General features: G+C 40.6%; 1 protein-coding gene across 2 annotated transcripts; it reads right to left on the reverse strand.

Moving 5' to 3' along the window:
• Positions 1-14,812: 14,812 nt before the first annotated feature.
• YWHAZ (tyrosine 3-monooxygenase/tryptophan 5-monooxygenase activation protein zeta) lies at positions 14,813-48,415 on the reverse strand. Of its 2 annotated transcripts, none has more exons than XM_035011650.1 (6): positions 48,058-48,415; positions 44,850-45,154; positions 22,441-22,564; positions 21,494-21,657; positions 21,321-21,416; positions 14,813-18,314 (listed from the first exon to the last, which is right to left on the reverse strand). In XM_035011650.1, exons 2-6 carry the CDS (start codon positions 45,141-45,143, stop codon positions 18,255-18,257), a joined length of 738 nt encoding a protein of 245 aa, XP_034867541.1. In that variant the 5' UTR covers positions 45,144-45,154; positions 48,058-48,415; the 3' UTR covers positions 14,813-18,254. The 2 variants fall into 2 exon arrangements, with proteins under 2 accessions (XP_034867541.1, XP_034867542.1); XM_035011651.1 differs by lacking the exon at positions 48,058-48,415 and adding an exon at positions 47,422-47,442.
• Between the last annotated feature and the right edge of the window lie 23,674 nt (positions 48,416-72,089).

Consider the following 72,089-nt stretch of genomic DNA (forward strand, 5'->3'; position numbering starts at 1 on the left):
CCGATACTTCCTTCACGTCTCTGAGCACTTCTCAACAGCTCCATGCCCTGCTCAGATCTGCTCCATCTGGCTGACTTCCGGTTGCAGCTGGGGCTTGGGTAACAAAGCACCCCAACCTCGTTGGCTCCAACAACAGAGCTCTACTGTCTCAATTCGGGAGGCTGGAAATCTGAGACTGAGGTGTTAGTAGGGCTGGTTCCCTCTGAGGGAGGCTCTGTTCCAGGCCTTTCTCCTTGACACTAACGGTTTGTTGGCAATCTTTGGTATTTCTTTTTTTTTTTTTTAAAGATTTTATTTATTTATTTGACAGAGAGAGAGACAGCGAGAGAGGGAACACAAGCAGGGGGAGTGGGAGAGGGAGAAGCAGGCTTCCCGCGGAGCAGGGAGCCCGATGCGGGGCTCGATCCCAGGACCCTGGGACCATGACCTGAGCCGAAGGCGGACGCTTAACCGACTGAGCCACCCAGGCGCCCCAATCTTTGGTATTTCTTGACATGTACATGTATCGTCCCAATCTGCATCTTCATCTTCACATGGCACTCTCCCTGAGTGTGGGTCTATCTCCATGTCCAAATTGCCCCTTCTCGTAAGAACACGGTCATGTTGGACTAGGGCCCACTCCAGTGACCTCATCTTAACTTGGTCAAGTGTTTGATGATCCTGTTTTCAAATAATTATCCAAATAAGAGTCCAGAAGATTCTATTCATTTTGCAATTGATATCAAATCAACACATTGTACACCTTAACTTTACACAATGTTGTATGTCAATTATATCTCAATAAAGCTGGGGGAGAAGAGGAAGAAAAAAAAAAGACCCTATCACAAAATAAGGTCACATTTGCAGGTACTGGGGGTTAGGACTTCAGCATCTTTTGTGGGGGACACAATTCAGTCTATAACCAAGCCCTTTATACCAGACCAGGCTTCCTTTTCTCTGCACTGCCTCCTGGCCTCCACCGATGTAGAAGACTGCGTTCTACCTATCTCTGGAACTTTCTTCCCTCACCTATAAAACACATGCCCTGAACTAGGGATCTCTAAGCTCTTCAGCACTAAGAATCAGGACAGGCAGGCAGAAATCAGGCAGGAAGTATGTGCTATGTAGGATGATATCTATTTTCCCATGAGACAGGTTCTTGGGTATAAACTTAGGGTCCAGCACACTGCCTGGAGTATGAAAGGTGCTCAACAGGTATTTGCCAGCTAAATAGAAGGATCAATGAATTACTGAATGTCATGGAAATGCAATGTTTTCATAAGTTCCATTGTCTTTACCTGATCTGAGACAAGCTTAAGGAATAGGATTTCCTACAGGCTAGTTGACTAGATGGACACAGCTGTAGCACTGGGGGGCCTGAGAGCAGGGACCCCGGCAAGGAGACCGAGGCTGAAGGCTCTTCTCAAACAAGCTTTGTCTTCCTGCTTCTCAGAAACTCTTTTCCAGCTACTGCTCACTTGTTCTCGCGTGGACACACCCACTCTCTCTGGCACTGACTCAGCACGGGAAACTCTAGCATGTAGCCATGGCCCCATCCCAGGAAGATCTGGGGAAAAACATGGGAAGTGAGGAAAACGCCGGGGCATGGCGTCACTGCGCCTGTTTGCAGGGGGCAGAATTCAAAAGAATGAAAAAAAAAATCCTTCAGTGATGAAAAAAAAAAGTGAGATTTCTTTCTCTCTCTACAATTTCTCCTTGTTGTCCTTCTCCCATCTTCTAGAAGTAGCTCCCCCTTGCCCTTGCCCAGGAATAGAGAAATGAGAAGGTGGAATAAGTACAGGGAAGATAGAGGCAGAGGGAAAGGAATGGCCTAGAGAATGATTAACAGAGTTCTGGGGAGTTTTTCCTCTTTACCAGAAAAGGGAGGAAATTATGATGTACTGGCATTTCCGCAAAAGAGAACTGGAACATTCTAGGCTCTCCCTGCCCCACAAAGCCCTTGCATAACTACCTTTCAGACCCTTTGACTTTCAGAATGGCTTCACCCTGGGTCCCCGGACCTCCCTCCTGGTCGGATAACTGCCTCGGGAGCTGGTCAGGAATAGGGTACAGCTTCATTCGGGGAGCAGGTATTGAGGTCACGGGGCAGTGCGGTGCTGGGGATTAGGGAGGCCAAGATGGGAAGGCAGGGTCTCTGCCTGCCCGCACAGGCTGTAACACAGGAGCTGAGACTTGGAGGATAAAGAGGGGTTCACCAAGTAGAAAAACAAGGAGGACCTTCCGCCAAAGGGAACGGCATGTGCGAAGGAGCCCTGAATGTTCTGTCAGCCAGAAGCAGTTAAGTATTGCTGGACTGCTCGGCTCAAGGTGGGAAGGAGCAGGAAATGAGGCCAGGCTGAGAGCCTCAAGTAACAGGATACAGAAAAGGGAGTCGGTGAGGTTTGTAATCCACGGAGAGCACTCCTCAAGATGATGCAACCGGGAAGAGAAGGAGTCCCTAGAGTTTGAAAGTTTGTGTCCCCCCCACCCCACCCCACCTGCAAATTCATATGTTGAATCCTAATGCCCAATGTGATGGTATTAGGAGGTCCTTAGGGAATGAGGGTGGAGCCCTCATGAATGGGATTACTGCAAAAGAGACCCCACAGAGCTCTCTCGTCCCTTCCACCAAGTAAAGACACATGGAGAAGTCTACAACCTGGAAGAGGGCCCTCACCTGATCATGCCGGCACCTTGATCTAGGACTTCCAGCTTCCAGAACCGTGAGAAATAAATTTCTGCTGTTTATAAGCGACCCTGCATATGGTATTTTATCATAGCAACCCAGTTGGACTAAGACAGGAGCCAAGAAGAGAATGCAGATCTAGAAGCAGCACCGTGAGGTGAAGGTCGGGGGTTGGCAGTACCTGGCCACTGGACAAGCTCCTTGATCTCTCTGGGTCTCTCCTTTGAAATGGGCATAATGGCATCTGCACTTCATGGTATTGTGATGACGAGAAATCGTGCAGGCGCCTGGCGGGGAGGAGGCCCCCCGTGCCCAGAAGCCATGAGTAGCTGTGCAGCCGAGACCTACTTAGTCCCACTGCGGTCGTGCAAATTCAACTATCTCTGCTCCGCATCCCTGCCCCTACCAAAAAAAAAAGTGCAAGAGGAAAAAAGGATTTCATTTTACTTATTGTGGTGTTGTAAGGATGGCCACCAACTCTCTGACCCTCCTCCCATAGGTAGGTGGGTTCCGGGTCCCCTCCTCGGAGTTCAGGCAGGCTCTGTATAGCCACACAACGGAACAGTATTCAGCCTCAAAGGAGTGAAGCACTGACAGATGCTCCCTGTGGCTAAACCTTGAAAATCCCATGCGAAGTGAGAGAAGCCAGACATAAAGGGTCTCGTGTTCTCTGATTCCATGGACATGTAATATCCAGAACAGGCAAATCCACAAAGACGGAAGGCGGGTCGGTGGCTGCCAGGGGCTGGAGGGAGAGGGAAATGGAGAAAACTGCTTGATGGATCTGGGACTTCCTTTTGGGGTGATGAAAATGTTGTGGACCTCCACAGAGGTGGTATTTGTACATCACTGTAAGTATACTAAAAGCCACTGAGGTGTTCACTGTAAACACGGAACTGTTTGTTTAAAAATAATTAATCTTATGTTATGTGAATTTCACATCAATAGAAAAAATAAATGTAGTTGCTTTTGTGGAGCATGACAAAGTATTTATCACAATCTGGGGATCTTTTTTCCCCTCATACAGGGCTTCCAAAAACATTTTGCATTTGTCAAAAATGACACATGACGCATGACTGAGTGCAGAATATGAGAATAAGCCATTTTGACAAATTCAGTAGCTTTCTAAGTTTTACCAAAATGCTAAAATGATTTTTATCATATTAATTATTGGGATGTACGCAGAATATTGATTGGGATGTACCCAGTAGTTTTAAGTATCTTATATGTAGAAAAAAAAATCCCCTAAATGTGAACACTTGGAATTTGGGGATTCCACCTAAAATCCTGCAGAGAACTGTTCTCTTATTAGGAGCATATGGATTAAAGGAGAACATTTTGAGGAACAGACATCCCACACACTAACATTCTTGGGGGGAAAGTGGTGAATGGGAGCAGGGAAGGAGTGAAGTTTGCTCCTGGAGCTTGCGTGTTGCATTCAGCAGTCTCAGCAGTGCGAAGACATGATGCACTGGGCGGGAGTCACCAGGAATGCTTTGGCAATGAGCTGGGTGCGTTGAGGGGGAATTCGGGGAATGGGGACACCGTGCAGTTCTGAGGCCTGACTCTCATGGTTTTGTGAGGGGTTACAGGCCCAGGAGAGCACCAGGGAGACAAATGCTGGTGCAAAGCTTTGAGAGGACAGGGCTGCCCTAATTCCAGAGAGCCGATGTCCTTTAAAACCTTGCCCTAGATTCACTGATCAGTCCCTAGAGCATAGGTTAGGGCTCTCGGAGGTGGGACTAAAAGCTTTCTTCGAGGATTGCCTTGGTATTTTGGGGATCACACAACCTATTTCATAAAGGTGGAGGTAAATGCAAATATACAGGCTATGGGTACAGGAATACCCCGATTCAGGGTCAGGGGACCTGACTTACAGTCCTAGTTATGTCACCAACTGTGCAGTGTCAACCAAGTCACTGAACTTCTCTGCTGCCCACTTCCGTCAAGCGAGGGATGGCCACAGAAGTCTTCACCAGCCACCAGTGTCACATCTGTGTCGTTCTAAGAAACACACAGTGAGGTGGTTTGGGTCATCTATAAGCTAGAAGCCTGGGGATGAGCATGTTTTATAAACTATAAAGAGTACGCAAAGATAAGGAACTTTTATTGGAGCTTGAAAACACAGGTACATTTAGTTCTCTCAGTCAACAATCATGTATGAGGCACCAGATCTTCAGTGAGCTCCGTGCTGGGTGCTGAGGATACAAGGAAAAGAGGATAAACCCCTCCTTGGAGGAGTCTGGAACTGAGAGAGCGTGACAGCCAAGTGCCGCGACAGCCGGGGGCCATGTTGGGGTTGCCCGTGTGCAGAGCTGGGGGGTGGGGGGTGGTCATTCAGTCTGAGTCCCAAAGGAAAAAAATCCAGCCAAGGCTCTTTTGGCTTCAAGCAATAGACATCTCTTCAAACTAGTTAAAGTGAAAAAGAAGCTTTTACAGCAAGGATTGAGGAATGTCATGGAACCCTAGCTCAGGAAATGAGTTACATAGCCCTGGGTTATTGAACTGGAACAGGACACTGGAAAGACTAGAGGCCCAGTGGCTCCCCAACCCCCTCTTTCCCCTCCTTCCCCTCCTCTCTCTCTCTCTCTCATTTCTCATTCCCTCTGTGTCTCTTCCTTTTTCTCTGTAGATCAGCTTCTTCTGCCTGCTCATCAGCTTGGAAATGACCCCAAAATGGCTGTCACAGGCTTCAAGCCTAGAATCCAGATACACTTCTAATACCATTTTTTTTTTGTTTTGCTTTTTCTTTGTGTGTTTCATCCCTCCCTGGCCACAACTTACACAGAATTAGTTCAGACGCTAGAAAGAAACAGCGATCTGATTGACCCAGCCGAATTCTTGCATCCAGGACACTGAAGTCACGAGCCAGACGGTGGCTAGCTGTTCGGGGCTCAGGGGACCACCTCCAGTCCCATCGGCGGAGCCATACAGTCTTTGGGGCTCCCTCTTCCAAGGGCCATGGGCCAGGCAAGTTCCCCGGGAGTGTTGGGTTGCTTTGCTGTGTAATCTGGCGGAGGAGGGACAAGAAGAGAGGTGGAAAGGGAAGGAGGGCAAACCTGGCCAGGAAGCAGCACGTGGGAAAGCCTGGAGGTGGGACGTTCCTGGCGGCTGGAGGCTCCCGGAGAGGCTCGGTGAGGGCCGCCTTCGTCCCCAGCTGCTGTCTGCACTAAGCACGCATCGGACCCCCGGTGGGCCGGGGGCACCAGCCCGTCAGAACGGGCGACAGCTGTGAACAGCGGGGATGGCAGAAATGCCTGCCTTGATGAGAACACCTCCCCGTGTGTGCATGTGGAGGGAAGGCTGCGCCCCCCCCAGCCTTGCGGGGCCTCACCTCCTCCGCTACCGGACGCACTGCCCCGAGAGGGGGACCAAGCGTTGGCTCGCTGGGGCTCCGCCAGGGCTGCGTGTCACCCCCGGGTCACCCGTGGAACGCGCAGGGCAGCCGCCCCTTCCGGGGGCTTCCTGGGTCTTACTTAGGGCGCTCGGTGTGCCTGAGGAAGTTGAGAAGCCGCTCTTCCCTGTCTCAGCCTTTCGGGGAAGTAAGAGAAGGAGGAAGCTGAGAGCCGGAGGCCCGCTGGAGGCTGCGGGGAGCTCTGCGCCAGGAAGCGCTACAAGCGTGGGAAGTTTCTTGAAAAGGCTTCTCAGCCTCTAGCGAGTCGCCGCCGTTCTGTGCGGACAGATGACTCACTGGGGCTCCTCTCTGCCTCCGTGGGGGAAGCCAGTTTATCTGCGGCTTTGTGGACGGGGGTGGGGGCGAAGGGACCGGCGACTGGTACTGACCGAGCATTTCCTCTGTTGCAGACACTGCGAGCTGCCGCCGAGACATCGTCGTATTCAATCACCCCGAATGCCCGGTGACGGCTCTGTCCCGACGCTCGGGCTCCGCAGCCCGCATCCGGACCCACTACATGAACTTGCCCATTCTTAACATCCCCAGAGCCCACCTAATGCATAGGAAGATCTGGGGACTGTCAGAAAAAAAAAACATCCAACGCTTGGAAATAAGGCAGATGAGATGCACGTCTGCCTTCAATCCTTCAGTATAAGAGCAGGTCAAAGACCAGCTGAGGACCGGCCATGGAGCTCCTAAAATGTGGCTGGTCTGAATGGAGATGTGCTGTTTAGTGAAAAATCTACATCAGATTTCAAAGACTTAGTTGGAAAAAAAAAAACTGTAACATATCTGATGATATTTTTTTGTTGATTAGATGTGGAAGTGATAATATTTTGAAGGTATTGGGTGAAATAAGATACATTATTAAAATTCATTTCACCTGTGGCTTTTTTATTTCTTTTTTAAAACGTGGCTACTAGAAAATCTAGTTACAGTGTGGTTTGCATTATATCTCTACTGGAAACCTTGGTCCAGTGCAATGTAGTGCATCTCATTGTTTCCTATTGATCAGAAGTCCCAGACTTAGTGTGAGGTCACTTGCTAATTTGTACATTTTTGTCCAGTAGAGATGCAGGTAATTTCTGCTGACTAGAACAGAAAACCCCTAAGATTTACGGCCTGTTGGACATTAACCAGTTTTATATCTAACCAAGCAAATGCATCCTAATATTTTATTCTTAATTTGTCTAGAAACAGTTTAGCTTTTCGTATGTCCTTTGTGCTGGTCATAATACCTTATTAGTTCCTTCATTATTAATGAGCCTTCAAAAATTCTTGATACATGTTCATTTCATATTTGTCTGAGATTTGTGATTATCTTTTAGAACAGCACTGATAGAAACAGAATGCAAACTGCATGTGTAATTTAGAATTTTCTAGCAGTCACATTAAAAAGTAAAATTAATCTTAAAAGTGTGTGTTATCTAACTCGAAATGCCCCAAAGATGATCATTTCTACATGTAATCAAGATTAAAACATGATCAATGAAATACTTTATGTTCTTTTTGCATCCTTCAAAAATCTAGCGTGTCTCCGTTCGGACCAGCTACATTTCAAGTCCTTAGTAGTCGCACGTGGTGAGTGGCCTGCTACCATACTAACCAGGGTGAGTTGTGACTCTCTCCTTAGAAGTAAAAGAATATGGCCAACAAATAAAGGCAGCTCTGGACATCTAGTGTTCGTGTGTGAGCTGGAAGGCAGCTGTCTCTGCAAAGACAACATAGGTCCAGGGGGAGCGAGAATGTACCTGGAACTATATTCCAGTCCTCAGGAAATCCTTATCTCACCTTCGGATACTTTCTTCCGTTCTGCCCCCCAACTGCATGGCCTTGAGCCGGTCACCTCCATTCTCTGGTTCTGTTTCCTCATTTATAAAATGAAGGGGTTGAACTTGAAGATCCCTGAGGTCCCTTCTGGCATCCTTGTGAATATTCTCTGAATGTGCTTGGGTAGCACATTCTGCAGAAGGATGCTCTTGGAAGTTTTCAGGTACTTTTGAGAGTCTCCTTCCTATTGTTGGGTTTGCGTTCCACAATCTCTACAATACGTGGTGCTGAGAGGCTGGAAACCGGATCGGGAGCTGCCTGCTCAACCAAGAAGGGGCTGCTCCCTTTGGGCAGGTGGGGAGATAAGAGTTACGACATGTAGGACTGGAGGCTTGCAAGCCGCCGATGATCTTCCTCCGTGGCCTAAAAGTGTATTTTGTGGGGCAGGGTGGATCCCTTGCTTCGTGGAGTTCTGTAGTTAATCTTAAGCAATAGAAGATAAAGGAAGTTAATTCCCTTCTGAGGATCCTCAAGAGAGTGTGCAGGAAATTAGAAGTGAGGGTATACCAAAGAAGAAAGAGAAACTGCATACTGATTGCTCCTTTAAGGAGGTGTGACTAAGTCTTGACTTCTGCAGGTAAAAGTCACTGAAGCCTTAGGTTAAGACAAGGGATTAGTCTGTGGATGTTCCTTTTAAATAAATCGACGAGGGGAAACCAAACTGGATATGCCTTCCCCAACCTAACAAAATGTATGTCCCGTGGGGACCCCCCAATGAAATAAGAGAGACGCGGAAGACAGAGGCCGGCCACGCCAGATTGGGAGGTGGCATGTCTAATAAGCGAGGGAACTTACTTACAAGGCTTGTCTTGGGCGGCGGCAAGATGAGTAGATCTCCGCACCAGCCGGCCAAATCGTAAACATTTATATAGAGGCCTTAACTGGGTTGAGTCCGGGATATCTGTGGGTGTTCTCACCATCATAGCACTATCTCCAGGCTATGTCCGTGCAGCAGCCTCTGGGAGTGGGAAAGGCAAAAGAAGACCACATTGCAAGGGCACGGGAGGGGGTGAGGAGACTCTGATGGCCAGGGTCCCGCCCCCAGGTCAACCAGAGGCTGGGTCCTCTCCAAGACCCCTCACAAGAACAAGGGCAGTAGAAAATCAGTGGCATGATTTGTGAGATGCTAGGGAGGTCTCCCCCACTGCCTGAAATCCCACCATCGGGGGTGCATTCAGAACTCCTTTGTGTCTGGAAGGTTAGTCTAATTTTAGGAGCTCTCTATCACAGTGCATGTAAATCTGGGGGCGCGGGCATCCTCGGGCTTCTCAGTTTGTGCATGGAAGCTGTGGGCAGCGGAAGCAGCTCACGCCTCATGGCCCCATAGGAAGGAACCCCAGCAAGGAGTGCCTGAAATACACGCTGTCCTTCTCCCCCGATGCTCCACAACAAGCTCCCTGGAGCTGGAGGATATTCATCATCCCTGTTGGAAAATCCAGGGCCCTACGCATCTTCTGGGGCTCCCGCCTGCCTCTCCATGCCTATTGCCTGCCCTTGGCTTCCATGCATGAACCTTGGTTTCCACAGACATGCCTCCCACATTCCCCTCCCCGATTGTCCCTTCATGCATTCCCCTTCACCTGGCCTGCTCTTCCCCTCCAAACCCAGGCTCCAGCTCTGCTTGGCCAGCCGGGACGTTGGATTTGGAGCAAGCAGGTTAATTCATCTAAACAGTTTTTTCAGTGTCAAGATGGGGAAACTATTATCAGCCCCATTAACCTCATAAGGTGGTAATGAGAATTTCCCGATTGTAAAAATGGTTTAAGATTTCAAAATGCCACACAAGTGTAAAGGATTACTGTAATAGTGATGTTAAAGGGCCAGCAAACAGGCACGTAAGGTAATCCTGAATTTTTAAAGTCTGCTGTGATGTCTTAGAAGGAATTTGATTTGTGGGATTGCTAACTCTGTGAAAGTGTGCCTGTGTAAAAGGTGTCACATCACTTTCTCATGAGGCAGGTGTGTTAAATGTGAGAAGGAGAGAAGAGCCTTCTGTACTTTTTCCCTGTTCCGTTTTTAGTATGAAAATCTAGTAACAGTTCCTCTGGACTTTGGCAGATAAATCCACAGTAGATCGTTTTTTTCTTTCTTCCAGGCTAAGAGTCTTTGATGGGGAAAACATTGTATTCTGCAGTTCTAGAGAGATGACATGAATAAGCAATGACTTTTTTCTCTTTTTTTTTATGTCTTCAGCTTGTACACCTGAAGGACAACAGCGGCTGAAAACAGCCGCCCAGCCCTATCTGTGGAATCCCAGCTTCTTACAAATCCCCTTCCTCTTCTGGGAGGATGTCTGATTCCAAAGCCCATGGTTAGAATCCTTTTAACAGATGAGAAAACTGAGCTCATTAGCAAGAAAGTTGTCACTTGGGCAAACTCACAAGCAACCAGTGGAAGGTGGGCTGAGGCCTGATCTCCCCAGTGGCCCAGGACGAAGGCTCAACACCAGATAATAGATTCTTTTCAAAGGCTGTTTTTTTCACTTATAATTTATACACATGGGAGCTTAAAAGAATGATACCTGGGTCCTACCCCAGATACTGATAAGTAGAAGGTCTTGAGTAATACTGGGGTGATTCTAATGGGCAGCCAAGTTTAGGAACTACTGTTCTAGAGTTTTTATTCCTTACAACTCTACGATTCATTGTCAGTGTGGGAACAGATGGATATTGCTTCTCCCCACACCTGAGACTGCTTTTTCCAAATCAGGGCTGGCAAATTTCCACTGGGTCTACTATCTTCTTCCCTCTGTCACACACACACACACACACACACACACACACGGGCCCTAGAAGTTTCATTTGTATCACTGCTGTCACCAGGTAAATGTGGCTCTGGTCCCAGCCTGACCAGGTCACACCTAGAGACGAGCTCTACATTTTCAAAGACTAAGTCACAACAGAATCCTGAGACCACAAACGAGCATCAGAACTATGGCAAATACTCGATAGATACAACACTCCAGTTGTAAGTCAAAAGGAGCAAAACAGATCCCAGTGGAGGTCAGGGAGCAGAAAAGGCCACAATTTCATGCCTCCATGTGAACAAGAGCAGGGCCCACCAATCCCGATGGACACTTACAATAAAACTGACCTTGGACTAGAAGCCAAGGGCATTTATCACTAAAGTCCTTTCCAAATCAACCAAGAACTCAAAGGGATACTACTGTTATCAATATCCCTATGACATTTTTTTAATATTAAAAACCAAGTAACTGTTAAAATACAAAACAAACTTGATTCTGGAAATAAGGTCTTGGGAACTGGATCTTCAGTTGCTTGTAATTGCTATGTCTCCTTAGTCTCCTTAATCTGGAACGATTTCTCAGTTTTGAATCTCATGACCAATTGATTTGTAGAATGTCCCTGTTTTGTTTTATCCTGATGTCTTCCCATTAGTTTCTGGTTATGCACTTTTTCCAGGAATCCTACTGAAGTGATGTCAGGTCCTTAGGGCATTGCAAAAGGAGGCACATGATATCTCTTTGTCCCATTACTGATGCTACTAAAGAACAATAGCTTCTCAAGAAAATGGAGGACACGTTCAACATTTTCATTGGTTTAAAACCAACCCGAGTTGCATTCTGCACTGCAGAAATTTCTAGTCTTGCCCCTCGCCGACTGGAAACACGTCCACATTCTCTGCCTCCACAAACCTTGAGAGAGCAGGCCATTCCTAATGCAGTTACCTCTCCCTACTCTGCCGTTGGCAAAGCCAGCTAGACACCATCCTTTGACTGGAGAATGCCCAATGAGCCTAACTATTGTCACTATGTGCCACATGGATTAGATTCTGGAATAATCTGTGAAGTATCCCCATTGGAACACCGTCCCCTCCTTCACTGAGCAGTCAGGTAATGGTGCAGAGGAATGCCCAGCACTCCAAAGCTTTCTCCAAATTCTTCCATTTCCAAAGTTTTTGGCTCAACTCTGACCCCTTATTAAGTTCTCCAAGAATGGACTAAGGTCTCTAAAAAGACTTTCTGGGAAAGAAAGAAAGACAAATCCTGGGAAAGAAAAAAATAAAGAACCAACAACCATATATTTTATCTAGTACTATTTAAGGATTATAGATTCCGTACCTTCAACTCTCGTCAGTAGACTTTTCCTACAGAAACCAGTTAAACTTTTGAAGAATCCCAGAGGAGTATGAGAAAAAATAGTGAAAATCTTGCCTTGGCTATTCAGGGGTGTGACAGATGCCTCAGGGATTCAGGACTGAATGCAGTGCATTTCCTCTAAAGGTTGAGAAGTGCGGAACCTTCAGACAGTCTGAATTCACTGAAGTGGTATGGCTGGTAGAACAAAAAATTCTTCAGGCCCGACAGAGACAGGCTATGTGTTACCAAAAGTTCTTACAGACTTCCTTGCTCCTTCATTTTGGAGACCTGGACTTTTCACTAGTTGCAGTGTTTCCTCATAATGTCTTCCCAGCTGTCCTTCCTCTGACTAAATCTCCAGTTCTTGCTCCCTGCTCCTCCAGAGTCAAACAGAAAGGACAGCAGGACAATTTTAGGGTGTAACGACTAGGACAGCAATTAACCATCTTGTGTGCTGTTTCATCAAACTTGGTGATTACTTTTCATATTTTCTCTGCTAATCTTATTACCATCAAGCAAGCCTTTGACTACTGAATTTACTGGCCCACTCTACTGTTCCGCTTTAGTTCTTTTCCTTTGTGGCCTCTAGTGCCTAGAGCTGGATTAAACATAATCCTTGTTTTATCCCTATTCTTGAATGGATTGCTTTCTAATGAGTATTTGTGAACTCACCATCCCATTCCCACGATGGTCACATTACCTAGTAACTTATATTTACCGATGTCCTTCTGTCCTAGCCTGTCTCCCTGCTTCTCCATAGGTAAACTCTATTCTAAATTTTCTCAGGAATATCCATGGTAGAGGAAAGAAAAGTTTTATCATGTATATGTATGCTTAAGCAAGACATTTTGTTCATTTTTATAAGGATATCATACTGTATTATGTTTTTCACTAAATATTATTAAAATCATGTTACCAACTAACTGGGTAATAGTTTCATTTTCATAAATGAAGATTATGTCGTTGGGTAAAATAACTCTATCCGTTCTTTCAATGGACATTTGGATTGTCTCATTTTTTTTTGCTTAAATAGTGCAGCTGTGAATTTCCTGGTGTGCAATGCAAGTGTTCCAGGAGATACACCCAGGAGAGAAATGCTCAACTGTAGGGATGTGAATGTCAACTTTGAGATAATGCCAAATTATTTTCCAAAGGGATGTAATAAACTCCCATCAGTACTGGGAGGTCTCAAACCACATCATCTCCAACATTTGGTATGACCAGACTTCCAAATTACATTATGTGGGGGTAAAATGGTGGTATCTCATTGTGGTCCTGGTTTGCATTCCCCTGGTTAAACCTCTCTTCATATATCTACTGGTCATGTATTTCCTCCTCCACAAAAATGCCTGTTCAAAACCTTTGCCCACTTTCCTATTGTTTATATATGTATACCAATTTTTTACGTTATATGTGTTACTTTTCACTTCCAGTTATCTAAATTTTTATGTAGTTGGATTTATATTAAGGCTCATATACTGAGTCTGAGTTTACGTATAATTTTCCTAGTTAGGGTTCCTGTGTCCATTTTAAGAGATGTTTCCTCACAAACTTTGTATCACCTACATCTTATGAACATCAGAGTTTAACTCTTTCATTCTTCTGTATTTGATTTTTGTGCATGGCATGATTTAAAAGTGCAAATGGCATTTTCTTAAAATACTCAAAATCGTTACTTTTCTCTCAACACAGTTGAAGTTCTAACATAGTACCCGCTCCCAAACTAAATCAGTCATTAATGTGGAGAACCTATTAGGACAGGTAAACTTTACCCTTAATTTCCTTGCTTTGGGAATCATCTGCCAAGGAGATCCACAAACTTGTTTTGCAGACCATAGTTGTTTTAGAAATATCCTTTTTTTTGACTCAAAATGTAATCTTACACACCTTTGTTTTGCCAAATATTATGTGTTCCCCTACAGACTTTGGCAGCATGGACACTCAATCATTACAGCACATGGGAGCCTATTTCTTCTTTCTACAGAGTCCCTCACTTTTGAGTGCACGGAAGTCTTTCAAGTTCTCGTAACTTGATGCCTTTGCACATGCTGCCTCCATCTGGATCCCATTCATTCTGCTAAGTCTTGACTCAAACATAAATCTGAGAAGCCCTTCTTAAACATTCAGAAAAATGGCTGGCCCAAACCAACATCCAGTAACAAAAAATGTCAAGCACCTACTTAAAATACTGATGGCTTCTAAGGAATTGGAAATTAATACTTAAGTCTTTTAAGAACATTTGGTTAAGTTTGGGCTTTCAGAAATTTCATAGAATGAGCTCAAATACAGAAAAAAGGTACTCATTATCAACTGAGTCTCTGGCATTACCTAGGGTCGGTAATAGCTGTGCCCAAATATATCCACTTTCAACTTGGTTTCTATACCCAAAAGACACATATGTTTGCTTGTCCAGGAGAGTCATTCTTATAAACTAATTACGGTAATGATATAGGGCAGATACAGATGTCTCCCCAAAGTTAGCCTATCAAGTCTTGCTACTTCAGTAACTTCCAAGTTCTTTAACACTTCGGGGCTGACAATCATATATAAAATAGACTTCGAAGAATCCAGGTTGAGTAGCATGATCAGATTTTGATGTACTCAGCAATTTTATGCTTTTCAAATTCTTAAAGCAGATCTACTGTGATGAGATCTTGAATACCGTATTTTGTCATTCAAGAGTACCATTTTCCTTAGAGGCCACTGTGAAGTTTCTTAAAAGAAATACCTATACAGACCCAGCATATCTTTAATTTTAGGCCTTTAGTCTAAAGGGAGAGCTAGAATTAACCAGTAACACTGTGACTGCTGTAAGCGGCACTAAAGGGAAGAGTACTTTATTGACATTAATTTCACATTTAGAAAAAGACCCACGTCTAGCCATCTTCCAAACGCCCAGTTTCAGAGACCCCCTTAAAACTATAGAGGTTTCAATTCCACCACTTATTTTCCTACATACAACAAAATAAAGCAATTTATGGTTCCTTGATCTTTCTCTGCAGGAATGTTTTGTAAGACTATCTTCTCAGTACACAGCACCAGTCAGGAGGAAGTTCCTAACACACTGTATAGACTCTCATGCAGTGATTAATGTACTTGCATCCAAATGAAGTGCTGTTCTCCCCTAATGTAGATATGAAACTGTTTCAATGATAACTGCCACTGCTGGAAAAGTCTCCAAAATTCTTCGATTTGCACCCAGAGGCTTTTCACTGTTGGTAAGAGTTCAATTATTCAATCGAAGTTTCACTCTCAAATGCAGGTTTAACCACAAATAATTGAAGACTGCAGATTCCAAACTGGCCATTATTAGTTTTAAGTATGTTTTGGGCCATGGCAGGATTGGTGACTATTTTGTAGGGAAGACAGGAAGGAAAAAAATTGGAGGCCCTCTAGTTAAACTACTTGACATTCTTTTTCTCTTATACTCCCCCCTCACCATTTCTATGATCTTTAGAGCATGACGTAATAGCAGAACTATTAAATGGAAAAGCTAGGACCATAGGTAAGAGCTGTAGCCAAGTCCATCCTTTCAACTGATCTCAATGCGGCTCCTCTCTCAAAAGGGCAACTGTGACGCAGACATTTTTTTTTTTTTAACAATCCCAATACTCCACACACAGAAAATACGTTGTTTTCTCCAATTTCCTGGAAATATCAATGTTATAGTGACAAAAACAGACGTGAAGCCTGGATTTGGGACAATTAAAGAAATGTCATAAAAATTTATTATTCAAATCCCAAGGCAAAAAAATCTCAGGTTGGAATCTTCCTTCATCTATTGGGCACTAGTACGTAGAAACATTAACAGCTAATATTAAGTATTATCACAATTTATTTCAGAATCAAACTAGTTTAGAAGACTAATGCACATAAATAGGCAAATGTGACAAGCTTTAGTTTTTATTTATACTTGAATGAAATCCATCTCCTCAAGTCTAGTTTAATGCTCCTTAGCTATAAACGATTACTTCATGTCCTTGGCCTGGGGCTCAGGAGAAATCAGTTTAAAAAAAGAGCCATGAAGATGATTATTTTGCCCCAATGCATAAGAGATCTTTTCGCCTTGAAAGAAAGACCCCAAGGCCTCCATTGCACTTTTATTTGAATGTAGTATTTGGGACAACTGTGCCAAAGGGCTGGTATTTCCCAATTTAATCTGAGGTCATAATAAAACAAGCAACAAAACAGTTATTTGGGATTTCCGTTTCTCACCCTTATCATCAAGACTCACTGCCTCCCGTCATCAATATTTATTGAGCATTTACAGTGTACTAGGCACAATAGAACATACAGAAAACATTGTCCCTGCTCTTGAGGAGCTTACATTCTAAAAGAAAAAAAAAATACACCTCTTTTAAAATGATATTTTTGTTTGGTGTTTTCTGCAAGGTACTGAGGAAAATAGTCTGAGGGTGAGCTTTGGGTATAACTTAGCCCCATCATTATTTAAAGAGAGAAAGAGGAAGGATTTTAAAGGCAGACAATGACAGACCATTCAGGATAGGTAGGGCTTACAAGGAGATAAACACAATCTCATCAACTAAGGAGAGATTTGCTGCAGTAAATAGGATGAGGGAAATAGTTTGTGGGATGCAAGCAAAGGAAGCAAGGTATCCTTAGACACTGAGTGGAGCCAGAAAGATCATGCGGCCTTTTTTCCAAGTACACGGCCACCAAGTAGGAATGGTTGGTGACAAGACGGAAGGCTAAAAAAGGTAATCCTGTGCACCTGACAAATAGAATAAAGGATCAAAATTGAAGGCAGGCTATAACAATATCAAGAAATTCTTAAAAACAAAAGTGATTTGGAAGCACAAAACTTAATGCTACCCAATGTCATGATGGGCCAAGAACATGGTGGCTTCCTAAGTTAGAAAATGCCGTATACCAAAATTTTAAATGGAACACATTACTTTTTTCCAATCAATCCCGTCTCTGAAAAAAAAAAAAAACAAACAAACCAAAAAAAAAACCCCCAAAACCAAACAAACAAAATACAAAACTTTCTCCCCCCACCCAGGGGAGGGGAGGAATATGGGACATGGTTGGGAACAGTAGTAGTTATATTAGTAGTATTTTGTTACGATAAACTTTGTATTTAAACTTGGTAAAAGCCCATTAGCTGCCAAGAGGGAATAAGGAATAAATTTCCAAAAATGTACAATTTAGAGAAGTTTCAGAACCAGAAGACTAATTTACATGAAAAGCTGTAGAGAAAGTAGTTGAAAAGTCCATTCATAAAACTTTTATTCCACTTACATGAACTTAATACACGTGTTCTTAACAATTATGCTTGGATTGTTCATGAAAATTTCATAAGACATTAAACAAAGCTAGCCATCATCTCAAGTTATTTCCCTGTTAACTATTTTTACAGCACATGCATGTTAGGCAAGTATCAAAAAAAAAAAAAAAAAAAATCACAAAAGCAAAAAAAAAACCCCAAAACAAAAAACAAAACAAAAAAAACCCTAAAAAAAGTTAAATACATGGGATTTTTATTTTGCTGCTGTACTTGATATACATAAAGTAATGGATATCAAGCAATTCATTTTTACTGCGTCTTTACTTGTACATTTGTTCTTAGGTTGCCTAAAACATTTAAATACAAATAAAAGGAGTGTAGCAAAAATAATGAAAGCAAACAGCAGGTAACTTTACAAATAATGGAATGTGAACCGTTTCTGCCCTTATCCAGAGTAAATTGGGTCACAATTAAAGGAACACTTCTGCAACTGTAGTCAAAGGTGTGCACATTGAGAGTATTCCACAGATACTCATGGTTCAATATGTACTATCTACAGAATACCCATTTCTACTACAGCCTTGTAAGTGCTCCAAACCTTAAAGTACCCACAAAAACTACACCTGTATCTGGAACCAATTATCCCTTTTATTCCCCACCAGGACAAACCAGTATGTAGGCAGTTTTCTTTGCTTAGACATGGAAGCAGTTTTAACACTGGCCCTTGTGAAGCCACAATGTACCAAAAGTACTATGCCAAACATTTATAACTAGTATAAAAATTCCACATCCCCATATTGGCCACCTCAAGATGAAAACAGATAACTCCCTAAATGTTAACTGGCTCTACTCCCCTAATATTCAACATAAAAACCACATGGGAAATATAGAAATTCAAATAGAAGTAACATAAACCTGTCATAAATCGTAAACAAAAAACTATTTGTGGGACAGCATGGATGACAAATGGTCTACTATGTAAATTTTAGAATGAGGCAGACAAAAGTTGGAAGGCCGGTTAATTTTCCCCTCCTTCTCCTGCTTCAGCTTCGTCTCCTTGGGTGTCCGATGTCCACAACTGGCAAAAGAAGGAAAGATTTTTCAGCATGTTTTAGTTTGAAAAAAATCTTAATAAATTTGTCATAGTTACCAGAATATAACCACAGCTTTTGCTGAAAGCTTTAAAAGATTACAGCAATGAAGACAGCTTCAAGATACAAAACACCCTCATTTTCTCCCTAACCTTTCTGTGTCAACACTCTAAGTACAAAGCAAGTTGTCTTCAAATAAAGTCAGATAACAAGAAACTCTTGGTTATCATAGAAGAGAAAGCAAAATAAAAAATACAGAAGTGCTACAAAAATGAGAATATCAAACTGCTCTGAATAGCCCCAATATGAGAGACAGATGTTTAAGTTTAGTGTACCTAAACGAGAATCATCTTAATTCAAACCCAAGTTCAAGCTCAGGTTGATTTCTTTCGTACAACATAAGACTCCCACTGCAAAGAGAATCTCACACTCCATGAAATTTAAGAGTGAGAATATCAAGTCTGAATTAAATTACAAATTTAGCTTTTCTAATGTTTTTAGCTTAGAAAAACATACCTTTTGAATCCATAGCATTCAAAATAAATACTTGAACAGAAAACGGTATGGTCAGAACCCAATCTTCTAAGAGGTAAAAACTGAATTGTCCCATAGTGTTAAGACTATGGATTCTATTAATTTTTTTCATTAATGTTAATTTTGCAGGTTAAAAAAAATCTCAAAATTATTTCAGCTTCTTCAAAAATTAGTATATTTTACAAGTCTTAACAGTCCATAATGACTTTTAGATGTAATTTTTTATAAAAGGACTGCTTATACAATGAAAAATGAAGGAAAAAAATGCAGTAATACTTTTCTAACTCCCAAATCATCCATTAGCTTTATTTATTTATTTATTTTTTAAAGATTTTATTTATTTGAGAGAGAGAGAATGAGAGAGAGCACATGAGAGGGGGGAGGGTCAGAGGGAGAAGTAGACCCCTTGCTGAGCAGGGAGCCCAATGCGGGACTTGATCCAGGGACTCCAGGATCATGACCTGAGCCGAAGGCAGTCGCTTAACCAGCTGAACCACCCAGGCGCCCCCATTAGCTTTATTTATTAACCAAATAGATCTCTGCCCTGGAAAGGAGATTTCTTCCAAGGTCATATTAAGCTAAATGACCTCTGGAAGTCTGTGTGTTCCTGTTAAACGGGTTTTGTAAGATGAAATTATCTTCTAACATCTCTTCCCAGTTTTAACCTTCTAGGATTCTCAAATTTTCCATAAACACCTGAAAAAGTTGATACATTTTTCTACCAGGGTTATGTGTTGGCAATTTAGTCAATCACATCCAATCTCAAATACTAGGTAGTTTTGGCAAAATTTCTTAACAGATAAATGATCCAATCAACCTATAATGATAACAGGTGATATTACTAAGGCTCAGAGAAGACACACAGTAATTAGTAACAGAATCGGAATGCAATCCTTGGTTCTCTTTTCAGTTGTTGGGAGTATGCTCTTTCATGCTATAATAATAACCAAATCAGCTGGAAGTATGTATTTCAAGCCAGGCCAAAGTGATGACAATGTAACAGCAAGTAGGTCTCAATTTTTACCTTTTAGGAATGACAACCATCTCATCACTTCAAATCAGAAAATAGGAAAATTCTTAATATTAAAAATACCTAACAAAGTGCTTCTTTCCTTTGACATAAAAAATTCATTCTTTAAGAAACTACAGGTTATTCTCTTGACGAAAATAAAAATCCCACAAATTTGTAAGTAGCCCCCAGTTACACTTTCTAAAATAATTTTAAGTGTTTAATAATAACAAAGTATACAATGTGGTTCAAAAAACTCTTTGATGATGATTAACACCACCAGAATATAGACCTGGTTCAGAAAATTGGCAGTGAATTAGAATAAAGCTGGAAGTGAAATGTATAAAAGGATATACAGTCCTCAGGCTCTGCACTGCAACTGTTCACTCCTAGCTCTCATTACCTGGCATAGCAGGTACTTGATAATTTTTTCACCCAAGATTCAAAACTTCAAAATCAGTATTTATCTGAAGGAGAATGGGGAAACCTATGGGACTAAAGAGACATATCAACCACTTTGCAAGGTGTAGACTTTATTTGGATCCCAATTCAAATAAAAAACTGTTTATTAAAGACAATTTAAAAAAGAAACAACTTGAATGAGTACTGTTTAGATATTAAACATTATTAAGGAATTACTGTAGGTTTTTTCAATGTGATAATAGCATTACAGTTCTTTTTTCTGAGTCTGGAGTATGCTAAGGATAAGCATGACATTCCATAACAAGTCTTGTTTATTTTAAGAGGCTAGCTAGCTAGGCAAAATAGATTTCCATTTGAATTCCGTAAGGTATATGAAATTTTTTAACTGAAGTTACTGATGGAGTACCATAGCTGTATAAATATGGAAGCAACTTTATCGTCAAGAAAACTATTTTTTTAAAAAAGGTTTTATTTATTTATTTGAGATAGAGAATGAGTGAGAGACAGAGAGAGTAGAATGGGGAGGAGGAGAAGCAGGCTCACTGCTGAGCAAGGAACATGACATGGGGCTTGATCCCAGGACCCCAGGGATCATGACCTGAGCCAAAGGCAGACGCTTAACTGACTGAGCCACCCAGGTGCCCCAAGAAAACCATTTTTAATGGAATTTAAACATGAAGAGAACTTGTAAAATTTTGATAATAAAAACTATTGTGACTAAAATGGAACAAATGGAAACACCCAAATTGAACTGGAAAATAAAACAGCCTATGTGATTGAAAGTCCAAAACCAGGGCTTACAAAATTATTTTAAGAACTAAAACTCTAACAATAGATATGTAACTAACTAAAGTATACATTTTTGGTCCTTGATCTAATCTTAGTTTCTATAAGGCAGTTTTTCTTCATAGCTTTAATAGCTGATACAATTTTATATTCAATAAAGAGACCAGAAATATTCCTTGTAATAATCTATAGAATATAATTTCAACCACACTGGCCATTCATGACGCTGTCATGTACTTACTGTCAAGTTGTCTCTCAGTAATTGCATTATTAGCGTGCTGTCTTTGTAGGACTCTTCACTTAATGTATCAAGTTCAGCAATGGCTTCATCAAAAGCCTATGATGAAAGAAGGACATTTCAGTGCTCAAATAATAAGGATTATTAAATTTCCACAAAACAGGTAAAATACGTACTGTCTTTGCAAGAGAGCAAGCTTTCTCCGGGGAGTTCAGAATTTCGTAATAGAACACAGAGAAGTTAAGGGCCAGACCCAATCTAATAGGATGTGTTGGTTGCATTTCCTTTTTGCTGATTTCAAAAGCTTCTTGGTATGCTTGTTGTGACTGATCCACAATCCCTGGAAAATAAAACATGCCAAAACGTATCGACAAAGTTTGCACTTCATCTTCACCCCTCAAGCCAGACCTTTAATATCCAATGGTATGCTCTGAAATACTAAGTTGTAGCAACCTTGACTGAATGAGGATCTTAAATTAAAAAAAAAAAAAAAAAAAAAAAAGGCTTCTTGAAGGAACACCACCACACTAACCATTGGTCACTGTCAATACAACTCTTGCAATCATCTCAATTAATAACTAGTTTTCACTGCTCTATAGTTACGCTGTGATCACTATCGCTTAAAATTGTGAGGAAACGGGGCGCCTGGGTGGCTCAGTTGTTAAGCGTCTGCCTTCGGCTCAGGTCATGATAAATAAAATCTTAAAAAAAAAAATTGTGAGGAAACATTCCTATGCACAAAATTGGCTTTTCAACAAGCATGCATTTTAGAACACCAGTATTAGGCAGTAGGTATACATTCTCAGGACTTAAAAAAAATTAATTACTGGAGCACATGGGTGGCTCAGTCGGCTAAGCCTCTGACTCTTGACTTTGGCTCAGGTCATGATCTCAGGGTTGTGAGATTGAGCCCAGCGTGGAGCCTGCTTAAGATTCTCTCTCTCCCTCGCCCTCTGCCCCTCCTACCCCTCCAAAAAAGAAAAAAGTTAATTACTGCTCTTCATTTAGAGCTCTAAGCAATTATGTTTAATTGTAAACGTACAACTGTTTACCTTTCAGAGAGACTACTTCCATACTGTGTTATTTTATACAAGTTCAACAAACACGTTTAAAAACAGTTTACCTTTCTTGTCATCACCAGCAGCAACCTCGGCCAAGTAACGGTAGTAGTCTCCTTTCATTTTCAAATAGAAGACTTTGCTCTCTGCTTGTGAAGCATTGGGGATCAAAAACTTTTCCAAAAGAGACTTTGGAAGAAAAGAAACAGTCACAATAACAATATTTACAAGACTGAAAAAATCTTCACTTCTTAACAGCATACTACAGCCTAATACCCAATTATTACCAGAGTACAATAGTTGAACTGCAGTAGGCTCATAAATTTGTGGTTTAAAAGCAGAATGCGCTAGGGCGCCTGGGTGGCTCAGTCGTTAAGTGGCTGCCTTCGGCTCAGGTCATGATCCCAGGGTCCTAGGATGGAGTCCCACATCCGGCTCCCTCCTCGGCGGGAAGCCTGCTTCTCCCTCTCCCACTCCCCCTGTTTGTGTTCCTGCTCTCGCTGTCTCTGTCAAATAAATAAAATCTTTAAAAAAAAAAAAATCTTTTAAAAAGCAGAATGCTTTGGATAGCAATACTTAAAAAGTGAAGTTAGTGTTGGGTTTATTACTTAAGGACACATTTTGAGTATGTGCCTCCCCCGCACAGTGCTGTTTACATGCTGATAAAGACCACATGCTTCAGTGAATATGAAAGCATGAGAGCTCATAACAAGCTTTTTCTACTAAGTTGACAAACTTTCCATTTTCAAGGTAGTCATTAGAATGGAAAGAACACAAGAGATAAACTTTTGGGACTCTTGGAGGATTATGACTCAAGCAAAAACCAATCATGTTAAGAGACACTACCAGAGTCCATAACCGAGAAAGCAGAACAAAATCAACTTCATTTAGAAGAACACAATTTAAGCAAAACCTCACAACAGGTAACAAGTTGTTCAAAGTCAAAGTTTTATTGTTCCTAATTAAAGTTAAGACAGTGGTATGGGGCGCCTAAGTGGCACAGTCGGTAAGCGTCACACTCTGGTTTTGGCTCAGGTCATGATCTCAGGGTTGTGAGATCCAGCTCCCCACCAGGCTCCCCACTCAGCAGGGGGCCTGCTGGAGATTCTTGTCTCCCTCACCCTCTCCCTCAAGTAAATCAATCTTTAAAAAAACTAAATAAAGGGCCCCTGGGTGGCTCAGTTGGTTAAGCGACTGCCTTCGGCTCAGGTCATGATCCTGGAGTCCCGGGATCGAGTCCCGCATCAGGCTACCTGCTCGGCAGGGAGTCTGCTTCTCCCTCTCCTGCTCCCCCCTCTTGTGCTCTCTCTCTCTCACTCTCTCTCTCAAATAAATAAATAAAATCTTTAAAAAAAAAAAAAAAACTAAATAAAGACAGTGGTAGATAGGTTTATGAGAATTACAGATCTGAAGAGTAAACCTTTTATTAATTTCCTTAAAGTGATTTTTAGCTAATAAAATATTTACAGACCATACCAACAGATAAAATTTCATCCTGTATAATTTTGTTTAAAACTATTAACAATCTAGACTAATTTAAATCCTAGCATGCTAATAATTATATTCTACAATTGATTTAAAGCAAAAAAAAAAAAAATCAGATCGTTGTATTAAGGGGAGAAGGCACAATAAACTAGTGGGGTTTTTTTTTAAGAGGAAAAAAGGTAATTCCAGTAGTACAATTAGGCAAATGTTAATAAAAATACTCAGAAAACAAAACCATTCTCACCACCCCCAATTTTCCTCCTAGCTAAAAATACCCTAGGAATCAAGGTGAAAATCAGTTTTCAACTGGGCTTAGCCCCAACTAGTCCATTTTTACAAGAAGAGTTATCGAATTCTTGATTCTTCGTTTCTGTCCTTCTGGCAATCACGCAGTTTAGTCTACTTATATGCAAAACAGTTTGAAGCTACAGATACCCACATGAAGTGGGCAGGGGCCAACATGGCAGTAGGGCCAAGCTGCACTGCATTACTGGAAGGGGGTCAAGGTGAGAAGTCAAACTACTACGTTTCCTGTGGTTATTAACCAATATTTGAAACTACTGGCCTAAAATCAGATGAACACTTTGGTTAGGATAACAAAAACTTTATTATACCACAGCCATACCTTCATATTCAAAGGCCTCTCAGCTGCATTTGTCCTTTGAACACCACGCTCTTTAGGACATAAGCACTCTTTGTTTTTCTATTTCTATTTTTATTTTTTTTTAAAGATTTTATTTATTTATTTGAGACAGAGAGAATGAGAGAGACAGAGAGCACATGAGATGGGGGAGGGTCAGAGGGAGAAGCAGGCTCCCTGCCGAGCAGAGAAGCCCGATGCGGGACTCGATCCAGGGACTCCAGGATCATGACCTGAGCCGAAGGCAGTCGCTTAACCAACTGAGCCACCCAGGCGCCCTCTATTTTTATTTTTAAAGATTTTATTTTATTTATTTGACAGAGAGACAGTGACAGAGGGGACACAAGCAGGGGGAGTGGGAGAGGGAGAAGCAGGCTTCCTGCTGAGCAGTGAGCCCAATGCGGGGCTCGATCCCAGGACCCTGGGACCATGACCTGAACTGAAGGCAGATGCTTAATGACTGAGCCACCAGGCGCCCCCATAAGCACTCTCTGCACACTGACTATGGCAGCTCTTTTGGGATCTGCCTCAAAAACAGAAGATAGTTCCATTTAATATAGTAAGTGGATTTTTCACTTAAGTGAATATGAATTTTTCACATAAGAAACAAATGACCAGGCCTTTTCAAGTTTTATATCTTAATACAAAATACATTATTCATTCAACTATGGAAGATGGTATAGCATAATGGCTTTGGAGTCAGTCTAATAAATGGTGGCATTCCACACTTCAAATGGTAAATTCAATTTCTGACTGGCTAAGCTGAAGGTTAGACTATGAAGTCTAACTAAAGAAAAAGTAATAACGTGACTAACCAGAATTCACAAATAACTTCAAACAGCAAAAGAAAAATATATAAATTTAAAGAAGGCTCCATATACAAGTCTTTGACTCATTTACATAAGATTATACTAAAATATCTTCAAATAAAACTGACAATAACTAAGCCCAAACATGAAAGTTATTTTTCACTTATGCAGTTCTATTTCATATTTTACTGCTTAAACCTATTTTTCACATTCACTTAATTCTCCAAGTATTTAAATGCCCCTGTGCTAAACACTGAGAAATAAATGGTGGGCAAGGTCATCTCTAACTTTGTGTTAAGTGGTCTAGCAAGGAAGACAAATGAAACTGAGAACAACATTGCCTAGTCACGTCCTTCAACTTTGCTTTTTTTTTTAAAAAAAGATTTTATTTATTTGACAGAGAGAGAGACAGCAAGAGGGGGAACACAAGCAGGGGGAGTGGGAGAGGGAGAAGGAGGCTTCCTGCTGAGCAGTGAGCCCGATGCGGGGCTCGATCCCAGGACCCTGGGACCATGACCTGAACTGAAGGCAGATGCTTAATGACTGAGCCACCCAGGCGCCCCCCCTTCAACTTTCCAATGACTTTAACTCATTCTATGTCAAGATGAAGGCCACAAACACGTGTAGTCAAGGTGACAAGAAATGTTACAACCCATCTGTAGTAACACATCTTTTATGAGTACTAACTTCTATATCCCTAGTAACATTGTGTGTAACTCACAAGGAAAATTTTTTAAACAGTAGTTAAGCACCTCTCCCCCCAAAGTGAACACTGCTTTAACCGTAACATATAAAACAGTAACAGAAACAACTTTAAAAGATATTAACCAGAAACTACAAGTAATAGGAAGGCAAGACAACAGTAATCAAGCAGCTTACTGACCCGATAGACCAAAAGGACCAAGAGTTAAGTATCAACAGTGGCAAACAAATGTTTCTAGTGAAATGCTGACTACAAGTTGAGAAAGCAAGCTCATTAAACTGTACACTACAAAAATGTGCAGTTCTTTGTATGTCAGTTATACTTCAATAAAGCTGTTACAAGTAAAAAGCTGAGAACGGGATAAATGGCATACTTTTGTCTATTGTATCTTCTGATGACAAAACTCTAAGAACCATTAAAACTTAAAACACAAGAAGACAGACTGGATATTAAAGATTAAATAAATATTTAAATAAATATTATTAAAGATTAAATAAAGGGCCTAACACTTGGTTCAATTGGCTAGGAAAAAACAGAACTGTGGTAGACAATCTCCAAAGACAGCCTCCACTAACTCCCTTGCCATCCCTGTACACACATATGCCATTCCTCCTCTTGTCAAGATGTGGAATTTATTTCCTTTCTCCTGAGTCCGGGCTAACTTTGATGACTTGCTTTGACCAAGAGAATGCAGTGGAAGGGACTCAGTTCCATTTCTGAGCCTAACCCAAGACTGGCAGCCTCCCCTTTCGCTCTTGGAACCCTAGGCTAGCATATAAAAAGTCAAACTACCCTGCTGGAGAGAAAGGCCAAGCTAGCCCCAGGGGTGGGACAGGTTAGGTAAAGCCATTCAGGTGTTTCTGCCCCAGCCAAATGCAGAAATGAGTGACTCCAGCCAATACACCATGTGAAGAGCTGCAGTTGAGGCAAACCGCAGGATCACAAGAAGGAATAAATCATTGTTTTAAGTTACTATGTTTTGAATGGTTATGCAGCAATAGACAAGAAAAAAGTTTATAAAGCTATTTCAGTAATAAAGATAACACTTCTAATACTTACTTTAATTTGATCCTTTCATAAACCTACCCATGAGAAACTAAACTACCCTACAGAAGACAATGGGGCCCAGGCTCAACTTGTGAAGGTACAACTCCAACTAGGCAATCTGACCTGTACTACTATAATTATGCTACATTTTTTTCTGCCCTAATAGGGTGCTATGCCTACGAAAAAGGATAATGTGATTCCAAGATATTAATACAATTAGGAATCAAAATTAAGGAAAATGATTCAGTTCTATAATGTACTGAGACCAAAGCTACAGTATATTGCTTCTTTAAGAAATTTATCAAAACAGGCATTGACAAACTGGAGAATATCCAGGAAAGCAAGCAAGAATGGTAAAGAAACTAGAAACTTGTCATGAAAATTGAAAGAATGGCTCTAGACAAGACTAGTTAAGTTCAGCAAGAGGCAGATTTCTGCTCAATAAGAGATTTGTATGAGTGGTCCAAACTTGGAATAAGCCACCTAATCAAATAGCTCCACCTACTCTTACAGAGATTTTAAGGAAAAATAAGGTGATTACTTGGGGTATTTTATAGATTCATAAATCAGATGTGGTTTCATTCAACTAATGTAAGAAATGGAAGATACAGAGTTCATTCAATTAAGTTAGTTTTAGCACTAAAGAGGTGATTAAGTATGTTAATTTGTCAAACTGACCAAAGAAAAATAAAATATACATTTTCCAAATTTAGAAGCCACAGGAAAGAGGCAAAGTAGGAAGACCAAGATGGAAAGAGTAAGAACAAAAGGAAAAAGGAAGCAGCACTTATCAGAAAGCAGCAGTGACAAGGAAAAAATTGGAGGTGAGCAAATTTAAAAATCAAATAGAGGAAAGGACTAATAGCTATTTTCAAAAAATACAAAAACTTGAGAATATACTACTCAATATATAATGCAACCTTCTAAATTTCATTCATCTACTATAGTATAATGAAAGTGATGATTACTCTGGGACACTGTTAAGAATCTGAATTTCTAAGGGGAAACAGCATTATATAAGTGGTAGATGAGACATTACAACTTCCAATCATAAACAAAGGGTAGGCTGACTACTGATGTACCTCCACTTACAAAATTCTTCATATAACATAGTACATTAACTTTCTAATTCAAATGTAATTAAAATGGAAAAGGATATTTAAGCCAAACACAAAATTAAAGAACATCTTACACTCAAGCACCGAGGCTATATAACCCGTATGAATCTTGCTAAAATATAATTTGATTAAAAAATTCACGGTATTGCCTCAGCAATTTAAAAATCTGCTTTTGATGACAACCACTGTCTTTTAAAGATACCATGGCCAACATTTTCAAAAATATCTATGATTAATTTGCAAAATTAGAGTGAACGCATATTCTGACTTTATATATAATAAGGTAAAATGGGATAGGAAGCAGCAAGATGCTATTAGCAGCCCATATTCAACATCTTTCTGTAAATGGTTCATAATCCAGTGCTAAATGATACGTTCTTAAGAAAAGACACTGAAACAACCTATCAATGGATAAATTATGTGACCCTTGAGATCTTAAAAAGACTTTTCTCTCTTTACAGGCACAATTAACCTCTTAGGTTGTGAAAACACTTAAGATATATGGGGACAAGTAATGACTCCCCCCCCCTCAAACCAGTCAATTTACCAGAGCAGAATATATTAGCAAATTTCTTTTTTTTTTTTAAAGATTTTATTTATTCATAAGAAACAGAGAGAGAGAGAGGCAGAGGGAGAAGCAGGCTCCCCGCTGAGCAGGGAGCCCGATGCGGAACTCGATCCCAGGACCCTGGGATCATGACCTGAGCCGAAGGCAGACGCTTAACCATCTGAGCCACCCAGGCGCCCCTATTAGCAAGTTTCTAACACATGCTTTGATCAAAGGATGATCTACATACCATAAATGCTTTGACTTTGGAGTGTATTCAAATTAAGGAACCATATAAACATGTCATCTAGTTCTGACTGCCCTTCCTGGGGTAGGTTCAACCTGCCTTCTTCATTAACAAGAACTTACCATTCAATCCTGGCTGTGGTCAAATATTTCTAATGAAAGGTTTATAAACTGAAAAATCTATCTCTATTCTACTGATATACCATACCACTGGTCCTTTAGTATGATTATAGTCTGAAATTAAGAGTAAAACATCACCTTAGGCAACAATTAGACTAGAAACCACCTAAAACACCAAAACTACTACCCTTAATTGGTAGCAAGACCCTAATCTCTGGGTATCCAAGCACTTCCTAGAGCATCAGCTTGGTGTAATGAAGCATAAACTCTAAAATCAGACAGACTTTGAATGCCTCCCTCATCATTAATTTTGAAATACTGGGCAAATTAATCTCTCAGAGCTAATCTATAAAACTAAATGAAAATCTAGTTATATAAAATGATCAACATGAAAATCTACTTCAAAAGGCTGCTATGAGGTCTAAATGAGAGTATAAAATAGGAAAATCATAGTTCCTGACAGAGCAGGCACTCTATTCAGATATAACATATGAGATCTTGACTTTCAAAAATCTGCTCTAGTGGCTCTTGTAATCTCATTTTTAACACTTTGAGTTCAGTAATCTAAATCTGTGTAACTATTAAGAGGGGTAAAATAATGTGAGTTAATATATAGAAAGCATTTAGAACAGAGCAAGAAGGGATACCCTTTGGAGGACAGAACAGTCTAATCTGAACTAGCATTCCCTAACCAACTATTTTCCTTCAAGTACTGTCTAATCAAGTAAGTAAGTTATTATAGGAAATATTTGCACTATAATTAACTTTAAAATGACACCTTAACCAGCCAACCCACCAACATCCCAGAAACCCACCTTAGTTCCAGACTCCCCCTCCTCTTACATGATCTAATTTCCTTATGTTTAAAAAATGCTAACTTATTCCTCCCAACCATAGTACTTATTCTTTCTCTCTAAACATACACTTTCGGAGTGGCTGGGTGGCTCAGCCAGTTAAGCATCTGCCTTCAGCCCAGGTCATGATCCCAGGGTCCTGAGATCAAGCCCCGCATCTGGCTCCCTGCTCCTCCCTCTCCTCTGACTGCTGCTCCCCCTGCTTGTGCTCTCTCTCCAAATAAAAAAATAAAATCTTAAAAAAAAATTAAAAAAATAAACAGATACATGTTCTAGAAAAAAACTAAGTAATAACAATAAATGCTCCATATTTAAGGTTTAAAGATTTTTGGTTTTAGGACTGCTTTATACTCATTAAAAAAATTTAGAAAGCTGGGCACCTGGGTGGCTCAGTTGGTTAAGCGACTGCCTTCGGCTCAGGTCATGATCCTGGAGTCCTGGGATCGAGTCCCGCATCGGGCTCCCTGCTCAGCAGGGAGTCTGCTTCTCCTTCTGACCCTCCCCCTTCTCATGCTCTCTATCTCATTCTCTCTCTCAAATAAATAAATAAAAAATCTTAAAAAAAAAAAATTTAGAAAGCTGTCAAGATCATGGAAGTGGTGGATACAAGTTTTCCACAATTCTCATTTGTGTTTCAAAGCTTAACTTTATCACTGGTCACAAATACCATTTGTTTTCATTAAAGTGACAAGATCACTTCTTCATTTTCAAGATGTCTGCCAAATACTCAAGCCTGAATAACCATAGCTTGCCTTTCTGTCATTCTTTGAAGTAAAGAGTGTTCTGTGGGGTAAAATAAGGGAGCAGCTAGTTCAGCTCATGATTCAATCACAAAAACTTTTCCTGGAGGTTAACTGTTATACTTCTCATTATGCCTCACAGAATATTAAAAAGATTATCTACATAAGGGCTATTAATGATTTTATAGCTTCAAGGACAGTATCCACCCCCCCAAAAAACTAGATGGGTGGTGGTGAGGAATACATAAATTACTAATTACTAATACAGTATGGTCCCACTCTTTGTTAGTATTAGGACCAGCAGTTTTTGCATCAGTGCTAATGTCCACACAGTGAAGAATCAATGGTGACTCAGTATTATTATGAAAATAATTGTGACCTCAGGGACCCCCTCTAAAAGGAGTCCATGCATCACTATTGATTTAAAGCAATCTGTGCTAAATACCATCCACCTTTAAATATCCAGCTCTAATTCTATGTTCTCCCTAAAGCTAATTCTCAAAACTATTCAGTTTAGGCCTATGTTTTCTATACCTCTAGTGTTTAGTGAAGAGCCTTTTTTTTTTTTTTTTTTAAAGATTTTATTTATTTTAAAGACAGAGCAAGCAAGCAAATGAGCGAGCTAGCACAAGCAGGGGTTGGAGCAGAGGGAGAAGAACAAGCAGACTATGCGCTGAGCAGAGCCCAACATGGGGCTCAATCCCGCAACTCCTAAGATCATGACCTGAGCTGAAATCGAGAGTTCGATGCTTAACCAACTGAGCCACCCAGGCACCCCAAGAGCTTTTAATTAAAGAAGAAAAAAAGGAAATATCCTAATTTGTCAATAATGGACTAGTTAAATAAATTATATTACACATATATACACATAAATTATAGTACACATATATAACTCTACAAAACATTTTAAAAATGAGGTGTCAATATGGACTAAAGCCTAAGACATACACCAAAGTGCATATATGTGTGCACAAGTTACAGAACACTTTGGGGAGTTTTTTGGTTTTGCTTCTTTCTTAAAGATTTTATTTTTAAGTAATCTCTACACCCAACGTGGGGTTCGAATTTACAACCCTGAAATCAAGAGTCCCATACTCTACTGACTAAGTCAGCCAGGTGCCCTCAGAGTACTTTGTATATGATCCTAACTCATGTGTCTTCTTCAAGGATAGAACTGTTTGCATAGGAACCATAAATTCCCAAAAGGGTAAAAATAGGACTAAGGCTAATACACAGATTACCTCTGAGCAGGTAGGACAAAAATCAGAAAATTTTTATTTTTTTTTTTACTTCATATCCTATGCTCTATAACATCTAAATTATTATCCAGAGTAAAAAATTTAATTTTATACCTTTAACTTTTCACATACATATCTATTCTTAACCTACTTACAGGCTCTTTAAAGAAACAAGTTTTATACGTATTAGGCACTTAAATATTAAATCCCCAGGCTGAATTACATATGCATAATTCAAACAGTTTCATTTTAATAGAACAGAAGAACCTAGAATAATCTTGAGGAAATAAACTTAGTTCAGCAACCTGAAACTATCAAAAGTTCATCATCTTACCCAACTTCTAGTTAAAACATGATAGAAATTCTTAAGGTTGGTACTGTATGTTAGATAATGATTATTCTGCAAAAAAGAGAAAAAACAATATTCTGTTTTCTCTAAAGACCTAAGACATTGCTCCAAAATGACAAGTGTTTGGGTGTTATAAGCACATATACAGATGACCCTTGAACAACATGGGTTTGAACTTCATGGGTCCACCTAGAAGTGGTTTTTTTTTTTATAGTATGGTACTATAAATGTATTTTCTCTTCCTTATGATTTTTCTTAACATTGTATTTTCTCTAGTTTAATTTTAAGAATACAGTGTACAACACCTATAACATACAAAATATGTGTTAACAGACTGTTTATGTTACTGGTAAGGCTTCCAGCCAATAGGAGGCTGTTAAGTTTTTGGGGAGTCAATAGTTATACAATTTTCAACTGCATAGGGGGGTGGTCTCCACCCAACCCCCACGTTGTTCAAGGGTCAACTATATTCAGAAACAGCAGCCAAGGGGAGGCTAGGTACATATATATCCTAATATGCTTGCAAGACCCCTGGATAAGCTGCAGGGTTCTATGTAATGACCCTGAAGGAGGCTAAGGGAGACAAAAATCCAGAGATAAAGTCTTCCTGCGTTTCACTCCAACATTAATTTCAAAACCTCCCTTCCAATTTTATCCCAGGAAAACTTCTCTAATGCAATTCCTATCCCACCACTATTCGTTAGATTTTCTTTAAACTTAAGGTCACTTTTTCTTCCTTTCTTTCTTAAATGAGAATCAATTTATAGACTAAGGGTCCTTAGACTAAAATCTAAAAAATTAACAAATACCCATTAGAAAGTACACATTTATTTCAGCCCTAAAGAACAGTGACTATGCACTTAAATTAAATCACTGGCCTATATGCTGTGATTTGGGCTTGCCAATTAGAATACATGAAGCCAGCTAGCTAGTGAACTATGTCTTTCAAAGCAAAATTACAAGTTACAGAACTGGGATATCTTCCCTTTTCAAAGAGTAATCCATCAGAAAATGACATAATCTATTCAGAAAGTACTTTGGCAAAATACATCCAGTTCATAACCTTTGACAAAACAATCATACTATGTGGCGTCTATCTTAAAAAAAAAAAAAAAAACTCAACTGATTAATACTTTTGTATCATACAGCGTTTCTACAAGTCTTCAGTGGTTTAAATTAATGTCCTATCTAGCTATCTTGGTGAAGTAACAGGATAGTATCACGTGTCTCCTAGAGGGCACAATATCACTTCCAGGAAATGGAATTCTTCCCAAAACGCACAATCTGAATTATAAGAACTCACCGGAGAAATCCAAATTGAGAGACAGTCAACAAAATAATAGGCCAGTACTCTGAATTAGGGAAAATAACAGGCCAGTACTCTGAAGTAGGGGTTATATAAGTGGTACTATCTGTGAATAAATTCTCTAGGTTATACAGTTTATTTCATCAGTTATTTTACAAAATGCTAATTTTGATAATTATACTGTGGTTATATATGACATGTTAATACTTAGGGAATTGGGTAAAGGATATATGGGAAATACTTCATACTATTTTTCCAATTTTTTTCCCTACATTGAAATTATTTCAAAATGAAAAGTTAAAAAATAAGGTAACTGGTTAGAAAGAATTTAACTACCATATGTAAAAATAAAAAGGCTATTTTCCATTTTTGTTATTTAATATTATATCAAAATAAGTTTTAAAGAAAAATCCTTTTTAATAGTGACTATTTCTAGAACATGACAATACCAGTGAGTTTGCTCCTCCACGCTCAGACCATTTTTGTGCTCAATTGTATTTTTCAAATTTCCTTATTTGATTGGTAAAATTTGTATTTAGGAGAGAAACAGCACAAAAACAAGTGCTGATACATTTGTAAACAAAAATATGAGGGGTAGAAAGGAGGCTCCCACTTTTTCTTAGTATTCCACTACTAGTACTAAATTTTATTTCCATTAAGATAAATATGCATGTCATTAGCAAACAGTAAAGAGCCCCAGAATATCAAAGCAAAAGAACCCCTAATGAGACATTTATGGACTGCAATTTGAAAATATGCCCAGAGTATGTCTCCTTTGACTTGACCTCACTAAATACGTGAATGGGAAAGATCAAGCTCCCATAACCCATTCCTGTTTTAGATTGTACTTCCATGGCCCTCTCCTATGAAAACAAATGGAGAGGTCAGGATACAGATATTCTACTTTCATACAAATCATGTATGAAAAATGCCAGTAGTTAACAAGAGAAAGGGGGGCAGGAAACTGAGACACAAAGGTTTTCACAAATGAGATTCTCATTATTTTCATTTAAGTACAGAATCCTAAAATGCAGTCTAAACTTGAAGCCACTGTTTTTAATGAAATTAAAGTAATTTTATCCAGTTATTCCAACAATCCTCAATCCCTCCTAAAAACTCATGCATTTATAAGCAAAGTAAACATCATGTCTCAATCTACAACTAAGGTGATATATAATAAGAGACAAAGTATTATGTTTATGGTATGACCTAACATAAGTCATTAAACCTCTGAACTTCAGTTTCTTATCTGTGAAAATAAAAAATCTAGGATGGATGCTGCTTCAAACCTAAAATTCAGTAAGTCAACTCCCAATTTATTTTATTATTTAGTTACAAAACTTTGTAACATCTCAAAGTCATTTTTAATAACAACCTCAATAGGAAATCCAATTTTACAGCACATTGTGTAAGTTCAAATTTCTAGTCTTGCACAATTCCCCTGTGTAAAGAGTTTTCTCAGAACTTTCACTTTATTCTGCAGAGCCACTGAGCCTTTTATCATTCCTAAATCTAAAATTCTAAAAAGCAAGCAGGCTTTTTGTGGCAACTGGGGCCCATTACTTGGAAATTAGTCTCTTGCTCCCCCTTGTGGCTGGAATGGCCTCTTTCAACTGCAACTTCATTTAGTTGCTTCCAACCAACCAATTAAGAAAAGTGCTCCACCAGAAATGCTAATGAATCAGGTCATGTCAAGAATTAATTTGCAGACATTTTGACTTAAACTCATCTTTCTATGCAATGTTGGCCTACAAGAGTAAAATTTTAGGTGTCCTATAAATCAGGTCATATAGTATGAAAAGACAAAGCCACTTAACTTCAAGGATGGGATCACAGAGGAGTGTAACCAATCACTTAGCTGAATGCATTTTCCATTAATAAATAAATGGCAAATCTTCACCATTTAACTTCTAAAAAATCAACAACTGAATTTGAGAAAACCAAGATATATTAACCCTGGTGTTTAAGGAAATGTTAAAGCCAGCCTAAAATTTCATCTTAAATCCTGTTGAAAGCTAGAGTAGTTGCTCCTTAAATTTTCCCCAAAATGAATCAAGAGATACCTGCGGAAAACTTAAAACTGATAAAAAGCCTGGTGTTCTAAAACATTTTGTATGTATGTCTTTAAAAAAATCACCTCGGTGGGGCGCCTGGGTGGCTCAGTTGTTAAGCATCTGCCTTCAGCTCAGGTCATGGTCCCAGGGTCCTGGGATTGGCCCCCCACATCGGGCTTCCTGCTCAGCAGGAAGCCTGCTTCTCCCTCTCCCGCTCCCCCTGCTTGTGTGTTCCCTCTCTGTCAAATAAATAAATAAAATCTTAAAAATAAATAAAAAAATAAAAAATCACCTCGGTGAAAAGACTCAAAATAAGTGGGATGAAAAACTGCTAAATTAAATCAGGTTCAGAGAATGTCTGCCTTTGGATTCTTAATACTAGGCAAAATAATCCCAGGATAATCAATGTTTTTACCTCATATTCAAAATGTAGCTCCTAATGATAACATGATAAATGGTAGAAGGTACCAAAAAGAATTTATAGAGCACCAATTGATAACTGTTAAAACTGTTCTAACATGCTTGGGGGCTTTCCTCCTTCTCCCCTGACGCAGAACGCTTTTTATAGTTGGCATCAACCCTGACCAGGGCTGACCACCAACCAAGGCCCCATTTCTCAGTATTTCCACCACAAAACACTTTTTGTTTAAAACACCTCATTTTTTATAGTGTTTTTCAATTTGCACATGCACACTGTATTATATTATTATAAACTCCCTAGTGGGACTAGATTTTATCAGTTGCTCTTTAAAAAAGGGTGAAGACCAGCTCTTTCATAGTTAACCAAACACGAAGTCTTTCTGTTGTATTATTTGGGTATGTGCCCACTTCCCTAAGTTGTCAAGATTTTTTAAGAGCAGAGGCTTTTAGTATTTATTATATCTCTATATATATTTATTTGTATATTATATATTTATTGTTCAATAACATAGTGAGCTTATAAAATAATTATTAAATATACAGAATTTATGCAATTAAAATTCTTACATTTAACCTCAAAATTAATAAATCAAGTCACACTGAAGTGATATCAGAGGTACAAAAAAAGGTAAGCAGTATATTTGCTTACCTTTAATATCACCACGGGTGTGTGTTAACTCAGTAATTCTCAAAACATCCTCAAGGTAGATACTATCACCATTCCCATTTTGAAGATGTGGAAATAGAGTCACAGAGATGGAATAACTTGCCCAAAGTCACCCAAAAGTTTGCATAGCCTGTGCTAGATTCTATCATCCCTTTAAAGGTAGTATACATTTAGAAAAATTACACAAGTTTATTCTTCAAGTCTTATCCCTGTGATCTAATTAAGTCTGATGAAAAGCCCCTCTATCAGACGAAAACCACCAAAGGAGAAACTGGAGGGAAAAGTCATTACTCATAGCAAAGAACACGATCACTTTAGGATGTCTATTTCTGAACATCTTCCAAATACAGTAGTAAAGTACTCAAATTATTGAACTGAGAATTTGTTCTAAGTATACTACAGCCTGCCTATATATAATACTGCCCTCAACTGTCAATTTCACAGAATCGCATTTTAAAAGTAATGCGTTTGGGGTAGGATTTCACCAAATGTCCCTGGGTTAAATGTGGTGCAAGCATGTCTACGTCCTCCTAAACTCTGGGCAATGGTGTTTATTGTATGTTTTAAGAAGCAAAAAAATTACAAGCAGACAATTCATGAGTCTTGGATCAACAAGTAGGTTTTTCTCAGAAAAGCATTTGTAATTGATCAAGATGAGACAACACACAACTCAGACTGGGTTCCTTGGTAATACTAATTAAAAACAAACAAACAAACAAAAAACCCTCTTAGATCCCAAAACTTGTTTTCAAGATAGGAATTAACCTCCACTAAAAAACGTTTTTAACTACTCATTAAACAATTCAAGTAAATGAAATCCCAATACAACAAAATTGGGCACTCCTTGAAAATTAAATGCAATAGGGTCTTTCCTACATTTAAAAAAAAATGAACAGGCATACAGGTCAACCCATTGAACAAAGTCTTATTTTGGTCTATTTAACTCTACATATTAACATTTGACAGACTGTCCTTACATTCTTAACTTGCCATCCTACCTGTGGCTAACACCACTGTAAGCGTATCTTTATTTGGGGGAAAAGAGAAGAATGCTCATACAAATTGTATCAAAAGAAAAGTCACAAAAGTTTAGATGTTGAAACCTTTTAGTAATCTATTCGAGTGTAAACAAATGTGCACGTCCGTATCCGTATCACAGGATCATACTGATACCAAATCAGCTATACATCCATGCTCTGTTGCCTTAAGAGCCACACTGTAGCAATAAAATAAGCCAACAGAAAAGAAAAGTGAACTCTGACAAGATATAGGACTCTTCTACAGAGTGCCTGGGTGGCTCAGTTGGTGAAAAGTCTGCCTTTAGCTCAGGTCATGATCCCAGGATCCTGGGAGTGAGCCCCTCATTGGTCCCTCTGTCTGCAGCTCCCCCTGCTTGTGTTCTGTTATATAAATAAAATCTTAAAAAAAAAAAAAAGACTATTCTATACCACATTACTACTTATGTCACATTATCTTACCAGAAAATGCACAACTAATCAATGACAAATGACAACTGGTACTACATTTTTGCAGATAGAAGTTTTTCATTCAGAAAGAACGAAGAATGACCTGTAGCACAGCAATGTGCCTAATACCATGGAAACTGCTGAGATATGGTGGCTAAACACTCCATTTCTCCCAAGCCAAATTAAAATCTGTGCTACTTAAAAAATACTGATATGCTTAATATCAAATTAAATACCACAAACATGAACCGTCCATTCTGTTTTCAAGGAGAATGAAGGAATGGAGCCAATCCTCTGAAGTTGGAAAAAAAAACAAAAACAAAAACAAGACTAAAGTAAATTCTAAAGCAGAGTAATGAAGCAGAAATGCTCAGGCCATAAAGATGGGAATTAGCAATGGCTTGTATCAGGGACAGTGGTTAAGACCAAACTAGAGCCAAAGGCTCTATGTACGGGATTTTGGCAAAGATCGAACAGAAGGACAGAAGGGAATCAGTGCTTTACAGAAATAGTAAGAGCTGTATGCAGCACAGAACTGCCAAAATTAAGTCGATAGAAAGGAGAGGTAACTTCGAAAGAAAGATGAACTCTGGCTTTTGGCATATTGAAACTTAGAGCAATTCCAAATCCCCTAAAGAGCACTGTTTATTCTCAATGTAAAACCATCATACTAATCAAACTACAAGAACCAGGATGAAATCACAATAGGGATCTTAGAAATTCTAGGGGGAAAAAAAATTTCTAACACCTATTATAATTTCAATGAACAAGTTTTTTTAATATGGCTGACTTCAGAACATCTATAATTTTAACTTTTTAAAAGAAAATTTCTCATATGCATATACATTCTTCACTATGAATGTGCCAAAGATCACTTACTTTGGGATCAAAAATGTATAGTCAAATTAATCTCAATGGCCCAGTAACATTTAACTCAGTATTATAAAGGCAAAACTATTTCACATACGGGACTCCCTTTATATGCTAGAACCACTTACCAGGTATGAAAAGATACTATATTTATGGGGGAAAAAAAACCCCAAGTCTTTCATAGGTTAAAGCCCCAGGTATAAAAACAAAATTAATGTATAAACAATGGTTAACTATATATCCATTATATGGGCACTGAGAATCTATTCTGATACTAGTAGAAGAAAATGAGTCCAAAGAACCAGATCAAATCTTCAAAAAATTTGTAAAATTATAAAAGCTGATTTTCCTTATAAAAACAACTATTTTTTGCATGTCTACCAATCTACCTTCTAAGAGGCAAAATTTGGTGTCACTTTCCAGGGCCTTAAGTTTTTCCAAGGCCTTTGAAGTCCCCCACTCCTTAGTTTATAACATTATGCTAGGTATGTATGATAGTATAGTATAATCTAGCCAGTACCCATCTCTCCTAGTCTCATCTCTTGCAAAATTATTGAAAAAGCCTTTTAAAGGAAGCATTGTTCCCCCCACCTAACGTTCTAATAGAATGATCTAGAATGCAACAACTCTTCTACAAAACCTTAACTGCTGGATTAACCAAATTTCACTTAATTGATAACCGGGATTATACTATATTCTTCACTTCTAGGTAAGCAAACCCGACAATGCCCAGGACTTAGGCTAAATGCTTGAGGATAGACTTTTCAGCTACTCTCTGGACTCCCCCTCAGCTTCTATCAGCAGTTATTGACATCTGTTAAGATATCCGACCAATAGTCTGATATTTGTTTCCAAAACCATGCCACTATACTGGCTATAATTACTTAAAATGTTCTGTTTTTAAATGTTAGGATATACAAGTGTGAAAAGATATGTTACTATGAAAACTAAATGGAGTGCTTTGGAAGAGCACTTTTTTTGGGGGGGGTGAGGAAACAACTAGTTTTTAAAGGGAGTTACATACAGAAAAATAGCATGGGTTGGGCAACTAAAAGATTAGAAAAAACCACACATTTCTAGAGGGATTCTGTACTGATTGCTTACCAAACATTTAAATTCTCACTCTACTATGCAGACTCAAACTGTATTTTATAAAGGATACATCATTGATAGGGGTAGTTAGCAAATTATTTGAAAAGGCCTTCGCCTCACATTAAAAATGGACAAATGAACATATACATCTGTATTTTAATTTAAAACAAATGTTTAAAACAAGTATGATCATATAAACTACTTTTCAATTAACCAATTAGGATGCTTCTATTGTACCACTATTGAGGTGTTACCACTAGGATTTCTTTACTAGTAAAGCTGTTCTTAAAAGAACAAATGAAAAGCAAAATTACTCTTGGGGAGCTATTATAACTCAAAGGGAGCTTATTTTCCACCTTTCTAATTCAAAATGCCTCTGTGGGGGCCACATACAATTTCTTCCTTTTTCTTGGGTAGATTAAGAGTTGAATCATTTTAAGTGTGCCTGTACTTCTATTCTTGAGATTTTAACTCAGGTTTTTCACTCTAATTCCAATTTCAAATCCTTTAAACTTTTCCTCTTAGTTCACTTTTAACACACTAATCATCATCATCTTCACAGCTCATCACTAAAACCAAGCATCTCCATCTTTTACTAGAACAGGTAGAAAGGCATTCTTAGTGAAGTACTGCTATACTGAAAAAGGATAGGTAGCCTGTTGCTCTTAAGTTGTTGGTTATTCTTCCCCTTTCCACCAAAGAGCAATCACCTGCCTTTCTATTTTCATTCCTTTATTTCCTTTCATTTTCACATCACACACCTCAGACTTTCCAACTGTATAAACTACCTTACCAGGTGCGATACTGCTTATCATGACAACTCTCCAAAAATAATGAATTTTATTATCAAGAAGAGTCTGTCCAATGTATTCCTCCCTGGAAGAGACTGCAGGTGTATCTACTATGCAACAGAAGCTCTTTGTATTTTCAAACATACCAAAAGCCATTTGAAAAAAACATGTAAATATATTAAGTAATAAAGGTAAGTATGACACTGCAGAATTCTTTTGAGAAGCCCTTATTCCAATAAATAAGCTGCCTAGTGGTTGTCAGCTTACAATTCCAAATAGTGGTTTTTAAAGCCCAAGGCACACAATATATTCAGACCAGCAAAGCCCCAAAAGCTACCTGGTTTCCTAGCTTGTTCCTGCTTAATGGCAGTTCTGTAGTCTACAGATAAAAACCAGTGCCCAGCAACCACACCTTAAAACTGCCTGAGGCAAATAAAAATGTAGAGCATAATAAAATGGAACTCAAGTTAACTGAGTAACTATTGCTATTACTCAACTACTGTTGCCAACTGTTACAGACGCCAGATTCAAGATTTTACTGCTTCACCTCCTATAAGCTGTTTTTTGCCTTATACCAGTGGCTTTCAGATTTTTTAATGAAACTGTGGAAAATTTACTAGTCAAAATGGACCCTCTGCCCCACAAAAATACAGTTTTTAAGGCTTCCTGGATCTTTTAAATCCCATTCCTAGACTCTAGAGTTAAGAGCCTCCTGATTTTCATTCTCTGTAACAATCCTATGGGGTAGACATTACTGTCATTTAATTGAACTCAGTTTTCTCAGAGGAACTGATTGATTTCCTTAGGCCTTGGAACTATTAGATGGTAAAAAGTTGGTCCGACTCAAAATGTGGTGTTCTTTTTACACCACTACATTCTTCTTAGAACTGGAATTAGGTTTTCTAGTATGTATTTTGTCATTTCATGTTCAAGACAAAACTATCCAGTTTTTGGCTGCTTCTTGTGGATTTATGCAGAGGAGGTAGTAGAGATCACTAGTGTTGAGTCCTTACCCTACTACCAAAAGAGCTTTTGTCTAAGATCTGGCAGGAAAGGCAGACTGCATTAGTTCACATACTGCAAACTTCAAATTAACAACACAAGGAAGAACCCCAAGTTCTCTTGCAAAAAGAGAAGTCCATGTTGTGAAGAACATGCCTGTGACCATTTTCCACAATAATGCTCTATAACTCTTACACAAAGTAACAAGACTACCTTTTCTGTTTAATAAATGATATTAATTAAACACTTGATAAACGCTTATACCAGAATGGCAGTAACCATTTAATAAAAGACTAAAGAGCTCTTCAGAAAAACTTAGCTCCTTTTTATGGGAAGAGGTCTTGGCCAGTATGATGCGGGTGCTCAATAGAACAATGAAGTCTGTTTCATTACTAATGCAACTGATCAGTAACATTAATTCTGAAAAAGGATTACCTGCTTATTTTTCTCAAACAGTGGGGAGGGGAGTCAAAGTTCAGAAAAAGCTAGAATAAAAATTGTGATTATATATATATATATTTTTTACCATGTAAGACCTTACAATATAATTAAGGGAAACTTTCCCTGATCATCAAATACATCAGAAAGTTTTTTCTCTAGGAGAAATGTCAGTTCTGCTCTATTTTATTCTTCCATTTTACTCAAAGAGGGAAAAGGAATTTTATGCAAGATGTTTCCACAGCCAACACGACCTGTTTGAAAAAAGATGATGGGTCTACTTGAAAAAGAACCACAGTATCTGTAAATACCGAATTTTCCCAAGATGAAACAGAAAAGGTCTTGGAAAATTAGCAGTGCTGCTGACCTAGTTCTATTATCCCCTTTTCCGAAGAAGCCTTTTTGTTCATTTACTCAGCAAATACCTGAGTAGATACTAGATGTTAGGAAGCATGAACTATGCAAAGATCACTAACAGAGCAGAGCTAAAAGATCTGCTTTTAGGTCACTAAAAGACCAAGGCTGGAAGCAAAAATTTGTTTAGCTCTGGTATGGTAAAGGAATTAAACTTTCATTTATCTATACTCTCAAGATGGAAATTTCATTTAGACTTAGTGAGAGGCCAGTACTCTTCTGAAGAACATGGATAGTCACCAATATCAAATCCCCTTAATAAAGATCAAAGATCAATCAAAGATCAATCAAAGAAGCTAGAAATTAGTCTAGTTATTACCATCCACTGATCCTATGCATTATTTTTTTTTTTTGATAAGGAAACCAAAGGGAAGCAAAGTTAAAACTGCTACAGTCTTTTCCTAGAAAAATCCTCGCAATGACAGGAGCTTTTATACTTTGTGTAGGAAAAACATGCAAATACCTACCTGGAATAGCAAAGAAGCTTGTTAGTAAAGAGTAAATGTTACTACATTCCCTTTTATTCCTAAGATTGGCTTTTGTCTTAAGTTATAACTCAACAAATTCTTTGAAACCAAAATAAAAATTATCAGATATAATTGCAGGAAAAACACCAGCGCGAAAATTCAGTAACATCTACACAGGTATTAGTCCGCATAGAGAGCAAGGGAGAAAAAAACCCAACACGTTTTATTATTATAGAAAGATGTATTTTTGAATTTTAAATATTACTACCTTAGCAAATCACAAGATAAACATGTTATTTAGCCTTAATAAAAACACAGAATTCCTTTCCCACCTTAGAAATAAATGACGCCTATTAATGTAAAGATTTAAAAGAAAAACAAAACAAAACAAAACCACAAAACCCAAAAACCCCACCCAAGACAGACACTACATGGGATATATATTTCAAAGAACTACTGTTCTTTGAAATATAGCCTAAAGAAAATACCATTTGAGAATAATTTAGGACTTAAAGCAATCCCATTAGTAATTAAAAACTTCTGGGAAGGAATCTTAATACCAACACAACTTTAACAAAAGCCCTAAACCTAAAACCACAGAAATAATCCTATGTTGCTCATTAGAGTACCCCTTCCATGAACAAGTTTCAAATAAGTGTGCACCTGGATTTCTATTCTGAGTCCCAGAACCAGTAACCTGTCCAGAGAAATTGGGATACTCTCTCTATATATAAGTGCCCCGCCATACTGAGTGAGACCCAAGTCCTATAGGTAATCATTTAATAAAATCACTCCTGGTTCATTAAAAAGGAAAAGTATTGATGTATATGTTATATACTAAATGACTGGATCTCCTACCAATTTATCCTAAGATTTAAACTTTTCTCAATGAGAAAGCTATCATTTTTAAGAAGGTTGATTAAAACTAGCTAAAATGCAATGTTCAATTCTTTTAAGCTTTTTAGAGAAGCAGTGCTTCAATGACAGTATGTACTAAATTCTTAAAATACTTCTTGATTGAACCTAGAAAAATCAAGTTTGAGTTATTCATAATCTTTTATTGTGGTTGTCAGTGTTCAAAGTTGACCTCTAATACTTAAATGCAGGAAGAGGCAAAAAGCAACTCTGAAGCCACAGTTTTTTGTATAGCTGATTCATTACATTTTAGTGGCTAAAGCAGGGAAGGATATTATGTCTACAATGAGTCTCCTACTACATCTCTCTTACATAAAACAAGATACGTAAAATTCCTGTATCCGCAGATGTACAGTTAAGAAAATGAGCTCTATAACTACTACAAATACCTTAACCATAACTGAAATGATAATAGTTTATTTTTTCAATTAGCACAAAATACACTACTAGTCTTTAGTCTACCTGAACTGATAATCAGTACTGCATTTATTTTATACCAATTTACCCACAACTGTTTTAATACCTTTTAGTAATGACACCCTGAAGACTTCAAAATTTAGAACATTCAATTTTTTAAAGGAAAAGAAAAACCAAAGAAAGAAAAAGTTGAAAGGAACACTTGACATTCATTATAGGAGCCCTATATTATAATGAAGCTAGTCTGAATGATTCTCACCAGTACATCATTGCAGATATCTCTTAGCTCGGTCTCAATTTTCTCTCTGTATTCTCGAGCCATCTGCTGTTTTTTCTCAGCACCTTCCGTCTTTTGCTCAATACTTGAGACGACCCTCCAAGATGACCTACGGGCTCCTACAACATTTTTATAAGCAACTGAGAGAAGATTCCTCTCCTCATTGGATAATTCAGCTCCTTGCTCAGTTACAGACTTCATGCAGGCTGCCATGTCATCATATCGCTCAGCCTGCTCGGCCAGTTTGGCCTTCTGCACCAGCTCATTTTTATCCATGACTGGATGTTCTGCAGGGAAAAAAAGTAGCATTTAGATTTTTCCACCGAACAGACTCAAAATTATACCTTTTGTAAATAAGTTATATTAACACTTCAAACTTTAATGCCTATGGAAGAATCTTCATGTGAGGAATTTAATGCAGCCTCACAAAAGGATGACCAGAATAGGAAAAAAAAGGGAGAGGGCATACTCCGCATTCAGGGGACAAATTTAAAGCCATAAATATAAAGCAAATGAGAAGCAAAACTAAAATTGCATTACACCATCTTTGTTCAGAAGATCCTCATTTCACATAAAGCCAAAGCACATTTGGTAAAGAGGCTACCTTAAAATCTAACCCTTACCTTACTTGGCCCAAATCTCAATTCCAATTTCCAGTACCATAAGTAATCCAAAATTAAGCAGTTGTGTTTGTTTTTTAAGTGAAAGCACTGTCAACAAACAACATTACAACCTCTACCGTACTTCCACAAAATCATGATTCAGGTCAGTTTAATGTAACTCACGTCTTTTTACTTTAATAATACCTACTATTCTTGTCAGAAATGTGTAAGTTTAAATTTTATTGGTATTACCCCTACCCCAACTGCCAGCTGATCACAGCATGACAATTTTCTGGGAGAATAGGCCAAATTGCTTGATTTAAGGCATTCTGAATATAAAACAAGCACCCACAATCGCTAACAGATCCTAAAGCCTCATTACCTGTACCTTGTTTTATGCATACATGCTTCAAAAATACATCCATGAGTCCTACAACTTACCATGATACATGAGCACTAAAATGTGTATGTTAAGTGCTTCTAGTGCGGTCAGTGTTTTCTGTCATTGCTCCAGTTTAAATATATTACAGTGTTTCTAGTAGTCAAAATTTAACTGTCACTCAGGCTGCATTTACCCTAACTTCTCACCTAATTCTTTCATTTTAAAGCTCCCTAGACCTTTTAATTTACCCGTTACACTTTTCCTTAAAGATATCCTTTTGAAAGGTGCTAAAACAGCACAGAAAGATACTAAGCCATACACTGATCCCCACAGAATAAGTGATTTTAAAGATAAATATACAGCCTGAAGTGCACTATTAAAAGGTGAACAGAAGAGCCACAGTCACTATAGGGACAGACTCCCCAGTATCACATCCTTTACCTTCCCAGGGAAATCCCATAATACCTTTTTTAAAAGCCAAATCGAACAGGGAAAAGAAGTAATCAGCTCGCTTATTTGTGAGGTATACCGTGCCAATGCAAAACTATTTAAAATTTATGATCTCATACCCCCCCCACACACACCCCTGAAATTACTAATTTTTCCCTTAGGAACTCAAAACGCTCTCAGGTTAATGCTGCTTCTAACGAAAAATTATCAAAAACCAGCACAAAGGTTTCTCTCCCCAACCCTCGGGTACAAGGGGAAGTGCATTTCTCACAGAGTAGTACTCCAAAGCCTCGCCTCTGTATTGCGGAGAGGACTCGCCGCACCCATTTTAACCCTTAACCAACCTACGACGTCGACTGAGGTGAAACGAACACGGCCAGACCTTGACTCGAAAGTGCAAACCCTTCCGTGCGCGCTATCCGCAACCACCCCTCCTTGGCTCCGCCCAGGGCCCCGATTCTCCCTCTTTGTCATGGCGGATCTGTGTCAAGGAGCCCAACCTACTGCTGAGTGCTAATTCCCCCCACCAGAGCGAGAGGGAGAGGGAGGAGCAGCGCGCCCCCGCCCGAGCCGGGGGAAGGGGGGGGAGCCGCCCGCCCGCCCCGGGGGCAGAGACGCCAGCGCCTCCCGCAGAAGCGGAACCAAGACCGGCCGGGCGGCGGACACACCCCACTCTCCCACCCGCGTCTCCTCCGCCACCGGACACCAATGGTGCTCATTTAGTCTATAAGGGCCCGACAGCTGCAGCAGGTGGGGGAGGGGGCAAGAGCCACACCCAGGCGAGCTGGGCCACCGCCGGCTGTTAGGCTCAGCCTCACCCGCCCCGAGAGGAGAACAGCGTCTAAAAAGCCAGCCCCGGGACCCTCCCGTTCAAGCCCACCGGGCAGGCGAGCCAGACGCCGGCCCGCCGCCTTCCCCATTCTCTTCTCTATCCCCACCTGGGCTCGGAGCCCCCCCCTCACCCTGAGGGGGAACAAAAAAACACACAAAAAAACCCCCACCGCAGCCCCATCCCCCACCCCACTGAAGAACCCAGGAAATTCGGCCCCAGGTCCCAGGCCAGCCCCACCCCAGGGCCGGCTCCCCCTCGTGCCAGAAACGAGGCCTCGCCCCAGAGTACCTGGCGGGCGCCTCCGGGCCGGCCTCGGCTCGCGGCCCGGTCCCCAGGCCCAGCCCTGCCGCCGCGCCGCCGCCCGGATGGGGGAGGGCTGGGTGCCGTCGCCGCAGCGCTGGGCGCGGAGGCTGCGCGGAGGAGCGGGCGGGAGAGGCAGGGGGAGGGGAGGGCGGCGAGGGGAGGGGGCGGCCTCACCTGCGCCACTGCAATGCCCGCAGCCACCGAGTCATTATCTCGGGCGGGAGCGGGGCGGCGACGAGGAAGGGGCGCGGGTGGGAACGGATCGCGCCCAGAGGAGCCTCGGCCACCCCCGGCAGCCGGCGACCGGGCGGCTCCCCGGGGATCTCGCGTGTGGGCGCCCCTACCACCCCGGGGACGGGGTCCGGGAACGGGCGCTTATCGGGGCCGAGGCGTCGATCCGGAAGCAAGTAGCCCGAGGCGGCCGCGAGCCGCCCGCCCGAACCAGGCGGAAAAGAAGCCGCCGCCCGTCTCCGCCAGAGGAGACTCCGCCTCAGCCCAGCGCCGCTACCGCCGGGCGAGCGGGGCTGAGGCGCTGTGGAGCGGAGACGGCCCCCACGCTTTCGGAAGCTTGCTCTGGGAAAGGAAGGAGTGAGCCTAGGCGGCGGCGGCCGGGTCCCTTACCTGTGTCCGGAGTGGGTGGCGGCGGACGGACGGGGGCTCAGCAGTCTCTGGGCGGCAGCGGCGAGGCTGAGACTCTGTCCGTGGATCTCGCTGCTCACAGGCTACAGCGGCTCCGCAGACACGGGGTTTCCTCCAATCACCAGCCCCGACAGCAGGGGCACCACACGCACGATGACGTCAAACGCTGCTATGGCAACCGTTGATTGGTGCCCACAGCTCTGGGGGCCCAGTGTAACCGCCGCTCCCTAGCGCGCGCGTCCTGCCCGCCCGCGCTAGAGGGCGAGCGGAGGAGCGTACACTTCTCCCGCTACCAACGCTCCTCCCCACCCCGCTCAGCTTCCAACTTCTCTGCTCTTGGGAGAGTGAGCCCGGGTAGGAAGCTCCTTCCTTTTTCCTTCCCACCACTGCCTGCCTACCTCGCCTTCTCGAATCCCCCGCAACCTCCACAGGCTCACCCTTCCTCTAAACCAGCAAGGAAATTCCTCCCCACCCCCACCTTAGCTTTCCGTGCGGCCCTTCTGCGCCTGCGCCAGTCACTCCCTCTAGAAGGGGCTCCGGTTCAGCAACATCCGGGACCTTTCACATCCCCCCCAACCCCTCCCCGCGCCCAGGCCCGCCCCGCCCTCCGTGCTTCGCGGTGGTAACTGCCTCCTGGGTCGTCCCGGGGCTGCATTGCGCGAGTGGCTCCGCCGCTCTGGCATTGTGATCAGGATTTGGGGGTGGCAGGGGAGGGCGCGGTCAGACGGTCGGGGAGGGGCGGTGTGGCGCGCTACCCCCCAGCCCGCCGCACCCGGTCGGCAGGCGGGGCCAACCTTAGCGCGTGGCCCCTCCCTTCCTCGCTTCCGCCGCGACTTTTACCTGCTGGCTCGCGGAAAGCGGCCTTAGACCTTTTAAGGCTCGGAATAGAGAGAGGAATCCGGCCACGGAGTATGGGCTGAGTGACGGGAAAGTTTTCCAATAGGGGACCCGGGATCTGTGCGCAGTGACAGCTGCGAGGGGACAATGGGGGCGCGAAGTGGGGGTGAGGTGGGTCGGGTGGGGCGGAGCTGGTGGGAGGTGAGGCGGCCTCTTTCAGAAAGCCTACAGCTCCGGCGGGGAAACGGCAACCTTCTTAGATGGAGGGTTCGGGTGATCGTGGAGGCCTTAGTATGAAGAGAGGCAAAGAATAGAGGTTGGCCCGTACCGACCCGTTTCTCGTAGATTGGATTTTTCTATCCAAATAAAGCGTCCACTGGAAGACTTCATGTTGCAGTGATTTAAAACATAAAGATCACTACCTGCTTTCTCCTGAAGCAAGGTTTGAGGGACGTGGTAGTTCCCAGGGCCCCCGTTGACCCAGCTGGCAGTGGAGCAAGGACCTGGAGCCAGGAAGAGGGGGAAAGAGAAGAGCGGAAATTGCAGGTGCCATACAAACGGGCCAGCCTAAAACGGTAGAGCCTCCACCCAGTCAACTTAAGGAAGTTCAAAGAGCTACATGAACAGTGTAAAATGCCTCTGCCTCTTCTCCCTTTAAATGTTAGAGCTAAGAAAAGATTAGTGCTGGCATGACCTGCAAAACCAGCTGCAAAAGTCATCCAGAGTTTAGTTAGCAATGAGAACTTAGAACTCTTCCTACTACCCCTTTGCAAACTCCATTTTGGCCTTACTGAGTTTTCCAGCATATCCTTTTTTAAAATCATTTTCCCTTCATCTTGATAAGTATACTCTTTAATGCCCATTCCCTATTCCCCAATCTCCCCACCTACGTCTCCTATGGTAACCATCAGTTTGTTGTTCTTTGTAGTCAAGAGTATGTTTCTTGGTTTGTCTCTTTTTTTCCCCCCAACATACCTTTATTGAGCACCTACTAGGGGGCCTGCCTTAAGGCACAGGTGACAAAGGAGCCTCACAAAAGAGTTCAGCCTCAAGAAGTGCAGAGGATTGAATTTATCACTAGCAGACACATAAAGTCTCTCCTCACTCTTCCAGCACCTTGTCTGTTCTGAATGTTGGATACAGTGTTTCTGCCACAAACCGGTCTACAAACTACATTTTGCCTGAGGCTCCAGCTGGCATTTAGATAGTAAAGTATAAACCAGGAAGAGAATTTTCCAGTGACCAGTTCAGTTTCAGGGTATTTTATTTTTTCCCAACTTTCCGCATCAGAACAGATTCGTACTAAACTTGATGAACAAATTGATCGGGGTTTTATTTCTGAGGTATTAAAGTCATCGTTCTTTTGACTCCCAAGTAAAGTCTTTTAGAGAGTGACTCATTTAAAATATTAATATTTCAACCCCCCCTCCCCGCTTTTTAAGTTGTCTTTGGTTTTGTGCTAGGCATGGCACCAGAAATTTTACAGAAGATACTAAGTTAGGGGTACCTGCTGGCTCAGTCGGAAGAGCATGCAACTCTTGAGCTCAGGGTCATGAGTTTGAGCTCCACATGGGGTGTAGCGATTACTTAAATAAATAAAACTAAAAAAATATATTAAGTTAAATCTTATTAAAATGGAAATTGATGTTTCTTTAATCTCAACTATGTGTCTAGATAGAATAATACCCTTTTGTTTTAGAGGAAGTTTAGGGATTTCTTTGCATCAATAAATTGTGGATTTACTTTAGGAAACAGCTAAATTAGGTGTTTACCTCATGTTTTAAATAGCAAGGCATATGTGTATGAAACAACAGGAATTATTAGGTTTACAAACTCAAATCAAGGAATTTGAGCTCATGGAATAAAGGTGTAATGCAGTTGCAGGGAAGCAAGAATAGAGAAAGTCATGAAAGCCCAAGTGATAAGTATTTTGAGGAATAGGAATATATATGGCAAGGATAATGGCAAAACAAAAAATAAAGAGGACCTATGAACTTGAACTTGGGAAAATTACTGGGAGAATTTCATGTAGCCTGACCTGTTTTATTTTCTTCACTGCTCAACTTTGTTGCTTCAGTCAATTTACTCAACCTTCTATGCCTTAATTGCCACATCAATAAAATACTGGTAATAAAAACACTTAGCTTGTTAAGTGGTGTTGAGGATTAAATGAAGTTTTATATATATGTAATAGATAAGATGTAAGTATCTTATATAAGTACTTATAATTATGTAAGATGTATCTTACATAATTATAAGAGAAGTAATTATAATCATATATACATTGCTTAGCACCATTCCTTGCACAAAGTAGTTGAACTATTATTATTCATTAATAAGTGGACATATCTGATGTCTCTACTGTTCAAAGGGTTATGAAGATAAAATGAACGATATGGGGCGCCTGGATGGCTCAGTCGTTAAGCGTCTGCCTTTGGCTCAGGTCATGATTCCAGGTCCTGGGATCGAGCCCCGCATCGGGCTCCCTGCTCAGCGGGGAGCCTGCTTCTCCCTCACCCACTCCCCCTGCTTGTGTTCCATCTCTTGCTGTGTCTCTCTCTCTGTCAAATAAATAAATAAAATCTTAAAAAAAAAAAAAATGAACGATATATTTAAGATGTCTTTAAAAAATGAGGTATAGGGGCGCCAGGGTGGTACAGTTGGTTAAATGTCTGATTCTTGGTTTTGGCTCAGGTCGTGATCTCAGGGTCCTGAGATTGAGCCTCAAGTTGGGCTCCGCTCAGCACGCAGCCTGCTTGAGATTCTCTCTCCCTCTCCCTCTCCCTCTGCCCTTCCTGGTTACGCTTTCTCGCTCTGTCTCTAAAATAAATAAATACAAATCTTTAAAAAGAAAAAGTGAGGTATAAAGATGTTCCCTCTGGAAACACAAATTTGTGTTAGTTTGTTAGCACTAATGAGACTTAAGGGATGAGACAGTGAGTAGGCACCACTCATGTACAAGGGACTGTCGTGACCTCTTCAGATCTATGCCCTACATTAAAATAAGAGTCCAGGGGAATTTGCATAGGTGCATTATTCAAATTGGAAAAACTTCAAAAGATGGACTCTACTGATGAAGCAGTAGTTAGGTGATCTTTTAATTTTAATTGCAATTCAGTCAGGTTATAGTCTCGCTTTATCATGATTTAATTGGAGAAATGCTGCATAGTGCAGTGGGCTTTGGAATCAGAATTGAGTGCAAATCTTGGTTTGTCTATCAGAGCTATGTTACCTTAGGCTACTAAATTGCACATACTAACACCCAATCCCATCAGATTACTGCAAGCATTAAGTAAGAAAGTAAGGAGAGAGCTGAACAGAGTGCTCTAGATCACGATTATCTATTGTTGGAATAATCTGGAGTTTGCGGCAGAGACAGACTTGTTAGCTCTTGACCAAACCCGTTCTGCTCCATCAGAGCACAGCTGGACTCCATTGCCTGGGTCTCCCTTGCTGTTCGGTGTGGCCATGTGAGTGAGCACTAACTAATGGTATATGACCAGAGTGATGTGCTCCACTTGTGGGCCTGTCCCATAAAATCTTCCAGTTTGAACCTCTGTTCAGTCCCTGAATCAACCTCTCTCTGCGAACTGAATGGAGAGGATTGCAAGGCTTTAGAGGAGATTGGGAACATGAAAGGATCCTTGAGAGCCTATTTGCTGATCATTTTAGACTTTATTGGGGGTAACTTCTAATTTTTAAGCTACTGAGATTTAGGTTTATCTCTTGTAACAGCTAGCACTGTAGTATCTGTAAATGTCATTGGCAAGTTCAAAGCATGGAAAACATTAAAAAACAAGGAAAGAAAAAAGGGGGAGGAAAAAAGTGAAGTTAGGGAGTAAGAAAAAGGAAAGTGATCTTGTGGTAAGCTCAACTACTCTGTTGACTTCTAGAATGACCTTTAAAAAGTAGCATTTCCTCTCTTAATTCTAAATTAAACTAATTGTGTCACTACTTACTCTATTTTTTTAATTTACTATTTACTTACAAAAAAAAATGAAGAATAGAGCTATCATATGATCGGGTAATCATACTACTGGATATTTACCCAAAGAATACAAAAACACTAATTTAAAAGGATATGTGCACCCCTATGTTTATTGCAGCATTATTTACAATAACCAAGATATGGAACCAACCCAAGTATCCATCGATAGATGAATGGAGAAAGAAGTAGATTCAAGAAGGGATATTACTCAGCCATAAAAAAGAATGAAATCTTCCCACTTGCAGCAACATGGATGAATCTAGAGAGTGTAATGCTAAGCAAAAGAAAGATACCATGTGATTCACTCATATGTGGAATTTGAGAAACAAAACGAACAGAGGGAAAAAAGTGACAAACCAAAAAACAGACTCTTAACTATATAGAACAAACAGATGGTTCCCAGAGTGGGAGGTGGGTGGGGGGATGGGTGAAATAGGTGAATGGGGATTAAGGGTACACTTATCTTATTTTTTTAATTAATTTTTTTGAAGTAATCTCTATGCCTAGCGTGGGAATCAAATTTATGATCCCAAGATTAAGAGTTGTGTGCCTTACTGACTGAGCCAGCCGAGTACCCCAAGAGTACTCATTATCTTAATGAGCACTGAGTACTATATAGAATTGTTCAATCACCATATTGTACACCTGAAACTAATTTAATACTGCATGTTAATTATACTGGAATGAAAATAAAATTTAAAATAAGTAAATTAATTTACTCTTGATGTCATCCTCATTCCTTTGTCTATTACTTTAGCTTTGTTTTTCTAAAAAAAAAAATTGTATTTTTTCAGCCCATATCTTTTATTTATTTATTTTTTAAAGATTTTATTTATTTATTTGAGAGAGAGTATGAGAGACAGCATGAGAGGGAGGAGGGTGAGAGGGAGAAGCAGACTCCCTGCTGAGCAGGGAGCCCAATGTGGGACTCGATCCCAGGACTCCAGGATCATGATCTGAGCTGAAGGCAGTTGCTTAACCAACTGAGCCACCTGGGCACCCCACAGCCCATGCCTTTTAAACTCTAGCCTCACATCCCACACTCTGGCCCTATGTTCTACGATACTTTGGTCATAGATGGGGTTTTTTGTACAATGATTTAAAAACAAAAATGTAAACAAAACCAAGGCAACTGTGAGTTCTCATTTAATACATTCATCAAGCACTTAATGAGGACCCACTGGTTAGGGGTTATGTTGCTCAATGGGGATAAGAATGTGTAGATCATGGTCCCTCCCTGAAAGAACTCATAGTCTCAGACAGACACAGACACCAAATGCAATTACAGTGAAGCACAGTGAAGTAACAGCTAGTTGTATGTGGGGAAATCTGAGCTGTAAGCATTAACTGTCCATAGAAAGGTGAGGAAGTTTCCCTGAAAAAACTCACACTCATCCTATAAATTACTGATTTGATTATCAACAGAGTCTATTTTGCTTTCTTGCCTCCAATGAAATTTTTAATTCCCCAGTGAAATTTTTAGTTTCCTCGCATTCTTAATTGATGGGTCACTATTTGATAGATATCATGTCTCCTTGCATTCTATTAAGGACACAGACATTTTGTAGAGTATTCTTTTCCTATAGTAAGTCATTTTCAGATATATGCTCTTCATTGGAATCTTCAGATAGTGTTCTGTTTCCTTGAACTGTAGAATTTTAGTCCCTCTTATGTTGTGGTGATGATTGTTTTCCTATTACATGTCAACGAGGGAAGTTCCTTCCAGTCTGAGTTGGCCAACAGATAGATGAAATTTCCTCTGCTTCTCTTTACCATCCTCTTGAGAACTGTTAGGTCTAAAGTTGTAGGAGGGTGCAAGTACATGCTCCCTTGGCCAAATTCTGGAATCCAGCAGACGTTTACATTTATCACCTGTCGAGCAGCCGCGGGGTAAAATCTTGTCCTGACTCACTGTCCAGTTGTCTGCAATGAGGAGAACTTATGTTGTCAAGAATCAGAGGTTATCTGTGGTTCTTTTTTAATCAGCTGTGATAAATGTAAAAACTACAAGCATGAATACTGTGGGCTCTCAGTGGGCTTCCACGTGCTGCTTCATCTGCAGCTCTTTATTCTTGGGGCCTAGCCATCACATTTTGTAACCGGCCTCACCCGCCTCCCTAGCCCTCTGTACTTTGTGGTGCCACCTTTGGGGATTTGTAGATTCTGATTGAGTAACAGTTTGAAGGCTTAACTTCTACCTTGCAAATTTGCTCTTCTTTTTTCAAAATTTTTTTTGAATTTTTATTTTAAGTAGGCTTCACACCCAATGTGGGGCTTGAACTCACAACCCTGAGAGAATAGTCACATGCTCTACCTACTGAGCCAGCTGGGAACCCCTGCTCTTCTTTTTCAGAGGATAAATTATCCATGATAAAGTTTCTAGATTTAGCCTCCTCCGTACTGTAAGTGGAAATTCTTCTTGTAATTAGTTGACTCTTATTTTTCAAAAACTTTTTCATGGTATTTTAGTGGGAAGATGAATTTAGCTTGACACCGTTTTTAGCATCTTATCACTCAAGTCTCCAGTCAGTTGTGTATACACACACACACACACACACAATTTAATATATATATATATTAAATATTTTAAAGAGACAACAGGCCCCAAATGGAGTCACTTGTACTAAGCCCACATCACTAAACCAAGATTTAATCCCTAATGTAATTGCATTTTCAGCTTCTCCCAGGAATGCAATCTTAACCAGACAGTTTGGAATTTCCTGGTCAGGTAATCCACCTGATAGACCCCTACCATCCCCAAAAGGAAGGTGACCTTGCCTGAAACAACCCACTCTTTGCTTCTAACCCCCTTTTCTTTTGTCCTGCCCCCTCTGCCTATAAAAGTCTTTCATTTTATAGAGGTCTTTGGAGCTTCTTTCTATATGCCAGATAGTATGCTACCCAATTCATGAATTGTTGAATAAAGCCAATCGGATCTTTAAAATTTACTCAGTTAAATTGTGTTTTTAAACATATATAGTTTTTAAATTTTTTTAAAGATTTTATTTATTTGCCAGACAGAGAGAGAGGGAGAGTACAAGCAGGGGGAGTGGCAGGCAGAGGGAGAAGCAGGCTCCCTGCTAAGCAAGGAGCCCGATACGGGGCTCAATCCCAGGACCCTGAGATCATGACCTGAGCCAAAGGCAGACGCTTAACCATCTGAGCCACCCAGGAGCCCTAAACATATAGTTTTTTAAAACATATATTTAGTAGAACTTATTTTTTATTGTAGTTTTACATTCACAGCACAACTGAGAGGAAGGTACAGAGATTTCCCATATACTCATGCATAGCCCCAACTCATGCACAGCCTCCCGTTTTCAGCATCTTGCACCAGAGTGGTATATCTGTTAAAATTCCTAAAATTGATTTGTTAAAATTGAATGGTATATTTTGCCAGAATACATTCACAAATCATCATGACCTGAAGTCCAAAGTTTACATTAAGTTTCACTTTTGGTGTTGTACATTCTATGGGTTTGGACAAATGTATGATGACATGTGTCTACCATTACAGTATCATACAAATCATATCATACATCCATACAGGCATACCATATAGTATCATACAAAAATCCTCTGTTCCACCTATTCATCTCTCCTTCTTATCCATGTCAACCACTGATCTTTATATTGTCTCCATAGTTTTGTCTTTTCCAGAATGTCATAGAGTTGCAATCATAGAGTATACAGCCTTTTCACATTGGCTTCTTTCACTTAGTATTATGCATTTAAGATTCCTCCATGTCGGGGCGCCTGGGTGGCTCAGTCATTAAGCGTCTGCCTTCGGTTCAGGTCATGATCCCAGGGTCCTGGGATCGAGCCCCGCATCGGGCTCCCTGCTTGGCGGGAAGCCTGCTTCTCCCTCTCCCACTCCCCCTGCTTGTGTTCCCTCTCTCGCTGTATCTCTCTCTGTCAAATAAATAAAATCTTAAAAAAAAAAAAAATGACAAAAAGATTCCTCCATGTCTTTTGGTGGCTTTCCTTCATAGCTTTTTATTTCTTTTTAGTGCTGAATAATATTCCATTGTCTGAATGTACCACAGTTTATTTAGCTATTTGTTTCCAGGTTTTGTCAATTATAAATAAAGCTCATCTACTTTGGAGAAATACAAAGGAACACCATTGCTGGATTATATAATGAAAGTATTTTTAGTTTTTTTATAAGAAACTGCCAAACTGTCTTCCACAGAGACTGTACTTCTTTGCATTCCCTCCAGCAGTGAATGAGAGTTCCTGTTGCTCCACATCCTTGCCAGCATTTGGTGTTGTCATGGTTCTGGATTTTGGCCATTCTAATAGGTATGTAGTGGTATCTCGTTGTTGTTTTTCTCACTGTTATTTGAATTTGCATTTCCCTGATCAGATACAGTACGGAACATCTTATCATATGCTTATTTGCCATTTGTATATCTTCTTTGGTGAGGTGTCTGTTAAAGTCTTTTGTCCACGTTTTAATCTGGGTGTTTGTTTTCTCATTGTTGAGTTTTAAGAGTTCTTTGTATATTTTTGGATAACAGTCCTTTATCAGATACGTCTTTTGCAAATATTTTTTCTTGTATGTGGCTTGTCTTCTCATTCTCTTGACCTGTTAGGTTTTTTAATGTATCATAGTTTTACATTTTGTAAAAGCAAAGGTAAAGACTTTAATTTGGTGTTAAGTATTAGAACAGCTTTTGGAAGTTACCACTGAGATTAGTGGTGCAAAGACGAAGGTACTGGTTTATAATACATACCAGGAATTTTGTCTGAATTCAGGAGTCATTTTATATGAGGGGTACTCATATGTACGAAGAAAAATGAGAAAAAATACAGGTACTACCACATCTGCTCAACCAGTGGAGCTTGTCCCCAGGTGACAAGGCTTGGGGAAGGTAAAGGCAGCTGGGCGCTTACAGTTTCAAAAGTGCATAATTTACAATTCAGAAGTGATCAGTGGCAATCATGGAGTAAAAGGTCAGAAAAAGAATTTGTTCCTTTCTGGCATGTATTTCAGTCCTGGAGTACCCAAGAATAAGCAAAGGGAACATTTGGAATTCATTAAGGATTTAAAATACAGTAAGAATGCATACATATCAGAAGACACTTAAAAAAAAAACAACTCCCCCCTCTAGTAAAACAGGCATCTGGAAAAGGAATCAAGGGCAATGCGAATTTCCGGCAGTTTTCCCAGGACCCGATACAAAATTTTTCCTGGACCTAAGAGCAGAATTTTTGTTTTCTAGTTCTCCTGGTCTTCCTCTGGGGCAATTGCTCTCAACTTGAAATTATTTTTAGGAGGAGTTCACACACTTTCTTGGCCATGAAATCCTCAGGAATCCCTGAAATATTTCAATATTTCAGCAACTTGATAGGAAATTTACACCAAACCCCCTCTCTAGGATATAAGATGGTTATTCTGGGTAAGTCAGATGTGTGTTTTTGACATGACTAACTTTCGTACAGTTAATGCCTCACTTATTTGTTAAACATTGATTTTTTTCAATCAGGCTAATATATAGTTAGTAGCCTTCAGGCTTGAACAATTAAAAAAAGAATAAGTAACAACTAGAGGAACATTTGAACTGGTAAGTGATCAGTAAGGAAAGAACACAGGCGTATAACTATTTCTCTAAACCACCATTTGTTAAAAGATCTATCTAAGCAGTTTGTGAGAAGAGGTCACCTTCCTTTTGTGACTTTTCCTATCATAGCAGCACAGCTAGAAAGAGCTTATGCATGCGAGCAGCATAAATAAGTTAAAATATATCAGCTAGGCAGCATCTGTGGATACGAGAGGGTAGGGATTAAAAACAGTACGAAGGTCAAGCTTTAGAAAGAACAATTAACCCTGAGCTGCTGACAAAAAAAGGCTTGATTGTTTTATTGGAGTAAATTGAGAGTCAGAGGTCAGGGAGAAGTGGGTGTTGTACTTGACCAAGAATAGAGGGAATGTTAAACGCAGGGAAAGCACCTGATCTCTTCTGAAGAGCCAGAAAGGAGAGCGTGTTCTATGATGATGCCTTGGTTATGATATCCTACCGTTCTCCTTTGCTGAAAACTCTCAAAGGCCTTTCTAGAAGGGCAAGTAAATATTATCAGGACCAGGGAATTCTGGAATGTCAGTGAAACGTGCAATATGACCGTGAATAGCTTTCATGGTCTTTGGGAAAACAGAACACCATCGATGGATCTGGGTTCTGGAAAGACCACATTTATTCTTTTTATTCTTTCATTCATTCTTGAACAGATACTTATTGAATAGCTCTTGGGTGCCTGGGTGGCTCAGTTGGTTAAGCGTCTGCCTTCGGCTCAGATCATGATCCCAGGATCCTGGGATCGGTCCTGCATCAGGCTCCCAGCTCAGCGGGGAGTCTGCTTCTCCCTCTCCACACCCCCTCCACGCCCCCCCAACCCGTGCTCTCTCTCTCTTTCACAAAAATAAATAAATAAAATCTTTTAAAAAAATTAATAGCTTTTTTTTTTTTTTTTTAGGATTTATTTATTTGAGAGCAAGAGAGCATGAGCAGGTGGGGCAGAGGGAGAGGGAGAGGGAGAGAGAATCGGAATCAAACTCCATGCTGAGCGCAGAGCCTGACTTAGGGCTCCATCTTACAACCCTGAGATCATGACCTGGGCCAAAACCAAGAGTCCGCTGCCTAACCTACTGTCACCCAGGTGCCCCTGAATAGCTCTTTAAATACCAGATGTAATATGCTGAGTGTAGAAAGATGGAAACGAAAAAGACACTTCTGGACCACAATGGAGTCACATTTTAGTGGAAAAGACATATCCTTTTGGTAATTGGTAAAGATTGGTAGAATGGAAGAAAGAAGAATAAATGGGCTTTTATAAGAAGAGAATAGCATTTTGGAGATTCCTAATTCTACTATATATGAATAATAACACAAATAAATGAAATTCACTGATGAACACATTCTCAGTATTTATTTAAATCCAGAAATTCCAGGAAGTATTTCTCTATTCATTAAAGCTGAGTAAGTTTTCTTTATGTTCATTTCTCTGCAAGGAACCCTGATAGAGATTTGGTTACTGATGAAATGAGCTAAGGAATAAAAGAAGAGAGATAAGACCTGGATAATCCAATTATGTATAAATACTGAAAATAAATGGGACATTGTCATTTTTGAAATATTTACTTGATTCAGGGGACAGATTCAAGACATTTAAAGGGCTATTAAAATTCAAATATCAGGGCGCCTGGGTGGTTCAGTTGGTTAAGCAGCTGCCTTCGGCTCTGGTCATGATCCCAGGGCCCTGGGATCGAGTACTACATAGGGCTCTTTGCACAGCTGGGGGTATGCTTCTCCGTTTCCCTTTATCCTCCCCACCACCTCCACCCTGATAGTGCATGCTCTCTGTCCCTCAAATAAATGAATAAAATCTTTAAAAAAAAAATAAAATTAAAATATCATCTTTAAGTCTATTTCTTTTTTTTTCTTTTTTTCTTTTTTTAAAGATTTTATTTTATTATTTGACAGAGAGAGAATGAGAGACAGAGAGCATGAGAGGGAGGAGGGTCAGAGGGAGAAGCAGACTCCCTGCTGAGCAGGGAGCCCGATGCGGGACTCGATCCCGGGACTCCAGGATCATGACCTGAGCCGAAGGCAGTCGCTTAACCAACTGAGCCACCCAGGCGCCCCTTTAAGTCTATTTCTGAAAAAATATCCAAATCAACAAAGGGTTATATACAACAATAAAAAGTAATATTTTTTAAAAGCCAAAATTTAATCCCTTGTTTCTTAGATCATTTCTATAGAACTAAAAAAAAAAAACAGGTATACTTAAAAACTACATATCAGTAATAATGATGTGGGAAACAAAGGCAAAAGAAAAAATACATTTCCTTACTGCCTACAGTCCTTAACAAGTCCTTGAAACAGCAGAGTGACCTTACTCTGGGAGCTCAGCTGGCTTGATGTTGACGCTTTGCTAAGGGCAAAAGACAATCTTAGCCCAACCCCCAGAATCCTGTAAGTCTTCTTTAACACATAAAAATTCCCTTGGAGGGGTGCCTGTGTAGCTTAGTCGGTTAAGCGTCAGACTCTTGATTTCGGCTCAGGTCATGATCTCAGGGTCGCGAGATCAAGCCCCGTGTCAGGCTTCATGCTCAGCGACGACTCTTGAATTAGGCTCAGGTCATGATCTCGGGGCGGGGCGGGGGGGGGGGGCGAGATCAAGCCCTGTGTCAGGCTCCATGCTCAGTGACGACTCTGCTTCGCTCTCTCCCTCTCTCCCTCTCTCCCCCCCGCCCCCCCACTCGTGTTCTCTCTCTCACTCAAATAAACAAACAAACAAACAAACAAATAAATAAAATCTTTAAAAATTCCTTTGGAAACTTCCTTTATCTCTACCCCCACGATACATGTTAGGAATCATCCTCTAAGCATATGGCCCACTGATATACATCTGAAGGGTCTCATGATGAAGGTTTACTAAACAGTAATAAATGACCTTTTCCTAACAATAGCTAGCCCCCTCAGGATCCTGGAAACCTTGTTTCCAAAATATCTTGGAGGGCTGTGCTATCCCTAACCCCCTCCCAACTTGGAAGTATATAATGGGCCACTCCTCATGACCCCAATGCAGCTCTTTCTGCCCATGGGTCCTGTCCCCGTGCTTTAATAAAACTGCCTTTTTGCACTGAAAGCATCTGAATAATTCTTTCTTGGCTGTTGGCTCCAAACCCCAACCTTCAAACCACATCAGTAAGGTTTTTTTTTTTTTTTTTTTTTTTAAGTAATCTCTATGCCCAACATGGGTTGGGCTCGAACTCACAACTCCAAGAGTTGCACATTCCACTGACAGAGCCAGCCAGGTGCCCCAATAATAAGGGTTTTTTAATTGCTACTAAAAATGAGGTATTTTTCCCCTCAACAGTGTGTCTTTATCTTAACAATTTAGCACCTAGCACAGTTTCTTAAAAAAGGAAAGTATTTCTATGTTATTTCTGTGTTTATTGAATAAATGCTACCTCAGTTAATGAGTGTTGGGTGTTTTTAGATTTTTATAGGAAAACTGTACTTCTTGTTCAGAGCTTTCAAGATGATAGAGGCTTGAGAACCTTTGAAGAAGAAAATGTAAATGTGGCCTGTGGGAGACTCTGCAATTTTTCTCCAATATACCTTCCTCCTTTTCTCTTAGTAATATCAATACAATTTCTAATAAACAGCTGGGCACAGTGCTACCCGGAATAAAGACCACATTTCTCATGGCCCACTCACCAAGGTGGGCCTTGTAAATTAAGTGATGGACAAGAAGTAGAAGGGGAGGTTTCACATGGCAAGTGTCCATAAAGGAAAAGGATGACCACTGCTTTGTCCCTTCTCTTTCCTGATGGCCAGAATGTAGACATAGGGACAGCTAAGGCAGCCAACCTGGACCAAGGTGGAATTCCAAGGAAAGTGAACATCAAAGCACAAGTGCCTTGGGCTTTCACAGCTTATGGGATCCGGGGTACCATCCCTAATCTGCATTTTGGTTGTTGTTGTTAACAAGTAGAACCCCATGTAATTAAGTCCCTGCTAATTTGGGGTTTATGTCATTTAAGGCATACCTAATCCCAATCAAAAATGGTATAAATAGCCCTAAAATGGTTATCTATTCTGTATACTTGTCATGGATACTGTGACTCAAGGTTGAGGTTCTTTTTTTTTTTTTTTGGCTATAGATGTCCAGTTATCTAGAACTATATTTTGGAAAGGCTGTCCTTCTTCCATTGAATTTCTTGTGCGCCTTTGCCAAAAATCAGTTGGGCATTATTAGCGTGGGTCTATATAATTCATTCTTTTTATTACTGTTTAGTATTCCATGTATGGACATACTAAATGTCTTTATCCATTCACTGGATGTTGGACATTAGGTTGGTCTATTTTGGTTTTGTTTTTGTTTTTGGCTATTATGAATAAAGCTGCTGGAAACACATACCAGTTTTTACATGGACATATGCTTTTGTTTCTCTTGGATAAATATCTAGGAGTGGGATTGAAGGATTGTATGGTAAGTATATGTTTAATTTAATTTAATTTTTTTTTAAGATTTTATTTATTTATTTGAGAGAGAGAATGAGAGATAGAGAGCACGAGAGGGGAGAGGGTCAGAGGAAGAAGCAGACCCCCTGCTGAGCAGGGAGCCTGATGTGGGACTCGATCCCGGGACTCCAGGATCATGACCTGAGCCGAAGGCAGTCGCTTAACCAACTGAGCCACCCAGGCGCCCTAATTTAATTTTTTAATATTTTTTAAAGATTTTATTTATTTATTTGACAGAGAGAGAGAAAGTGGGAGCACAAGCAAGGGGAGTGGCAGGCAGAGGGAGAGGGAGAAGCAGGCTCCCACTGAGCAGGGAGCCCGATGAGGGGCTCGATCCCAGGACCCTGGGATCATGACCTGAGCCGAGGGCAGACGCTTAACCAGCTGAGCCACCCAGGCGCCCCAGTATGTGTTTAATTTTATAAGAAATTGCCACACTGTTTTCCAAAGTGGCTGTATTATTTTATATCCCCACAAGTAATGTATGAGAGCTCTGGGTCTACATCTTTGTCAACATTTAGTATTGTCAGTCTCTCATAATAGCCACTCTAGTGGGCATGTGGTGCTATCCCATTGTGGCTTTAAAATGCATTTCCCAGGTGCCTGGGTGGCTCAGTTGGTTGAGCTACTGCCTTCGGCTCAGGTCATGATCCTGGAGTCCTGGGATCGAGTCCCGCATTGGGCTCCCTGTTCAGCAGGGAGCCTGCTTCTCCCTCTGACCCTCCTCCCTCTCATGCTCTCTCTCTATCATTCTCTCTCTCAATAAAGAAATAAAAATTATTAAAATAAAATAAAATAAAATGCATTACCCTAATGACAAATGATGTTGGGCATTTTTTCATGTGTTTACTTGCCATTTGTGTATCTTCTTATCTTTTTTTCATTTTTCATTTTTTTTTTGGTCTTACTAGTTATGTGTCTAAAAAACACCAAGTAAGTGTTTTGAGGAAGCTTACCTTCATAGGAATCTTGAAGTAGTTCTTCCCAGGTTCAAAGGATCTTAGGTCTTTTAGAAAACGAAAAGTTGCTCCTCATTAAAAAAAAAAAACAAAAAGACAGAGAGAGAGAACTATTATAATTTATCTGGTATATATATTTGGATTTCCATGTACAGTACTAAGTTGTTTAAAGAAGGATATATAACTGAATAACTGAAAAAAATATAGTGCTTACTGCTCATTCTTTGGTGACTTAAAGTAAACATGATATTTTGGTGGTCAAACTACTAACTAAATGTTGAAGGAATTAACTTCTTTAAGCCAGTGTTTTAGCATTTTAGTGAATAACTCCTCTTAATAATTTTTCCAGCCCCTCCCAGAGGTAATCATTCCTTCTTCTAACTTTGCAAATCCTCTCTATGTTGCAAAAGATGTGTCTTGGGGCATGCCTCTTCTAGAAATGGCAATAAGTGCCACAAATCCAGAAAGTATTGGCACTAGAGAGGGCTGGAGGACAGTGGAATCTTCCATCTTGCTTTTCATTTCAATCCAGTAGATTAAAGACTGGTAGTAGACTTGAGACCAGGGTCCACCAGGCACTATAGGAACTATGATGCCAACCCAGGAGTACAAGTTAATCACACTGTAAAATGTGTTAACATACTGATTGCAACAGAGGGCAACTCCTCTGCTTTCACTGCTATAAACCAACCATTATAGCACATTTCACTAAAGTAAAGGAGAATTCTGTAGGCATCAAGCCCTTTGGTAGTGAAATGTGTTGCCTCAAAGACAGTAAGCTTCCCATCATTGGAAATATTCCCACCAATGTTACATGACATCTGCCAGGAATGATGTGGAAGCTGCAATTGGTTACACTGTTTAAAACACTGTAATTTTAGGGACGCCGAGTTGCTCAGTCGGTTAAACTCCTGCCTTCGGTGCAGGTCATGATCCCAGGGTTCTGGGATCGAGTCCTGTGTCAGGCTCCTTGCTCAGTGGGGAGCCTGCTTCTCCCTCTGCCTGCTCTGCCTGCCGCTCCCCCCTGCTTGTGCTCTCTGACAAATAAATAAATAAATATCATAATTTTATTTACAGATTAATTTGATTGCATTACAAGCCTTAGAGGCAGTTGGCATAGTAAGGAGATTGGGGCATAGAGTCACTTGCCACCTCTCTGACCTTCTGATCCTCGGTTTGTTCATCTAATAATAGTACCAGATATAACATGAAAATCAGTGTTTTGTGAACAAAATGTCTGCCAATATGCTTGGCTCAGAGTAGAGGGTCAATCAGTAATAACTATTATTCTATTTCAGTCTTCCTAGTCTATAGCTTAAGTTAACTACTTAAACATTAGAAGTGATCATTGTGATAAGGTTTTTATTTTAAGGTTGCATTTTGTTGTAGGTCATTTTCATTAACTGGCCACTTAGCATGTGCCAAGCTGTGTGCTAAGTGCTTTATATATGAATTCTTGCAAAACTGATATGAAGTAGGTTTCTTTATTCTCATTTCATAGAAAACAGAGACACACAAAATTGAAGTAACTCGCTCAAGATTCTTCAGTTAGGAAGAGGCAGTGCAGGAATCCAAACAAAGCCAGATTCTGACACTGGTATTTTAACCACTATGGTCTCCTGCCTCCCATCTTTATTTGTACTTGTATTCTAAGCTTGAACTAACCTAAAACTCACCTTGCTTTAAACCTGCCCTCAGCTAGGTTTGCAGATATCATCCCATATATTATCCTATAAATTTTTTGGAAACTCACATGTATAAACTTGAACAATGTGTGATCTATTAAGCATACCTAGGTTTTCTCTCCTATAGGCCTAAGATCTGGAAGCTGATTTCTTCCAGTTGATATTCCATTCAACTAAAAAATATCAAAAAATTCCCAAGGATTAGTGTAAAGGTTGAATATTGGTATTTGCTAATATTAATTTTTAATTAATGTATTGAAAAGAAATAAACAAGTTTGAGTATTATCCTTATAACTTTTGCTTATCTCTTTTCTTTTTCACCTTTGCACTTTTTAAAATCTTAATTTTTGAACTATAATTTTGATTTTATTTCAAAATTAAAATCCCCTGCAACACAACCTCTTAGTGGTTCCCCTTTTCCATTTTAATCTGGCTCCTACCTGGTCAAAAGCTCAAAGAAATAGAAGGTTCTTATTCCATGACCTGAAGGTCAAAGTTCCAAACCTGTAGTAGAGGGATGAAATTACAGGAGCAAGGCTCCCTGCTTCTAAGCTGTGTGTGTGTGTGTGTGTGTGTGTAGCTCAATTCTAGGTTTGTGGTTTTTTTTTTAAAGATTTTATTTATTTATTTGACAGAGACATAGCAAGAGAAGGAACACAAGCAGGGGGAGTGGGAGAGGGAAAAGCAGGCTTCCTGCTGAGCAGGGAGCCTGACGCAGGGCTCTATCCCAGGACCCTGGGACCATGACCTGAGCCAAAGGCAGACGCTTAACGACTGAAACACCCAAGCGCCCCTCAATTCTAGCTTTTAAGTATGTTTTTACGATTTTACATATTGGGAGAGTGCACAGATTTGGTATAGAATGTATGGTATTGTAAACAGTTCTACTTATATAGAATAACTTTAAATGAGATCTGCTTGAGACAGGGTCCTGCTAATTAGATTGTGAACTATTAGAGTCAAGGACAGTTTTCTTTTTTGTATCACCTGCCGCAGGTGACGAATGTTGAATTCTCATTAGAATCATAGAACCTAGACTTTAGAATTCATGTGGCCCAATCACTCATTCAATAAAAACAGCCTTCTGAATAGCCCAGTACCAGGAGTTTCCCATCTCAGGCAGCAACTAATTTGACTTCTGTTGATTATTTCTAATTGTTATTTTTTTTTTTTAAGTGAAAGAAAGAAGAAAGAAAAGAAAAAAGAAAAAAATTCTAACATTGAACCCAAACCTGGTCATTTATACCCATTTTTCATTTTTTTCACGTGATGGTTATTCAAGTTTTGAACATATCATTTCTGTTTTCCTTCACACCTCTCCTGTCTAGGAAAAAGTCAGTGGTACTTTCCACCGTTCCCAGCTGGAAATATGAGAATCACTGGGACGGGTGCAGGATCTTGGGAGACTTTTTCAAACGATACCATGCATCCTGCAGTGGGATCTGACAAACCCTCAGGGTTAAGGGAAGAGAGCCACTGATAGCCTAGGTTCTCTAAGGAAGTAAAGGCTAAAAAAAGAGGCACCTGCAAAAGGTTTACTGGGAGGGAAGACCTACCAAGGAAAAGGGGAGGAAGCAGAACTGGGCAGACAGAGCAGTCAAAGGGCCATCAGACTTGACCAAGTTGGCTAGCCCCATGAGGAGCGGCGTCTCAGACAGGGCTTGCTAGAGGAGGCTCGCACTGAGGGGAAATGGCTGTCTTTGCACCACCATCTTGTTCAGTTATTGGCCGGGGATCCTCCCAAGAAGAGTGTGACCTTGACTTGAGGAGCTGAGGCAGAGCCTGAAGGATCCGACAGCTGGAGGCTATTGGACAATCACACTCCCCGCAGTTGGACAGCTAGTCATTTCCTGAAGCAGGCTCTGAGCAAGGCATGTCTGTCTGCCCTGGGAGGGGAGGAATGGAACAATCTGACAGAGAAGTCCTGAGAAGTCTTGATGATTGGTCAGATATACAGGCGAGCGGTTACGGATAACCCTGATGGCTAGGACAGCCCTGCCATCAATAGACACAGTTTGGGTGGGAAATAACTTCTTCCCATCATACTCACAGCTGCCTTTTACTGAAAGTAGCCTAATCATTTTCTGCATAAGTTGTCACGGCTCGTGCCTTCTTTATTGACTGACTAACCATGCTCTTTGGCTGCAACTGATAGGGCTGGTCAGGGGATTAATCACAGCCCAAGGCAGCCATATGTAGGCTAAAGGTGGCTTGATGTGAAACTGTCCATTTTAAATGCGGACAAACCAACTCAACACTGTCATTTTGGAAGTCTCAAACATTAAGTGAACGAGGAGAGGTTGAAGCAGGTGCTGAGGCCGTATTCTGAAGGACACTAAGCTATTATTCTCCTTCTCTCCTGCTGCACTGAGCTGCCCAGAGAGCAGAGGGACCTAGAAGCTCTAAAGAAGCAACAAGTCCTTTGCCACCCAATATCCTTATATCATCACAGGTGATCTGGGCATGTCACTTCCTTAAAGAGTCTGTTTTTGAATTTCAAAATGACGGTGCTGATGGTTATTTCTTCTTTGTAAAAGTGGGTGAAAACATTGCTTGGCCCTGAGCCTCTAAGAACTATCCCTTAGTTCTTGGTTTGGGCAAATTCATATGCCTTGAACATACCCAGCTTGCCTCCTCACCTCCCATGGTTATTTTGCCCCCAGTGGGAGCTGTCACTTCTCTAAATTTTGAATGTCAGGCTGGTCTGTCTTCTGCACTTTTATGGCATTCCAAAACACTAGCAGGCTACCCAAAAGTTGCCTAAAGTGATTATTTTCTGCATAATATGTTTCTGCATTATTTTGCCCCCTTGCCCTGAGTTCCAAAAAGATGGAATGACTTGTGCAATAAACTTCTACTTTGCTTTGCCATAAAGCAGTCCTACTATCTGTTTTGTCACTCATTCATTTATATGTTTATTCATTTTTGCACACCCCCACCCTGACCATTACACGTATCCTGCCCACCAGAATTCAAGTGCACTGAGTGGGCAGATGTATCTTAGGATCTTTGTAATTCTACCCTGCCCTCTGTATTTTGAATCATGCCTCTCAAGAAGCCAGATGTGATGTTTATGTGAAGCTTGGGCATGATAAGGATGGGTCAGGATAGAATAAGGGATTACAGTTCCACACCCAATTCTAATGTGTGTGGAGCTTCACCCCCCCTCCCCACCCCGCCCCAAGCAATTCTCAGCCACCAGCTGGGTATCCTACAATTCAACTGAATTCTGACACTGTGTATGGGAAGATAGCATCAGCTTCCATATGGTAAGGGCTCCCTACTACAAGACTGCTCCCTCCCTCCATCTTCAGATGCCAGGCACAAGTCCAGGTTATCACCTGCACTTCTGCCCAATGGACTGTAGATCAGTTAACTTGCTGGAATGGCTCACAGAACTCAGATACTTTTATTTACTAGATCACCACTTTATTGTAAAAGGAGATAGCTCAGGAACAGCCAGGTGGCAGAAATGCATAGGGCAGGGTATGGGGAAGGGATCGGGGGCTTCCACACCCTCTGGGAGTGGGCCACTCTCCCCAAACCTCCACGTGTTCACCACGTGCTCTCTGAATCCTGTCGTTTTGGGTCTTTACGGCGGCGGCTTCCTGACGTAAGTGTGATCTTCATTAAATCATTGGCCACTACAGCCCCTCTTCCCTTCCCCGGAAGTCAGGGGGATGGGACTGAAAGTTCCAACCCTCTAATCACTAGGTTGGTTCCCCTGGCAACCAGCCCCCATCCTCAGGTGCAGTCCCAAAGTCACCTTATTAACATAACAAAAGACACATTTGTCACTCTCATCATTTTGTAAATTCCAAGGGTTTTAGGAGCTCTATGGCGGAAACACGGGACAAAGACCAAATATATATTTCATATTATAAATCACAATACCACAGGAATAATTACTTGCTTCATAGAAGGATTTTTGTTCCATGTTTTAAAAAATAAAAATATTCACCTCAGGATCATCTTAGAATGTCTCCCTGATGCATTTGAACTCTTTGATTTACAAAATTTGAATTTACACTTCTCTTTTCTCAGAAAGCAGCTATTAAGTTAAGTAGATATAATATGCTTGAAATAATTGTTCTTCATAATTGTAGATGACACACAGTGATAGCTTGCTATTCTTTTTTTTTTTTTTTGCCTTTATATGGCCGAAAATACTTGAAAAACTGAAGAAACACTGATGCACAACTTAAAAGAGACCCAGAGGCTCTCAAAATGAGGAGTGAGGATCTAAAACAATCTGTCATTTTTTTTTTTAAAGATTTTTATTTATTTATTTGAGAGAGAGACTGAGAGAGAGAGAGAGAGCATGAGAGGGGGAGGGTCAGAGGGAGAAGCAGACTCCCTGCCGAGCAGGGAGCCCAATGCGGGACTCGATCCAGGGACTCCAGGATCATGACCTGAGCCGAAGGCAGTCGCTTAACCAACTGAGCCACCCAGGCGCCCAACAATCTGTCATTTTATGTTATGCGAACAATAAACACAAGCCAGTTTTACAGCCAGGGTAAATGAGACATGGTAAAACCAGCTCTGGTGTACGAGACTCCTATACAGCAATGTGGAGATGGTGAGGCAGGCATTATTGGCCCCATTTGGTGAAAGGAAGAAACGGACCATGTTTTTCTTTTACATTTCAATTGTCTTAAGTAGCTACTATTTTCACAGGACTCAAAACTCAAAAGGTACCATACAATATGCAGTGAAAAGTCTCCCTCCCACCCCAGCCCAGGGGAACACTTTGAGACCTCCTTGGCATCTGATGGGCATCTCCTTGCCTACCACTCACCACCTCCACTCATGGGCTCATTCAACAAATATTTACTGAGAACTGTCTCGTGCTAGGCACTACTCGCAGGTGCAAGAAGACAGCAGAGAATAAAACAAATCCCTGATCACCTGGAACTGACATTTTAGAGGTGCAGAGGGCAGACAACAAGGAAAAATGAAATCCACAGTATACCTGATGGTGAGAAGTGCCATCCCGGATAAGGTGTGCCAGATTAGGGAAGGTGCAATTTTCAAAGGTTGGTCTTGGAAGGCCTTTCTGATGAGGACATATTTGAACAGATACCTGAACGAAGTAAGCAAGCGAGACACATGGCTCTTTGGAGAAAGCCTACTGGAGAGAGGCAACAGGAAACACAAAGACATATTCTAGGAAGACTTGTTTCTTGGACTGCTCTACTGTAAGAGCAACTTCTGTTCCTGTTCCAAAGGGAGCCTCATAGGAGAAATCGCCTTCTCGATATTTTATTTAAATCCCAAGGCTGAACTTGAGTTGGTCATGGTGTTGCCTTTTTTTCAAACCTAGCAACAGTATGAATTGGGCCATTAAAAAAAAAAAAAAAGATTGACTTATTTATGAGAGAGAGAGTGGGTGTAAGAGTACAAGTGGGGGGATGGGCAGAGGGAGAAAATCTCAAGCAGACTCCCTGCTGAGTGTGGAGCCAGACTGTGGGGCTCAGTCTCACAACCCTGAGATCGTGACCTGAGCCAAAATCAGGAGTCTGCCGCTTAACCGAGTGAGCCACCCTGGTGGCCCTGGGCCATGTACTTTTAAGAAAGGATTGTGGTGGGGCGCCTGGGTGGCTCAATCGTTAAGCGTCTGCCTTCGGCTCAGGTCATGGTCCCAGGGTCCTGGGATCGAGCCCTGCATCGGGCTCCCTGCTCCGCGGGAAGCCTGCTTCTCCCTCTCCCACTCCTCCTGCTTGTGTTCCCTTTCTCGCTGTGTCTCTCTCTCTGTCAAATAAATAAAATCTTTTAAAAAAGAAAGGATTGTGGTGTTTTTTGTTTTTGTTGGGTTTTTTTTGTTTTGTTCTGTTTTTATTTTTTGACTAAGCTCTACACCAAATGTGGGGCTTGAACTTATGACCCAGAGATCAAGAGTCATGCTCTACTGATTGAGCCAGCCAGGCTACCCCCCCACTCCCCCCCCGCCCCCCCCGAAAGGATTGTTTTTCTATAGGTGTACTTTGCTTAACTAAGCACTTTTTTTGGTGGTGGGGAGAAATAAGATGTGTTGATTAGATTTTTGTAAATCAAATATTTTTAAAACATTATAAAATTTTGTACCATCTCTGAACCCAACAAGTATTGTGCATACTTCTAATCTCTCTTCAATGATAACTTTAGAGCAGTGCTTCTTAAATGGGGGCAATTTTGAACCCCAGGGCACATTTGGTAATGTCTGGAAGCATTTTTAGTTGTGACAATTGCACTGGAGGGGAAGTTACTGCTGGCATCTAATGGGTGAAGCCTAGGGATTCTGCTAATTGTCTTATAGCAATGAACAGGACTGCTCCTCAAACAAACATTATCTGGTTCCAAATAACAACAGTGCCAAGGCTGAGAAACCCTGCTCTAGGATAACAAGCTTAGGCTAAAACTTACAGGAGAGAGGACAGCTTTACCTTATGGGGCCAAAATTTCATCTAGTGCCCAAGTAGTCCAAGCAGGGAAAGGAAGACCCAGAGGCCAAGTCTGACCTTGGGACACGTCTCCT

Source organism: Mirounga leonina, unplaced genomic scaffold, assembly GCF_011800145.1.
Source record: "Mirounga leonina isolate KUSES-001 unplaced genomic scaffold, KU_Mleo_1.0 Mir_165, whole genome shotgun sequence".
In the NCBI taxonomy this organism is placed as follows: domain Eukaryota; kingdom Metazoa; phylum Chordata; class Mammalia; order Carnivora; family Phocidae; genus Mirounga; species Mirounga leonina.

What these genes read in the sequence shown, in the direction of transcription:
- YWHAZ (XM_035011650.1), bottom strand. Translation starts at nt 45,143, where the DNA reads ATGGATAAAAATGAGCTGGTGCAGAAGGCCAAACTGGCCGAGCAGGCT. An exon ending in ATATCTGCAATGATGTACTG is followed by an intron (nt 22,565 to 44,849) that starts GTGAGAATCATT and finishes TTTCTTCCAAAG; the next exon opens with TCTCTTTTGGAAAAGTTTTT. An exon ending in CTTGCTCTCTTGCAAAGACA is followed by an intron (nt 21,417 to 21,493) that starts GTACGTATTTTA and finishes CTTTCATCATAG; the next exon opens with GCTTTTGATGAAGCCATTGC.